General features: G+C 39.4%; 1 protein-coding gene across 1 annotated transcript; it reads left to right on the top strand.

The window, feature by feature from the left end:
* Positions 1-23052: 23052 nt before the first annotated feature.
* Positions 23053-59210, top strand: LOC100031249 (nuclear transport factor 2-like). Its single transcript, XM_056824949.1, has 4 exons — positions 23053-23161; positions 23642-24020; positions 53482-53632; positions 57714-59210. The coding sequence occupies exon 4, from the start codon at positions 57740-57742 to the stop codon at positions 58106-58108; it is 369 nt and encodes a 122-aa protein (XP_056680927.1). The 5' UTR covers positions 23053-23161; positions 23642-24020; positions 53482-53632; positions 57714-57739; the 3' UTR covers positions 58109-59210.
* The last annotated feature ends 12879 nt before the right edge of the window (positions 59211-72089 follow it).

The raw sequence follows: 72089 nt of genomic DNA, 5'->3' as shown, positions 1-72089 counted from the left end.
ACGTTCTCCACGTGCTGACATCCGTAAAGGCAGACGTGCGTGAAGCATCACCCTGCGGGGAAATATCCCGCCCAGGAACATCGTAGTGCTTCCTATGCGACTCTAAAAGTCTTGCCTCCCTGGGTGGCCTTGCTTTATCTCTGCATCCCTCTACTTAAGTTCCTCAATGATAAACCCCAGCCCACCAACAGGATAGAGAAGCATTGGACCAGTAGTAATGGGTAGGGCCAGACTGATGATGGGGTCTAACTTGCAAGGATAATCTGTCCAATGACAACAAAAAACCTAAAAAGGACAGAATTGCAGAGGAGCAGCAACCATGACATCACCAGTGGTGGAGTAAGTAGCATGAGTGGGAGGAAATTGCTAAGAGATTAAAGAAGTAAAATCTAAAGAATTTGGCAACTGTTTAATATGAAGAGGTAATGTGGGTTGGCAGTGGGAAACGGTGCCTTAAAATATCAGAAAGGCTTGAAATCCTTTTTTCCTTAATGGTGCTTTTAGATCTTATGCTTTTTCCTAGTTAGCAGGTATTGGAATATAGACTCAAATCCTGTGTTTTCCTTGTGCCCTTCCAGTTGCCAAGCCTGAAGGGAGGGGGAAGCGCCCTAAAGGTTATGGCATTATTCCCTTTGATAAGAGTTTGCAAGGCTGAGAAAGGCCACCAAAGCCCACAAAACAACCTTGAAAGCCTGACAAACAGGGCTTGAGGGGGACCATCACCCAGGCACGCTGAGGATCTTTATACCCCTTCTCTGCCCACACCCTGGAACACTCTGAGGGAGGATGGAGCATTCCTAAGATGGCAAAACCCCAGACCCATAATCAAACATCTAGAAACCTGAAATCCCTGCTGTGGTTTTTACATCGCCATGACTACACTGCAACATACTTGAATAAATATTTTCATGCCTGAAGATGAAGGGATCTGAGCCGCAATTTTTGGGTGAGAACCAGCATTCCCTCTCCCAGGGCAAAACTCACTCTCTCACAACAGTGGAGGAGGGTAGAATGTGATGAAGAGGGAAAGAGACAACATTCCTCTTAAAGAGGAATTACCCTTAACCTAATAATAATTAGAAGTGGTTGGCTAGGTTGGTGTTTCAACTGAACAAATGAAGCTCTTGTAGTCCAACTAGCAGTTAACAAAAGGAAGTTTACTTAGCCACATAGCAGGGAAGGAGATTCAGAGTCAGATTCATTAAATACTTATATAGCTCTAGGGGTACATCTCCAACCACCATTCACACTGCTGTACCAAGTCCCCAGAGGACCGGTGGAATACTGCTCTATCGCATTCTAGGGCTGGGGTAAGTTCCTACTACTGTTATTCATAGGATCTTATAACTTCCTGACTAACAATCAGCCAGATTTAATTAGCAATGGTATTTATTAATGTATTATAGTAAAAACTATATTTACAAAAACATCCCCCCACCCCATCCCAAAGTCTGGGACACGTTTTCCCATAAAACACAGGGTTACTAGGGAGAGTGAGCACAAATAAAAAGTACAACAGCTATGTTCCACAAAAAGAAAAAGCATGTGCAAAGGAATAATTCACAACTCCTCTTTACTGGAAGTCATTTTCTCTCCTTCATTAAGTCCTGAAGGAGTCCCTTAATAGGTATAGTCCTCTGTTGGACTCCAAGCCTCTGTAGCCACCTCTTTTTGCCATAAGTAGCCATACTTCTTGAAACTTCCTTTCCTTAGGCAAATTTGTGCCCACCTGACTATGTAGGTGCTTCTAGTCCAGGTTCCTCTCCTCACCTTGGGGATCCCCTCAGGGGTTCAGCTCAAACTTGAATCATCTGCATTGGATATTTTGATTTTTTTTAATTAATAGAATTTCTTTCCAGGTATCTCAGCTCCTCCTTCCTTTCCCCACACATCTGGGGAGAAGACATCATCAGGCAAACAGATGTGTGTATATAGATTATGTTTATTTATTGTGTTTCCACTTCTCAGTTCATTCTCTGGAGGTGAACATTCACAAGTTATTCTTCAAATATTAAATCTGTAGCTGTATATAATGTTCTCTTGGTTCTGCTCATTCTACTCTTCATTATCTCATGTGAATTGGATATTTTCTACCACTGGAGAGATTCACTGTTTGAGCTCATTGAATTGGCAACTATTTTAGATGAGTTGTGATTTGGGTATTTGTCCTTGAGTTGCCCACAGGACATCCTGGAGGAATCACCTAAGAGACAATTGGTAATTCGGGAATAGAATTTAGAAAGCGATTAGGCCTTCATATATTGACCTCTTATCTCTGGCACCTTCTACAGTGATCGGCACTGAAAATGTATGTTGAATAGAATTTATTTTGGTGGAAAAAGTATTTCCCAAGAAATCCTACTAATAATAATCAGTTTCATCAGTTTTTGTTCAAATTCAATAGCAAGGTAAGTAACAAGGAAGAATGTGGCCATATGCTCTCCATCAAAGCCCCATACTAGTTAGAGAAGAAACACTATGCCCTAGGTAAGTGGTCGTATTCTGCTGTGTCCTAGTTAGAATACCTTTTTACTACCAAGGTTGCTCCTAGGTTTCTTGTACGCTGAGCTGCTATATTGCTTCTCTGCTGAACTGCTGGCAGCATCTGCTGCTCATAGGCTCTGCTTCCTCCCTAAAGGAATACTTATAGCTCTTTTGGGAGACCCTTCCAATGCCTTCATCTAGTTTAACTATTGTGTGAATTAGGTCCACAGTTGTTATTGTTTATCCTTTGTTTTCAAAATCTGTTAGAAAGACAAAAGTCAGAATGATTGGTGATGGCCTAAGATGCAGTAGAAGATATTGGTGTCTTGGGACAACCTGGGAGGGTGGCCCAGGGATAAGTTCACTGGTACCAACCTTTTAATTGAACTGATAGATATAAATGCCAAGATAGTACATAGAACATAGTATCTGGAACTGTTCACATTGCTGAGAACAGGAATGATAAATTTGCACTTAATCTTTTGCTGCATTTCCATTCTTATTCTGTTTCTCTAAAGAAAGATATAAGCTTTTCCCACTCCTTGTTTCTTTTTTAAAAACAATGATTTATTGTTAACAAGCATTTGTTATCATTCTCTACCACTGAACCCTCATAAAAATTAAATGAAAATGAAAACCTCCTTCAAAAATATACATAGTCCAGCAAAATGAAATCCAGTGTTGGCCATTACCAAACATACATTACTCACTTTACATTTTAAATTACTTATCTCTTGCAAGAGAGTGTCTTGGTATTTCATCCCCAGTCCTTTGGACTCATGATTTATGATTGTATTAATCAGAGATCCAAAGTATTTCAAAGTTGTTTTTATCTATAATGTCACTGTTTAAATTATTCTCCTGGTTTTGCTCATTTTGCTCTATATCAATTCACAGAGATCTTCCCACATTCCTTTGAAACGGTCTAATTCATAATTTCTTATGACACAATAATATTCCATCCCATTCATTTATCATAGTTTAATAAACCGTTCCACAATATTTTGTAGCTTTGGGCTACTATAAAAAGAATTGCTGTAAATGTTTTTGTATGTATGGATTCTTTCCCTCTTTCTTTTATCTCTCTGAGTTATAAACCCAGCAGTGGTATTCCTGAATCAAAGAGTATAGACAGTTTAGTGATTTTTGAAATATAATTCCAAAGTATTCTCCAGAAAGATTAGAGCCATACCCAGCTCCATTAAAAGTACAACAATATATGTTTTCTTGCAGACCCTCCAAAATTTGTCATTTTTCTCTTTTGTTATCATTGCCAATCTGATGAGTATTCAGGTATGTAAGGGTTAATTACTCAAGGCAGAATGACTTTTACGGTAGAATTTAATTTTGGTGACCACATTTCTCATAAATGTAGTCCAACCTTTAATTTTTAACCCTTACATTCTGGAAACCACAAAGGGACTTAGTTTTAAGTTGATTATGTGTAAAATGATCCCTTGGGGAGACTGGTCTCCCAAATGATCAAGGGGGAGAATGTGTAATTAGAAATCTTGAGCCCTTGAACTACATTACGCAGAACCCCACTCTCCTCCTGTTGTTACATGCTGACATAGGCAGGATATAAATTCTCCCCTCTTCCACCTTTCTTCCTCTTTCTTTCCTGTTGTGGCTTTGGTGAAGCAGCCCAGGTAGATTAGCTTGGGCACATGGTTTTATTTTATTAGATAATTACCTGTTTATTCCTTTACTTCTAATGATTATTAATAAATCTTATAAAACATAATATTTGAAGTTATTGTGTATTAATTTTAATTTTACATCTGGAGCTGCAGTAGTCACAAAATTTGCCACTGTGTGATCAGCTTCACTGCTCTCAAATATAAGTGCTCAAGGTGAAGAACTTTTAGGCCTAAAACATGCCTATAAAATTGCCAGAGGCAAAAGGGCAACAATTTATACAAATTCCAGGTACACATTTGGAATTTGTCGTGCAGTGGGTATGGTATAGCTTCAGAGAGGATTTTTAACCTCAGTTGGAAAAATCTATAGCTAATGCAAAAATTATTAATGAAGTTCTTTCCAGCCATCTGGTCAGCTACCCAAACTCCTAACTGTAATTCATTGTTCTGCCCATATAAGTGGGCAGGAACTAACCCTGTATCTAGAAATGACCTGTGTGAATTTTAAAATTACTCCACCCTACTCAGACAGTACTTTAGGGGAAGACAAAGTTCTAAACTCCTAATTGAACAATGAAGGTACTTAATTCATACCTTATAGTGAAGCTAGAACTTTAAGCTAAGTCTATTTTTAGATCTAATACAAAAAGGTATTAGGTAACTATGTAAAAATAGACTCAAATACAGGACTACAATCCCCACGAGCCTTTGCTCCACTTCCCCAGAATGCCTTGTAATCTCACCTGGGCCGAGATCGAGAAGGTATTTAAGCTGATTCAAAGGCTTTTGAGGCCTCTCTCACTCTCTTGGACTTCTGTTTGAGGCAGGCGTGGCTTTTTTTTCATAATGTAGGTGAGGTTGTGTCTAGGCTTCTCTATGGCCTGGACACGTGTCTCTTATCCTGTATTTTCTTTAATCCTTCATCTTCAATAAACCTCTAAAAAATATAATACTCCTTGCAGAGAGAAACTAATTTCTACCTGCCCCAGTCTCCCCATATATACTTAAATTTTAATCTTTACAACTATAAAGGTTAAATTAATCACAAAAAGGTCAAGTAACTCACAAAAGGTGAATTTAACAAAGAAGTGTGAAGTAGCTCAAAAGATATAATTTAACCAGAGAAGGTGAGAACTAAAGAGTGGGCAGTCCTGGAGAAAAGCGTCTGCTTTTCACAGACATGAAAATTTAGGGGAAGTGACACAAGATAAAATGATCTTTAAAAGGAGGTCTAGAAAAGGCAGTTCAGGCAGTTCAGAGGAGGAACTGAGCCTGGAGGATCTCCCTCAGACAACTTCCTTGAGGAGGTGTCGTGGTGAGTGATAAGACTGACTCCCTTTCCCTTGGGCTCAGGGAGGCCACTTTGGCCAAGGCCTTTAACTACTGTCTGGTTCAACCTGAGCCAGAGCAATTTAAATTAACTCTTTCCTCTCTCTTCTCCTTAATTCCTTCTCTCTATATTAATTAAAATCACCAGCTGACTTGGGTATTTTATTATTTGGGATTTTCTCTGGTGACCAATTAATTTAGATTTTCAAGTCACAATTCTCAAATTATCCTAACACCTGGCAGATACTTCTGCAAAGCTAGGGACCATAGAAGGGTTTGAATTAATTTTAACTTTGACAACAAATAATGGGTCAGATTTATCACTTTCCTATAATGAAAAGGAAGTGGAGAAATAGAAGCAAAAATTTAAGGTTAAACAGATAAATGGAGTAGGGGTGTCATCTGAAGGAAAATTTCCCTGCTCCCTAGAAGTGTTTATCATCAAATTTGCCAATCTATGCATAAAAACAGTCACTTTGGCACCCAGAGCATTGTAGACTCTGTTAAAGAGTATGGATAGCCCATGGGTATAACTACCATAGCCTCTAAAGTGTATAGCCTGTCCCACCTGCCAACAATATAACCAACATGCTTTTTGTGACAAAGCATTTGGTGGGCACCCCTTAGCTTATACACCTTTTGTAACCTGCAAATAGATTTCATCACTATGCCTAAGGTTGGGCATTATAAATTTTGTCTAGTAATAGTGGATCAATTGACCAGGTGGCCAGAAGCATTTCCTACGGCCCAAGTCATAGAGGCTTTTGTTGCCAAAGTACTCTTAAAAGAGTTTATTCCTCCCTTTGGCCAGACTACACATATTGAATCAGACAGAGGAAGCCATTTTACCCATTCAGTTTTATCTCAAGTTCATTCCTGTTTGGGGATAACTCCCAAAGTCCATGTACCATATCATCCCCAGAGTTCAGGACAAGTTGAAAGAATGAACAGAGAGCTCAAAGCTATGATTGGCAAACTATGCACTGAAATACATCTAAAAGGGTCTAAAGTGCTCCCTCTAGCTTTATTTTATCTCTGAAGCAGGCCTAGAGGAGATCTAAACATCTCACCATTTGAGATGCTTTTTGGACATCCTCTAATACAAGCTAAACCTTTTTCTCCTGCATATACATCATTATTAGGGGGAGATATTTCTATTGCTACATGTATACATGAATTGCAGCACAAATCACGTGAACTCCACGAATTTGGAGCTGCAGGACAAGAGTTGGAAATTCTAATAAGGGGACAGATTGAATCATGGAATTTTGAATCGGCTCTTCTGCTAAGGTCATCTGTACAATTTTCCATGTGTTCCAAATTGCTTGGGATAATTTTTGTCCCTTTTCCTGACTTTGTTTCATATTCTGACCTACTTGATCCCATTCTTGCGAAGTAAGGACTCCATGTGGGGGAAAGTCATGATAACATTTTTAACACAGTCTTAGGTAACACCTCAACCTTAGCCTCTGATATCTTAATTACTTGCTTTAGTATTAGAGACTTTAACAATCTAATGTAACAGGTATGAGAAGACAGTTTTTGACCCATAAACCAAACTGGAATGGTGACTTACCTCACTGGCCACCATGCAGGTTCATTATTTCATCTCCAACCTTGATCCATGCAGTCCTTTCAGGTGCTTGAAAACCACAGGGGCGCCAATATGTAGGTGTCCACCAGCTACAAATTAATATATTCATGGGTGAAAACTGAGAAGGGAAGCTGGAGACTGAGGAAAAATGGATGGAGGGAATTTAGAGAGAGACTTTAAAGGAAGAAAGACTCAGAGACAAAGAGTTAGCTACATCATTCACAGTTGCTCATCATATAGTATTGCTGTTACTGTGTACAATTTTCTCCTGGTTTGAAATCTGAACTTTGCATTAGTTCATATAATTTTTTATATTTTGGATATTATTATAAATAGTATAAATATAAATAAAATATTATATATTTTATATATTGGAAAAGCCTTTTCAGGCTTTTCCAAAAGCATTCTGCTTGTCCTTTCTTACAGCACAATAGTATTTTATCAAAATCATATATCACAACCTGTTTAGCTATTCCCCAATTGATGAGCATCCCCACAATTTCCAATTCTTTGCCACTACAAAAAAAACTATTATCCATAATTTTGTGCATATAGGTCTTTCCCCTTTTTCTTTAATTTCTCTTGGATACAGTCATCATAGGATTTTGGAGCTAGAAGGGAATTTAGAGATTATCTGCTCCAATCTCTTCATTTTATTTTATTATTAAAACCCTTACCTTCTGTTTTAATACCAATTCTAAAACAGAAGAGTGTCAATGGATAGGCAGTTAGGGTTAAGTGACTTGTCCAGGATCACACAGCTAGAAAGTATCTAAGGCCATGCCTAGTACTCTACCCACTGTGCTGCCTAGCTGCCTGCAGTCCCTCCATTTTACAGAAAAGAAAACTGAGGTCCAAAGAGTTTTCCCTCAAAACTTGCTCCTCCTCCTAACTTACCTGTTTCCATTGTTCTAATTACCTTAGTTAGGAACTTTAGAGTCATCTTTGACTATTGTTTCCTCTTGTCTCCACATCGAGCCAGTTGCCAACTCCTGTCAATCTTAAACCTGCATTATCTCTAGCATGTCTCTTTTTCCCCCCTTTTTTCCCTTTCCCACTGCTATCAAACTAATTTAAGTCTTCATTACCTCTTATCTAGTCTCTTTGAATAACATCTTAACTTCTTCTTGCCTCAAACTTTTCCTTCTGCAATCCCTTGCTACTAGAAAAATCTTAAATCATAAATCCATTAATATTATTCATACTGGAAAACTCTGTGACTACATTTTCTACAATAAAGTTCAAACTTCTTATCCTGGAATTTAAGGCTTCATATCATCTGGCTCCAACCAACCTATCTTTTGGGCTTCATTTCACACAGCTTCTGTAAATTAGAATTTACACCAGAGGCATCTGATTGTATAGTAGATTTAGAAGACCTGAGTTGGAATTGGATCTCAGATACTAACTAGCTGAGTGTCCTTGGGCAAGTCATCTAACCTCTGTTTGCTTCTGTTTCCTCAACTATAAAACAGGGATGATACCAGCATCTACCTCCCAGGGTTGTTGAGAGGAACAAGCGAGATAATATTTATAAAAACACATAGCACCGTGCCTGGCCAATAATAGGAGTTCATGACTCTCATCAGATTAGATGTGTAGTTGTTCTCTAATGCATTATTCCCACATTTCTATTTGTTTAAATCTTCTAGAAAGTCATTTTTTATTTCCCAACTAAAACCATACCTTCCTTTATATTTTTTCATGTCATTGTCAAATCACTATGCATTTATTGCATTTGAATTTGTATTAAAAATAAGAGTTATTCCTGTAAATGTCTTATTTCTCATCCCATCCTTGCTCCAAAAAGATGTGCTACTCTACAATTGGAACTCTACAATTCTATTACTATTGGACCAGATAAGGATTGCTATGGAAATAGAAATTCTGTTATCCCAGAAAGAACTGTAGTTTCATCACAAGAAAAATTTTTCGGAAAGTCAGGACCCTTTAAGCCATTCAGTATTGGAACTCTGCTCCAGAGGACTTCTAGTAAAGCCTCGGCTTCAGTTGAAGAAGCAAAAAAAGAGCTCCTACGCTTTGTATTCCCTGTGATAAAAAGGATGGACTTCAGAAATGGTGAGGAAATAAGGGAACTGTTAGAATTAGGCTACCCTTTGACAGGAGAGAGAGAATATCTAACCCAGAAATTAGGGAACAACTTGATGGCCTCTCTGGGCATCTTATACAGAAGGCATTTTGTTCTAACTTCTGAAGTAGCATCAGAAATTATTCGAAGAATAACAGGAATTGATTTTCTCAATTATGAAAAGCTGGGCTGAGGATTTTTTGTAACAAATTATAGCTTTCCATGGGAAAGGGGAGGAATTACCTAAAGTTCTTTAAATTATAGGACCTCTATATTTCACTGAGTCCATCAGGCCTGTCTTTAGGAAATAACAGTTTTGTGGGATGGAATCTAGGACCCAAGGAAAATTACACTCTCCACTTCCTTTGTTTACTGCTCCTTCCCTAAGATTTTGCCTCAGGTGATATTGGTCAAGGGTAACCTCTTAAAGGGGAAAAGATAAAATTCAGGTTGCGCAGGCCAACCTCATCTACTTTTCTTGGAGTGGGGCAGATTAAAAGTTTCATTGCATCTATTTATAGTATGCAAGAATCAGTTTTTTTTTTCTTAAACACTTTCCAGAAAGGGCTCCTCATTTCCTTTTAAGTATCTTCTGTAAAAATAGACTCGAATTCAGGACTCCAATCCCCAGCATCCTTTGCTCCACTTCCCCAGAGTGCTTTGTAATCACACTGAATTCTCACCTGGGCGAAAACACAAATGATTATTTAAAGGAGTTCTCCGCCTACTGAGGGGGCTTTTGGACTTCGTTTTGGAGCAGATGTGGCTCTTTTCATAATGTAGGTGAGGTTGTGTCTAGGCCTCTCTGTGGCCTAGACATGTGCTTTCTTATCCTGTATTTTCTTTAATCCTTAATCTTTAATAAATCTCATAAAAATATAATATTCCTTGCAGAGAGAAACTAATTTCTACCTGCCTCAGTTTCCTAAATTTTTAACTGTTACACTTCTCACCTATCCTGTCTCAACTCAGGTCATTGTAGCACCAGGCATGGCAAAATTCAGGTCCTTGTCATCCGTTTCACTGAACTTTAGGGATAATTTTAGTGTATTCAAACTCTTCAGCTTTCTTTCTTCTCAATTTCTAGTCTCTAGGCCTAACCCCATCCATTTGCCAAGGTTTTCTTTAAAACAAGACAGGTTCTACACAATGAGCTGGAAACAAGACATGAAATTCAGGACAGTGCCTCTAAAGGCATGAGGACCAGGTGAAAAAGAAATGGTCCCTCCAGAAGGAGATATGTATATGGAGAAGGACCCAGGGGGATTGGTGGTGAACAAATCCACCAGGGACCTTCCCAGGGCCAGTGAAGCAAAAAACCCCTTGAGACTATATTGAAAAACACAAGAGTCAAGTTTATTTTGCAAATTAAGGTTAGGGAACTGATAGTCAAGAACAAAATGTCCCTGATTCTACAGATCTCTATCTGCAACCAACTTCTATGTCTCTCTCAAGAGAGAGCCCTTCTGGTCTTCCAAAAACTCCCTACCAGCTCCCTGTTCCTGTCTAAACCCCAAGCCATCTGATTAACTACCTAGACTAACTATCCGATTATTAATCAGTTAACCCTTAAATTGTTTCCAAAAGGCTAGACTCACAGGTGGGCAGAGTCCTTTCCCAAGCCTGGGGTTGGGTTCTAAGGTAAAAAAACCCTAAAGTCCCAGACGTTAAAATCTTTGGATTACCCCAGCCAAACTGACACAGCACTGCAGAGAAAACCCAGATCACCTCCTAGCTATCTTCCAAGGCACAAGAAGCTCCAAGTTTCTCCACAAACTGGTCAGGTCACAATGGCTGATGGAGCGGCTGTTCTCCCTTCCAGCTCAGGGACAGGAAAACCTAACCTGAAGTGTCAGTTTCCTCCCAAATCTCTCCTCTGCAAGGCCTCATTCTAGAATCTTCTCCCCGTTCATGGCTAAATTTTCTTCTCTTCTTTTTAGAGACAATTTTGCATTTTTCCTTATCCCTTATCTCTCGATTCCTACACAGGAACTTTTTAATTTGAAAATTTTTATTCAATTAATTGATTTCGAATATTATTACATGATTACATGCTTCATGTTCTTTCCTTTCCCCTCCTTCCCCCCTCCCATAGCAGACATGCACTTCCACTGGGTTTTACATGTGTCACTGATCAAGACCTATTTCCATTTTATTAATATCTGCACTAAAGTGATCGTTTAGAGTCTACTTCCCCCATCACATCACATCCCCACCTCCCATCGACCCATACCTACACGAGAATTTTATTTAATCCATGAATATAAAACTCATGCATACCCATGTGCATACATATAGTTTTATATATATCATATAGGTAAAAATACACATATCTACATATAGTTATCTAGTTGTTATATACACATACAAGGGCTATGTGTAGACAGACTTATTTATACATATTTCAATACTTGGATTTTTATGTGATTGAAGATATATTCTCATATACAAGTATTTCAAAATTTAACTTGTATAAGTAGAAGGAAGGGGGACAATTCAATTCAACAACCATTATTAAGCACCTACTATGTGCTATGCACTAGGAGTACAAAGACAAAAATAAATTAATCCTTGCCTCCCATGGAACTTAATACAAATGTAAAAGATGAGTAATTTGGGGACTGGGGAGAGAGAGGAACAGAGACAACTAACAACTAGGGGCAGATAAAGAAAGGTCTCATAGTTCTAGAACTGAAAGGGACCTCAGAGGCCACCTAATCTAATCTCCTAATCTTAATACGTAAGGAAACTGAGTCATAGAGATTGTGTGATTTGCTCAAGATCACACAGGTACTAAATATCAGAGATACAATTTGAACTCCAGCTCTGGTGGCAGTTAGGCTGAGCCTTGAAGGGAGCTCTAAGTTTCAGCAGGTGGAAGTGAGAAAAAAGACTATTCTAGCTGTAGGGAGAGATAGGTTGAACAAAGACAGAGAAGGGGTGGAATGCCATTGATAAGAAACAGCAAGCAGACCAGTTTTTCTGAAATGTAGAACTTGTAAAAGCAAATAATGTCAAATCATTGAGCAGAAAAGCAGAGTGGAAAGATGTCAAGATCTAGGATTAAAAGCATGGGTGTTCAGCTATGCTTCCTGTGTGACTTTGGGCCAGTGACTAAACCTCTCTGAACTTTTCTCCTCTGTAAAATGGATTTGATCATCTCTAAATTCGAATGGTTTGGAAGCAGAGGGGTTTGGATTTTCTCTTAACAGAGACAACAGAAAGTCTAAATAGAGGAGTAACTGTTTAACCTATGTTTAAGAATATGCGTTTGGCGATAGGGAAGACTTAGGAGGCTACTTTTATAGTTCAGGTGATGGGTAATGAGGGCCTCCACACTAGGGTGGGGGCCATGTCAATGGAGAGAAGGGCATAGATATGTTGTGGAAGGAGAATCAACAAAACTTAGCAACTAATTGGATGTGTGGCCAGAGAGAGAGTTAAGAATTGACAGAATGACACCAAGTTTGTGGATCTCGGTGACGGGACAGATGGTGGTGCCCTATACACATGCAGGTGTAATGGAGGTTTGTGGGGGGTAAAAGAAACAGGGTCTAGGAGAGTCAGCTGGTGTTTAAGGTTGGCTCAGAGACAGGAGGGGTTTGAAGAATTTCCCCCTTCAGCCTTCCCTCCTCAGGTACGGCTGCTCTGACAGACTGGCTCTTGTCCCCCTCCGCTACTAGTCTAAAATGTTTCTGCTCGGGAAGATGTCCCTTCCCCTTTAATCTGTGCCACTCACACTTGATTCAAATTTGGGAAAGGTTAACCACTTTAATGTAAATTGATTCAAGTAGGGTAATACAAAGGAATGGCTGGCAGGGAAAAGAATGGGAAAGGAAAATGGGGAAAGAGGGGTCCCTTTCTCTAACTACCCCCTTTCCTCCCCAAACTCCTGAGGCTCCTGAGAGATAGTCATGTTGACTGGCCCTGGGCTTGGCCCCCTGGCCACAGTTCAGATCCAGGGCAACAGGAGCTGTGAGGTAAAGTTTTGACAAAGACTCAAAATGTCATCTTCAAATGTTCCTTTAGTTTGGGAATGGGGGGGGGGGGGGGGGAGATGTCCAGTCACCAGGAGAGGAAAGAGACAGCTATCTCAGGAGAAAGGCTTGGCCAGCCCTCTCCTCCTAGGCTTCTCAAGGTTGAGAGAGCTATCGCCCTGAAATGCCAGCCAGACTCTTCTGCCTCCTCAACATTCCAGACCTCCTGGGACCCCTCCCTCGTCTCCACAAACTCTTCAGCCTGGCACTTTTTCTTATATGTTAACCCTCTGTCCCACAGGGAAGTCAGAAGGACCGATGGGTTTTGGAGAAAAGATACATTCTAGGAAGCACTGTTTGGTGACAGAGGAAAGAGCATTGGTTCTGGGGCTAAAATACCTCGGTTCAGAAAACTGCTCCCTGAATGACCTTGAACAAATCATATAACCTCCCTGGGCTCTAATTGACTCATCTACAAAGTGAAAGGCTTAGGGGGCATCTGGGTAGGTCAGTGGATTGAGAGTTATATATATATATATATATATATATAGAGAGAGAGAGAGAGAGAGAGAGAGAGAGAGAGAGAGAGAGAGAGAGAGAGAGAGAGAGAGAGAGAGAGAGACTATATATATACACTTGAGAAGAGAGGTCCTAGGTTCAAATCTGGATTCAGATATTTAGTTGTGTGACCCTGGGCAAGTCACTTACCCCCATTGTATAGCCTTTACCACTCTTTTGCCTTGGAATCAATACACAATATTGATTCAAAGATGGAAGGTAAGGGTATTAAGAATAAAAAAAGAAAGAGGTTGTCAATGTGGAATCTAGAAGCCCCCAAACAGGAAGCCTAGTAAGAGTCAATGACCCCCAGTTTAGTTAGTTTAAAGGTGAAAACTTCAAGTTTGACCTTGTCACATGAGAGTTTCTCTCTAAGAAAGCCCAACTTCTGGACTCTCAGACTAACAATAGACTTTAAAGTTTAAGTAGAGATGGCTAATCCCATTAGGTGTTAAGTATCTCTTTTTGTCCCAATAGGTTTCTCCCCTTAGGCCAAAGATCTTTACCGAGATTGCCTACATCCTTGGCTGGGCTTTTCCCCTTTTGTGTCCATTGTAAAACATCAGCCTCGCATGTTATTCCTGTCTGGGACTCCTCATTTTCCTTTGTTACCATTGTAAAGCCAATCAACTATCCCTCTGTCCTCAGTCCCTATGTTCCCCCAGAAAGGTATTTAAGCTCCCCACTTTAATGGCTTTTGGAGTTTTTCATCCCACTGGTGAGACTCCCAGGAGTCCATGACCAGAACAAGCTCAGAGTCAAGGGGGACTCTGTGAGGGTTTGAGACCCAGAATTCCTTGAAGGCAGGAACTGTTTAATTTTGTCTTTGTATTCTCTGCATCTAGCTATGGGTACAGGTATATAGTAGATGCTTTAATAAATGCTTATCAGTTGATTTCAATAAAAAGAACATGATTTTTTTAGTCATTAGGCCACCCAGGCAAGTTTTGTGCTTTTAAAATATTTTCTCTGCTTAGAAAATTAGTTTCAAATATCTGAATTTACTTGGAAGCTAACTTCGAATAAGTATTTTGCTAAATCGGGGAAGAGCTGTAGATCTGAAAAGCAATCAAAGTGCCAACTAATATTTTTTGATTCAGAATAGCAATGCTTGAGTGTCTTATGTATAGCATAACAGTGAACATTCATTTATCCAGTGATGTTCCTCTCGTTTTGTTTGGCCCTCCCCAATCCAGCTTTGCAGAATGGTAGGATTTAGGCTGGGGAGATGACAGGAAGTGAGATGGGAGAAAGCTACTGGTGAGAGGCATCCTGGGAAAGGCTGTAGGAGAGCTGGGCTATGATGGTAGCATCAGACTTCTTTCATACTACACAGGGCAGCGTGCGCCTCAGATTAGCTTCCCCTAGTCCAGTCCAGCCCTACCTTGCTCTCCCCTTCAACCACGTCTGCGGTGACTTCACCACATGGTCTTTATAGCTCTCCTATGAGGTAGCATGTCAGGATATCTATCCCCCTCCTCCCATTAATTTTTGTGTTACTTCTCTTCCCTGGAATGATCTTACAAAGTTGCTTTAAGGATTTTTTTGTGCTTCTTAATCTGGACACTTTTTGTAAAACTTGTGCCTGCAATCAAAAGGCTATTTCTGGTTCTGGGTATCAGAATGGTGGAGAGAAATGATCTATTTAGCCCAGAGGAGAGAAGATTTAAGCAGAAGCTTATTATCTTCAAGTATTTGGAAGATTATCATATGCAAGAAAGATTAGATTTGCTCTGCTTAGTTTTATAGAGCAAAACTAGTAGCAAAGGGGAAGATAGATTTCTCCTTAATACAAGGGAAAACGTTTTCACAATTATATTTGTTTGAATGTGGAACGGGCCATTGTAACTATAGAATCCAGGCAGATGGGGGATGTTATAAATGGCGCTCGGACTTGGGAAGAGATTCTAGTAGATGACCTCGGAAGTCCCTTTCAATTCCAAATTGGTTTCTAGAAACCTTTGATACATAAAGCAAGTGGTCATTTATAGAATATACAATACCTAATTTTTCTTTCCTTAGAATGCACAGCTGAGTGGGATTCACTCAGGTTCTCTAGAAGAAACTTGTTTCTGGATCACAGTGAAATGTGTTTTAAAGGAATTCTCACCCCACATAAAAATAGCTGATATGCCCTTACAGTCTCCTCTGTCCAGGTTCCAAAGTACTGTCATTTCTCAAGGATACAGGAGACAACAGATATGAAGAAAGGAGAATAAAGTTGTAAAGGGTTCACAAGTCTGCTTTTTCTATCTTACTTTAATCTTTACCAATATATTGTAATGTCATAGTTATTGTATTACCTTCGGAGTTGAGGCTTGAGGTGGGAGAGAGCTAAAGTTCCTCTTTTGGTGACTTTTTCTCACTTTTAAGGTGTATAAAGCCATTTAGTCTAAAGCTTTCACAATACTACTTCTAGAAGTTTTAGTTCTACTCATTCTCTAACATTCAAAGTGTCACATGGGTTGGGGACAATAGGGTTGGTGGGTGGTTAGTCTTCTTCCTTTTACTTTTCTCCCAAGCTGTTGATGCTAAGGTGGGACTAGAAACAACCCAGTAACTCATGGGACTACAACACAATAAATGAATTTTCTGATGTAGACGGAGCTACTTCTGGCCAAACTTATCTTTCTGTAACCTTAGAGGAATCCAACTTCCTAATGAAAAACTTTTATCCTCCCATCTAAGAAGATTAGAACTATCAGACTATATCAGGCATGTCGTTTATCCAGCTCAGGCATTATATAGAAAAATGGTCAGACATTAACTTCATATATTAGAAATGTAACCATATTGGTTTCCCTAATAGCTTATTCTGAATCTGGCTTCCATGAATCTAAGCCTTTTTTGTGGCTTGTATTGCTTTGGGAAGTACATTGCTGTGACTTGTAAAAGTTAAATTTAGTGTCTACTGATAAAAAATATTATATTTTATGAGGTTTATTAAGATTATTAGAAATCAAGGAAATAAGAAAATCAAATTAAAAAAAGCATGTGCCTAGGGCACATTAGCCCATTCATAGCCACTTACTACATCTTGCATGCCAGGTAGAGACACAAGTGCTTAGAAGTGGAAGAAGAGAGCAAAGTAGGCGGTACAGCCAGTTTAAATACAAATTGTGATCTCACCCAGGTGGGAATCTCAGGTCAGATTATAGGGAATTCTGGGAAGTACCAAGGACTTCTGGGGATTGAAGTCTGGGGTTCAAATCTCCATTTTTACAGACTGTAAAATGAGGCTAATTTCACAGAAAAAAATCATTCCGCTGGTTTTAGCTACACCTTGTACTTTTTAAAGTTTAAATGTTACAAATTTTTAAAGTTTAAATGTTACAAATTTAACAGGTTATTCCTCCCAGGAAACATTTGCATTTTCATGAGAAAGATAATAATGAAAACTTCAAGGATTAGAAAGTGTCATGTATGTTTGAGGAAAAGAAAAGAAATTTTGACCTCTCATCATACCAGGATGAATCAGTAACAAAAGAACAATGTTTGTTTTTTAAACCTTTACCTTAAGTCTTAGAATTAATACTCTATATAGCTTCTAGGGTAGAATAGTAATGGCTAAGCAATGGGGATTAAGTGACTTGCCCAGGGTCACACAGCTAGGAAGTGTCTGAGGCCAAATTTGAACCTAGGATCGCCCATCTTTGAACAATGCTCTTCTTTTTTTTTTTTTTAAAACCCTTACCTTCCTTCTTGGAGTCAATACTATGTATTGGCTCCAAGGCAGAAGAGTGGTAAGGGCTAGGCAATGGGGGTCAAGTGACTTGCCCAGGGTCACACAGCTGGGAAGTGGCTGAGGCCAGATTTGAACCTAGGACCTCCCGTCTCTAGGCCTGGCTCTCAATCCACTGAGCTACCCAGCTGCCCCCTCTTCTTTTTTTTTTTATAGTTTTATTTTAATTAATTAATTTTTCTTTTTTTGGTCAATTTCAAACATTATTCCTTGGTTACAAAAATCATATTCTATTCCTCCCTCTCCTTCCCCTGCCCTTCCCATAGCCAACACGCAATTCCACTGGGTATTACATGTGTCCTTGATCAGAACCTATTTCCATGTTGATATTTGCACTAGGATGTTCCTTTAGAGTCTACATCCCCAATCATTTCCCCTCCACCCATGTGATCAAGCAGTTGTTTTCCTTCTGTGTTTCTGCTCCCACAGTTCTTCCTCTGAATGTGGATAGTGTTCTTTCTCATAAGTCCCTCCAAGTTGTTCATGATCACTGCATTGCCACTAATGGAGACGTCCATTACGTTCAATTGTATCACAGTGTATCGGTTTCTGTGTATACACCTTGTACTTTTAAATTTTGTTATGAATATGCTTTGGGGAAGAGGGAGAGGGAGAGAAGGAAAGTACCGAGTGTGGAGAACTCATTAAAAGGCAAAGGGGGACAGGCCTTACAAAAGGATATTCGAGGTTTCAAAGAAATCAGGAGTGGTTGGATGTTCCAAACCTGGCTCAGTGGCCTTGAGAAGTTTCCAGGACAAATCAGCATGGTTTAATAGAAGTTTTGGAAGAAGAAAGAAATAGGGCCAAAAAGGCCTATTTTTATGTCTACTCATATCAATTTACTGCTCAAAAGCCTCTAGGACCTTCCTATTTCCTAGTGAAAAAAATCCAAACCCATTAGACTAATGCTCCCAACTCACTTCTGCCCTTTAACTCACCCTTAACTACTTCCCACAAGCAACCTATCGTAATTTAATTTCATCCTCTCCTTCCAAATATTTATTAGGGGGGCAGAGGACAAAGTGCTGGGCCTAGAGTCAGGAAGACCTCAGTTCAAATCTAGCCTCAGATATTCCCTAGCCAGGTGACCCTGAGCAAGTCACTTGTGTGCCTCAATTTCTTCAACTATCAAATGGGGATTATAATAGCACTGACCTCACAGTGTTGTGGGAAAAAAACACTAAAGTCTGTAGGAGGGTCTTTCCCCACAAGTGGGAGACTCCAACTGTTCGATCCAGAAGAAAGAATTTTATTTGAAGAAGTGGTTTTTGGTGGCACAATAGCCTAAAAGTTGGTAGAATAGTCTGGGGGGGAGGAGAGGGGCTAATCAGGTAGCCTTAGGGCTGATGGATAAGCTCAGGGCCTCGTAAAGTAGCCTCTCTAGAGCTGATGGAATGGTAATGCTCCAGCTTCCCTGTTCTGTGGATCAGGGTTGGGGGCTAGTCATAGATCATTGCAGAGAAATCTTCACCTGTCCTGGAAATCCTGGAAAATAGGCATGGCCAAATTCAGGTGGAAATGACACGTATATCATAGGGAATAAGGAACATATGCAGGTTTAGGGGATCCTTCTGGAATACCAGAATCCCCACAGTGTACAGGTCCCTTGTTCCCCCATTGTCCACATTGTATAGAAAGGAAACTGACACAGAGGAACCATTTTGGAATGTTGGAAGGAGGGACAAGAGAGGCAGTTGGAGGAGCAAAGGGGTTTGTGGGAGATAGAACTTTGGAGGTGGTCCTTTGCCCTGTGGACTCGAGAGAGACGGAAGTGAAGGACCTGAGCTCGGGATCCCAAAACTGTGGTTCCAGAATCTTGCCTCAATTTCCCCTGGCCCTGGAAGACAGAAAGGTCCCTGACAACGCTGAACAAAGGAGCAAAGAGAACAACTGCTGCTGAGGGTGCTCTGCCCCTAAATCTCACAAAGGACATCCCAAAGTCCTGTCCTGACCCGTTGCCTTCCTAAGAAGGACGCTAGTGACCTGTTTAGAGTAAACTAGTAGAGAGGTTAGAGAGAAAGGAGGAAAGAAACGCTGAAGCCTGAGCCATTTGGCTTGGCTGAAGAAAGAAGGGACAATCTGCTTGAATCGTCCCTTGGGGTTTCCTGATCCCTCTGACCTAACCCTCTCCCTTGTATCCTGAACAAATAAGCCACCCCTTTCCTGAGGATCTAAGTTGTCATCGAAGTTAAGAAAGTTAAAGGAGAGGAAGAGGGAATTGGGGTAGGCTGTCTATTGAGCTTTGGCACCAGCAAAGTCCAGAGGAAAGGAAAAGCCATTCAGCCTGCCTGACAGAACTGTGTGTTCAGAGGAGGCTTCTAGGGTCCCAGGTACCAACCAAGTCCTGGAGGGAAGTCTACACCATAAACCCATAGAAGCCTTCTTCCTGGGCCATGGCCCCTGTCCAGGGAGAGGGAGAGCTATACAGACTTTCTCCCAGCTTCAGTCATCTCTCACCCCCTCTTCACCAACTCGCCTAGCCCTTCACCTACTGCATCCTCTGCTATAATCCTAACAATTGTCCACATTTGTCAGTATGCGAGAGTTCTCAGTGCCCATCTGGAATGAATATGGAGGGTGGGGATAAAGTACATTGGAGGACCACTACAGGTCATGGATTCTCTCTTACAATTCTGAACTGTTCACCAAATCTTTAAGCAGGAGAGGGATAGTGTTCTATATTTACACCTCCGCACAGAGTGGGTACTCTGACAACCACATCCCTGGGAGAAAAGACCACACCAGATGCTTTGTCCCAGACAGAAAGGAATCTGGGAGTCTTTACATCTTCGGGGGTCGTTGGGCACGGGAAACCTAGGGAGACTAATCCCAAGCAAGTTTGGAAAACAGAGGGTGTTGGGGCTCCCACTAGCGATCAGCTGTAACAAATTAAAGGCAGAGCTCAAGCTCAGAACTGGGCTTCTCAAAGGGCAGTGGGAACCTGGGGCATCCACATTTCCCATAGACATGAGAGAAGGGACTTTGACACAATTGGGGAAACTACCAGGACAAATGGGTGCTTAACATCTGATCAGGTCAGTTAGCCCCACCTAACTGGGACCACCAAGTACTCCAAGTTGTTAGTCTGAAACGCGTGAGTCTGGTCAAACTTGGGGGTCTTCAGATCTCAAGTTGCTACAAACTTGGGGTTTCTGGATTCCAAGTTGGCAGAACTAAAGTAAATATAAAATGATGTGAATGATTCATAAAACAGATTAGGCACAAAGCGGGGATGCCCAGGACAGACTGGGTAACTAACTGACCAATCGACAATTCATGCTTGGCTAATGATGAAACTTCAGGTTTGGCAGCTGATGTTTAACTCATGCTACCTGGAGAGAAATACAAGATTTCAGAGTGTGACTGGGGGGTCTCAATTCCTCAACACCTCACTGACCACCCACTGTCAGGCCCCATCTACAGGGTTGTTGTAAGGATCAAATAAGCAAGTGAAGTAACATTTGTAAAAGCACTTAGCACAGTACTTGGCACATAATGCTGCATAAAGGGGGAATTTAAATACCCTTCAACTGGGAGGAGGGCTTTAATTAAATTGTTTTGCAAAACAGCCAGACTGGGAGTTACTGATTTCTGGTTAGAATGACCAAGTAGGTCAAGGTAATGCTATCTGATTACTGCGTTAACCTGTGTGGAAGTTGGGGGAGTCTCAGTGGAGTAATGAATGCATAAATAAAGAAAATTGTCTGTTTATATATTTTGCCCTTTATCATTTGGGGGATGATTCTTATTCTTATAAATATGACAACATTCTCTGTATATTTTAGATGTGACCTCTATCCAAGAGGCTGTCTTTAAGAATCCTTGCCCTCCCCCAATTTTCTGTTTTCCTTCTAATCTTGGCAACATTTTATTTTTACAAAAAATTTTCAATTTAATGTACTCAAAATGATCAATTTTACATCTCACAATGACTCATAAATTCCTCTCCTGTCCATAAATTTGATATGTTCCTTCTTCTAATTTATTTATATCTGCTTTTATGTCTAGATCATGTGTCCATTTTGCTTTTATCTTAGTGAATAGTATAAAATATTGATCTATATCTAGTTTCTGCCAAACTACTTTCCAGTTATCCCAACAATTTTTTACCAAATAGTGATTTCTAATCCTAAAAACTTGAATCTGTTTTTGTCAAATACAAGGTTACTATATTGTTTGTTGTATGCCTGACCTGTTTCACAGATCTGTCTTTCTATTTCTTAGCCAGTACCAGAGAGTTGGATAATTACTGATTTATAACACAATTTAAAATTTGGTACTGCTAGACCTCCTTCCTTTAAAATTTTCCATCAATTTTTTTGATATTCTTGTTCTATTAATTAATAACTGTAAGTGGATTCTGGGAATTTACAGTTCCAAGAAACCCACCCTGCTGTATTTAAAATTTTGTGTTGGATAAATGGTTTCATTTTCAAACCACAGAAATGTTGATAATGTGCTTTCAAATGAAAAAAAAAATGGGGAAAAACTATGACATATACGAATGATTCACATTATAAATCATCATATAGCCAAGTAAAAACCTCAGTTTCTGATTATACTATTTATTTTGTTTTATGATCCTTACATATAACAAATACAAATATTTCAATATCCAAAAGATAAAAAAAGAGGATTGCATGTGAACTTCTGAAAACTGAACAAGGAAGCAACAGGATCCCTATCTTTAGCCTCTGCTAAACTTTTTCTTCTTTGATGTTCTTTTCTTTTTTTTTATCTGTCACCAACTACTGATCTGCCCACAACAGCTATATAATCAAGCAACGGAAACCAACACATCACCTGAATTTAAAAATATTCTGTACCTTTAGTCCATCACTTTTCTCCCAAGAGTTAGGATTCATGCTTCATCACCAGCCTTCCAAAGTCATTATCTGGTCACTGAGTTTATTGGATCTTGATGGCTTTCCGCACTGTCTTTCCTTTACATTATTATTGGGGTCATCCCGTACTTGTTCTGTTAGTTCTACCCATTTCTCTTTGCCATCATCAGTTCATACCTCCAAGGTTGCATTTATTTAGTTATCACCTAAATGTGTATAGTTGTACCAAGGGTATCTCAGTTGAGACATTTTAATATTTTTCCAAGTTATAAAAGGAAAGTGAATGATGAAATAAACCCATTTAGGGAAGCCAACACAAAAATACAACCAGTCTCTTGAAATTTCATCTTATAATAACCCTGCTATTTGTGTCCTGCCCCCTTATTCCCAAGCCATTGGGAACATTGAGGTGGGGATTAATGTCCAACTGGATGAGTAGTCTAGTCTATCTGTAACCCTACGGTAGTTGTCACACATTTAAGTTGTAAGGAGGAAGGAAGGGAATAGTCTAAAAAATGGGGGCACTATCTTCAACCTGCGCTAATGTTTACTGGGGTCTAGTGGGGCGCACATGAGGCTGGGACCATAGCAAGCCCAATAGGGCAAATTCCTTCTCCTCTCCGCTCTGGGACTTCTTTACTACTGCGCCTAGTCCTAGTGTGTGGGGGTGGGTCTTGATTTTGAATTTAGTCGATTGGCACCAGGTGATTAAAGATGCTGTTTTGTCTCGAGCTGCCATTGGCTCTTGCAGGGTCAGGCGGAGTTTTTGCACGCCATGTTGGGAATTCTGAACCTATAAAAAGGTCAGCTTCCCGCAGTCTTGATCCAGGTGGTTGCCTCCTTCCCCAGGCTTGTTTGTCTGAAAGGAAACAAAGTGCTGCAGACTAGGGTGTCCGAGGCGTCGGTGAGTGCCTGAGGATTCCTAATTCAGCCTCTTTTTGTCTTTAAATTTGGTGTTCTTGGTTCTTGAGAAACACTGAAACCAGTCATTTTAAATAAACAAGCCCCTCCCTTTCCCGACTCCCGTTATCTCTAAAAGCTAGTCCTTTACTGTTACATTTTCCCTTCATTCTTCCCTGAGGTGCTTTTCTTCGGTGCCTGAGGTTTGCCGGCTCACTACTGTGTGTTTTGGGGTTTGGTTTTTGCAAACTGTCCGGTGCCTGAATCGCGTGTACCAGTGTCTTGGCTTTAGTGGGTTGGCATCTTTGGAATCCCTGCTCACGTTTCTACGCTAGGCTTGGATCGCACTTATTGGTCTCTCCCGCCCCTCCCCCCAAGTCCGACATCTCCCACTCTTTCGTAGCTTCCTCCTCCTCTTGCCTTCATCCCAGTCTTTCCTGCCGCAGTGTTAGACAGTCATCACATCTACGGTTTCCTGTTCCAGCCCCCCCATCCGCTGCCAATAACAGCGTTTCCCGTGGGTGATGGAGACTACAACCCCCAAGGTGCAGAAAACTGGCGGCCAGGCCTGCGACCCCTCTCTGCCCAACCGGGGCTCCCGACCTCTTGCGGGAGAAGGAGGAGTGGCGAGAGCTCTACGCCCGTTCGGTGGCTTATATAAACAAAGTACGGAGCCTAGAGAGCGAGAATAGCCTGCTGCAGCTGCAGGTGACTGAGCGCTGGGTCGCGAGAACTTGCCGGGTTCAAGGCGCTGTAGGAGACCAAGCTCGCGGATACCTACCGGGCAACAGTGCCAGCAAGACGGCCCAGCTGCAGAAAGAAGTGGGCGCGTTAAGGACAGAACACAATCAGCTGCAGCTTAAGTGAGTGTTTTGTCTGCACGCTATGGAGCTGGGTTCGGGGGCCTGACGAGAAACATGGATCTGGGGAGTTCAATCCTTTTCTGCCTTTGGGGATCCGAAGCGACTCGATGTTGTCATGACACAATCCGGGGATGGAAAGGAGGAGGGGAAAAGGCAACCCATATGCCCCCTTTCTTCTTTCGGTATTCCCTCGTTTGGGTGGGAGGCTCTTCTTGACAGCCGCTATCGAGGAGACAGAAGAAAAGGTCTCTAACTGCAAAGCGGTGAACCACCCGTTTTGGGGTGTAAAAGCAAGGAATCTGTATTCTCGCCTGTTCACTCGCTTTGGGGTTAAAGGGGCGAGAGCCTAGTAGGAAGGGGACCCTCGTGAAAGGGGAGCCTGGCCCCAGGGAATGTTGGGGTGCCAGGGAAACGATTCTCTTGAAGGCTTGGAGGGGAAGAGGGAGTACAATGTGGCCGCTGCAGCCTTGAGCGTTTTACTACATCGGGATTCAGGCTTTGCAGGTGTGGGAAGAAACTAAGACTTGGGGACGTCTCATTTACTCGACCTTATGCCGAAGATGGTACCTATTATAGGGCGTCTCTAATATCTGGGTTCAGTCTCCTCTATGTGCGACAGAGTCCGTAGGGTGGATACCCTGATTGCTAGTGAGTGCTGTGGTTTTGCTAGCACCACAGGAACAATGATAATTCTCGTGTTTAAATTCTGCGAAGCTGGTAGCAGCATTGGCTGGGGTGAGATGTAGATGGAGGGGAGAAAAGGATGGGTTCAAGAAACTAGCACCCTACACCCCAATGGCAGAGGGTGGGACTTTGGTGGCTTCTGGTGTGTTTCCTTTGCTTTTCCAGGGTGGGGGAATGGTAAGAAGGTTTCCCTCCCCCCACTTCTTTTGGAGTTAATAAAAGGGGCCTTTTGTAGATTTCAGCGCAGCCTTAGTATTTCGTGCCCATAAATGAGTATGTGTCACTGCTACATATGTGTCTTTTCATGTCAGCATCTTTGCTTTCTGGGACTTGTCAATACACTACCATGAGCATGCCCCTTCATTGTTGGTAGAGTGTGTAAAGTACTTGATTTTTCCACCCCAAATATTGATTTCACTTGTTTTCAAATATCTCATTTGCTTCTTTATAACCCTGGGAGGTAGCTGCTATTGTTATCCTCATTTTACAGCTGAGGAAACTGAGGCAAACCAGTTAAGTCTCTTAGGGTGTCATAGCTAGGAAGAGTCTAAGACTGGATTTGAATCCTTTTCTTCTTGACTTCTGGCCTAATTCTCTATCCACTGACCTATAGCTGCAGGATAAATATGAGTACAGGGTGGCCATTTGCTTATTTGTTGAAAGCACCTGGCCTTGGCCTTTCAAAGGATCAAGCCAGGGAGAGATAGGTGATTGAAATTCTTATTGTTATCAATTAAGATTGCTCTAAGCTCTGCCAACTTCAGTGATTCCTCTCTTCCTCTTGCTGCTTCATGGAAGAAATGGAGAGAGTTCTATCATTTTCTAGTCGACTCAGTAGCTCAGTGATTCAGTCACTGTGATATTTCTTGGGCCCTCTATATGTGATTGGGGCACTGGACTGAACTAAGTGCAAGAAGTGATGGACTGAAAATAGGCAAAAGCTACCCTTTCATCTTTTGATCCCCTAGTTTACTAAAAATAGAGCAGCACTGTTTTTATTGAATAGCCTTTTCTCTTTTAAAAAAAATAAATTTTTTCTCAATTACATGAAAAAAACTTTTTTGACCTTTTTTAAAGTTTGAGCCAAATTCTCACCCACTGTTCTTCCCTTCTACTTCCCTGAGATGAAAAGCAACACACGTAAGATATCTTTCCATATTGGACTTTTAGTGAAAGAACTCAAACACAGGAAAAGTGAAGAACTAAAGTGAAATATAGTATCTCATCTGCATTCATACTCCATTAGTTCTTTAAAGGTTGATGGTAATTTTTATCATGAGTCCTTGAGGATTTTCTTGGATCACTATTGCTAGAAACAGCTAAGTCATTCATAAATATTCATCATGTAATAAAACTGCTGTTAGTGTGCCCAATGTTTTGGTTCTGTTTGCTTCTCTTTGCATCAGTTCATGTAGGTCTTTACAGGCTTTTCTTAAATCTTCATCATTTTTGATAGCACAGTAGTATTTATTCCATTACAATCATATACTAAAACTTGTCCCAGCAATTCTCCAGTTGGACATTCCCTCAGTTTCCAATTCTTTGCTACAACAAAAAGTTGCTATATTTTTATATAAACTAGTACTTTCTCCTTCTTTTTTTTAATCTTTGGGATATAATCCTAATAATGGTTATTGGACCAAAGGGTATGCATAATTTAAAGTCCTTTGGGCATAATTCCAAACCACTCCAGAATTAGACTTTTCTTTTTAAAGCAAAATTTAACTATCATCTCAATAAATGTTTGAGCACCAACTCAATATAAAATGTTGTAGTAGGCCAGATTTGATTAAAAAATTTGGGGCCCTGATAAAAATGTAATCAGGTGGTATAGTTAAGTGCTAGACTTTGAACACTTGAGTTTGAAATCTCTCATATGTATAGGCCTGAGCACGTCACTTAGCTATTCAGACTCAATTTATTCATTTCTAAAATGGAAAGCACAGGTAATGTGAGGATCAAATGTGGCCATATTTTGAAAGCTCTTTGTAAACCTCATAGTACTAGCCTGTTTCCAGTTAAAATATTTACAAGATGAAGTTTGATGGCTTTTCTTTTCTTTCTTTCTTTCTTTTTTTTTTGAAGAACAATTAGAGACTGGGCTTGGAAGGTACAAGGAAAGAAAGAAAAGTTTAAAAACAAGCTAGTGCCCTTTTAGTTGCCTTTTTTTTTAAACCCCCACCTTTTGTCTTGGAATCAATACTGTGTATTGGCTCCAAGGCAGAAATGGTAAGGGTTAGGCAATGGGGGTCAAGTGACTTGCCCAGGGTCACACAGCTGGGAAGTGTCTGAGGTTGAGCCTGGCTCTCAATCCACTGGGCTAGCCCCCAGTTGTCTTTTTTTAAAAAGAAGTTAATTTAAATATTTGTATCTCCTGTTTTGTAATCAAACAAGTACAATGAAATCTGAAGGTCTTTGTATTAGCTAGTTGTGAGATGATAAAGATGTGGTTCGTTTTTGAACCGATAAGAGAACAGTCATAAAGGTTAGTGATTACTGATTTTTCTTTCGGTCACCTTTTTTGGGGGAGAAAATATTGAGGTCCAGGATTTTTTTTTAACATTCTTCCTCTAATCTATGGACTTGGAGTCAGGAAAACTTGGGTTTGATTTCTGCCTCAGACATTTACTAGATATGGAAGTCTGGACAAGTCATTTAACTATTCTTGACCTCAGTTTCTTCATCTATACAAAAGGGAGTTGGATGTTAAGACCTCAGAGGCCTCATCAGCTTGAAATCTATGACATGATTCCTTTCTATTATTCTATGTATTGGTCCTTCAAAATCCTCACAATTGGATTGCCATCAGCCCTTGTCTCCATGTATGTTTATACTCTGACTTTAGTGTCATTTCTGTCTTTTTTAAGGGTTCAAATGTGGTGATTATCATGGGCAGAGAAAATTTAAAGAAAATTCCCCCCCCAATATTTACCATTTCTAGATTTGTTTTTTAAATAGTTCTCCTAACATTTTCTTCCTTGAATGCACCGGAAGTGATATTTGTTGATTACTTTAAAAACAATAGATTCCCTAGACTGATTCCCTAGAGAAGAGAGGGACTTGCTGACCGACCACCACAGAACTATAAGGACCCTATTCTAGAGTATGGGGAAGATATAAGAAGGGACACAGTGATACAGTTGGGGCTTTTGGGCTCCTGTCCCTGGGAGAAGTTGGGAGTGGTAACTTCCTGTGGCTTGTTTCTATCTGAGCCAAGTGGGAGTCTGCCACCTTTTCCCTGTGGAGCCAGAGCTACCTGTCCTGCCCTCCAGGCATCCTATTGTGGAGATCCTACCAAACCCATCTCCGAATCTTATCATATAAGTGTGATTCTGGGTCCTGATCTTATGGCCTGACTGTTGTGAAGAGAAAGGGAAAGGCCTGAGGCCAGCGTGGGCTCAGGCGGAAGAGGCTTGAACTCACCCAGAGTTCCAAACGTTATTTGGGAGGTCAGGTAGTTATTTACAGACAGAGTGTAGTAAATAGGCAGCCAGAATCCAAGAAGGTGGCCTTTCGCAAGGCCCTTCGCAATGGTGGGAGGAGTATCCGGAATTCATAGGATGGGGATTCCTTCTCGTCCTCCATCGAATACTAATAAACCCTATCTTTGATGCTTTTAAACCTGGAAGGGCCTGTAAGCATCAGACCTTGATATACCAAGTCTACAAATTTAACATCGATTTACTCACTTATTTCATAGCCAGGATTTAAGTCCTACTTACTCCTGACATACTCACCATGTAGTCTAACCTCATAGTGTTCTAGACATTTAAGAGTGATCGTACTGTAAGAGAGGAGCTGGACTTCATCTGCCAGCAGAACAGAGAGAAGCAGATCTGGCAAGCTGGAGAATCCTGCAGGAAGGAGAGAGAATCTGGGGGAAAGGCAAGGAAGGGAACTGAACTAGACAGTTGGAAAGATTCTTCTCCTCTGAGAAGCTCCCAGCGCTTATCTCCTCCTGTGAAAGCTTGCCCCTATACCCCAAGAAGACAAACGAGTGAATAGGTCTGGAAGCTGTTCACTAGAAGAGAGATTTCCTCCAGAAACTGGACTGGTTACAATGGCCAAACCAGTTGGAGAGCCAGAGCTTCTTCTAACTGACCCCAAGGGGGGTCAGACCAACAGAACCTGATCTGCCAGACTTTGGGGAGAAGGGGTTCAGTTATTCTAGGGACTCCCTGCTCCCTCTTCCCTAAACTCATCTGCCCCATCCCTTACTTTGTTCTCTTAGACTGAAACAGTTTAATACGAACGAGTGACGGATTCCATTACATCTAGAGAGAGACTTGAAGTTGGGGGGAGAGGGAAGCTAACTATCAAACTTGTTTAGCCAAGGTCTCTGAGGGAACCGAAGTTACACTCCCTCTCTCCCTCTCTCCCTCTCTCCCTCTCTCCCTCTCTCCCTCTCTCCCTCTCTCCCTCTCTCCCTCTCTCCCTCTCTCCCTCTCTCCCTCTCTCCCTCTCTCCCTCTCTCCCTCTCTCCCTCTCTCCCTCTCTCCCTCTCTCCCTCTCTCCCTCTTCTCCCTCTCTCTCTCCCTCTCCTTGACTCAACTCCATCTTTGCCTCACTCTGGTCCTGACCCAGCAGGGAGGGAAGATTCTCTCCCTGCCCTCATATTGAAGTTATATTACAATATGTTATAGAGCTGGTATGACCAGTAGACTTCTCTCAATGTTATGTTACTCATACCATAATCACAGGCACCCATTCTTACTAAATTTAACAATAGTTCTAATATTGTATGGCTTATCTTCATTTCCTTCAGAGGAACAAATCTGACCTCAGACATTTAAGTCAAGTCACTTAACCCCCTCACCACTCTTCTGCTTTACAGCCAATGCTCAGTATTGATTCTAAGGTGGAAGGTAAGAGTTTATTACAAAAATAAATAAATTAAAAAAAAAAACAAATTACACAGCAGAAAAGGAAGTTCTGAAGGAAATTAAGGGCAGAGTTCTGGAATTCTGAGGAGTGCAGCTGCTATCGAGGAGACAGTTAAGCCTTATTTTCCCCTCTGGGTGGACCTGAGGAGAATTAGCTTTTCCCTGTGGATTTGACTGCTTATTCATCACATTTTACTGCTGCTTAGATTTATCCTGTACCTGTTGGCCTTGTGACACCTATTGAGTTCCTGTACTGAGACAACTAACAGCTGATCATGAGACCATCATTGGGCCCTGTCAGACTTGCACACAGACCTTTTATTTAGATTCCGAAGGAGGGGTGGTGGTGGTTAGTATTAGTTAAGTATAGTATCTTTGGGGTTATATAGATAGTATAAGAATAGAGAAAGGAACCACTCAGAAGCAATCTCTCTGTGGAGAGATCTGTAGATCTGGGGAGGTATAGATACTTATTAATAGTGTAAGAAATATCCAAATCCCTTCCAACTTATCCTTATATTAAATACCTGTAATTTATAACCTAAGGGTCTGTGTGTGTCTGTGTGTGTGTGTGTGTGTGTGTGTGTGTGTGTGTGTGTGTCTCTCTCTCACTCATCTCAGGGTCTGGCTGTGCCTGCTCTGGGCTTTGAATAGCCTTCCCAAACCAGTTTACTGGCCTAAATTACCATCCCTTGAAACCCAACAGTTACAACAGTTATATCATAGTTCAATAATAGTTTACCATGTTCATATGCCATATTTATTCAGTAGTTACCTTCTTTGTTCATAACTTTTTTCAACAACAAAAAATACTGCTATAAATATTTTTCTGCATATGGTTCTAGTCTTCTTTGATGTATATACTTATTAAAGGTATTGGTGGGTCAAAGAGTATATTAATAACCTTTCTAAATATAATTAAAATAGTTGACTTTAATCTGTTAAATTGATGTCAATACAAAAAAATTGACTCATGTCAATGCAGTTGTATGTGACCATGTTAAACAGATGTGCTACGTTACCCTCAATTTTTAGATTCCAGTTTTGCTATTAAGTTGAAAATACATCTATCCTGAGTACAAAACTAAAACTCCTGTGTTCCATGTTAAGGTCTTTTAATGAACTTTTTTCAAGAATGATCAGGCCAAAGCAGAGGATAATCCTAGATAGGAAGATGTAATATTACAATTCACTTGGAGTTTCTGTAGAGGATTTAAACTATCATGTCACTTCTTCCCCTTCTTTCAAACCCTTCCCGATATCTTTCCTTGACATACTATATCAAGATTCTTAAAGACAGTAACCAGAAGAGATGAAAGGTAAGCTTGTAATACCTTGTAGTTCTATAGAATTTTGTAAAAGCATGCCAGAGAATTTTATACCATGCCATGTTCAAGTACTCGAGGCAAACAGAAAAATGCACTTTTCTTCAGCATTCTATTTTCTTATCCCTTTCAAATAACTGATATGCTCTTGGCTATTTGCACAGATATTTTCCATACATTATCTTATTTGAACCTCAAAGAAACTACTTCTGTAGGTATTATATGTATTTTCCACATTTTACCAATGAGAAAACTAAGCCCAAATTTCTTAGTGGTCACATGGTTAGTGTCAGAAGCAAGATTCAGGTCTTCCGACTCAAAGCCCAACATTCTGTCACATGTTCTATGTAAATAAATTGATGTTCTTTTAGCTTTAAAGTCTAGGCAGTGTAAAAATACATGTCAAGGGCTATTTTTTTCCTCCACTGACATATATAGTTGGTGCTGAGAGAAAGGAATGAAAGATAAAGAAAAATGCAAGGAGGTGTAGGGTGAAAATATAGGATCTTGGCTGGAGTGCAAGGGAAAGAATCTTCTTGGCTCTCTCGGAATTCTGAGAGGGACTTATGGAAAGGACCTGCCAGCTCTGGGGAGAAGTTTGGGAGCAGTGAGAGAGTTCACACCTTCTAGACTTTGGTCTCCACAGATCCTGCTTGTGATTTCCCTGTGTAATCCTACGTTTGGTTCCTGTTTGTTCCGGTTCACCAGCCATTTCCTGATCTGATTGAATCCTATCTGTGATACTTATAAGAGAGAAACCCAGCCTGACTGACCTGAACTGTTACTCAACCTCCACAGACCTCACCTGCATCCTTGGGAATCAGACCATTTTGGTCACCAACCCTGATCCAGCCCAGTGTGATCTGATACCTTTAAGAAAGACTGTTTTGGAGAGGCTAAAGACTAGGGAAGCTAGGATAGGGAGTTTGGGGAAAATTAGAACAGTCAGGAAGGTTTGGGGATAGCTTGGAAGAAAAAGAAGCAAGACTTGTGAAAGTCTCTTAGAGGTGGGTTAAGCATATTATTTATATTATATATATATTATATATTTATTAGCTTAGGGATCTCCTTTGCCCTCCGTCCTCACCCAGACCTTGTTTACTTCATTAAACTTATTTTCAACATTTATACATCAGTCAGATTGCATTTTTGAGGACTCCAGGCCTGAGAGTAGCCATCTTGGCTTCAGAGCCTGAGAGAACCAGAGACAATAGACTTTTGATTTTACCAACCTTTTGAGTGACATAACCTGCTTATTTCGGTTGGAGTCAGTCTAGGTTCAAGTCTGGTCAAGCTGAGCAGATTTAAAAAGGAGAAAGGCCATTTTTCATCAGTTGAAATTTGGGGCCTGGTCAGACCTGCCAAGTAGGAGTGGCCATCTTGAAATTTTTTTTCTCAATTCTGACTTGCTGAAATCTACCTAACAACTGGGCTGACCAATCAGAATAAAAACTTTTTTTCATTGTAAATTATTTACTTAGTCAATTTTGAACATTATTCCTTGGTTACAAGAATCATATTCTTTCCCTCCCTTCCCTCCCCCCAACCTTCCCTAAAAACACCATTTCTGAGTGGGGAAAAAATTTAAAGAATCAGTTTTAAAGAACATTTTTTACTGTCTGAAGGCTTGAAAACATCTACAGTTCAGAAGATAGTGGTGATGATGAGGGTATTGGCATGTATTTACCAATGTTTCATAATGTTATAATCTAATATTTATAGATATCCCTGACATGCTGAACTTCATAATGAATATTTATGGCAGTATAAAATGATTAAAAATGGAGATGCTGGTGTTAATCTACACAGTAACTAAGATCTATACTACTAGCAAATTGGTGTTTGGCAAAATACTAGGAAAAAGGGCTGTGGGAAAGAATGACAACAAGTTAAGAGTACTGGTACTGACGAAGGAAGTAATGGAGCAAATGCAACCAAAAAATAGACTTACTGGGGAAACTGACGCAGTAAAGAATAAGAAGACAGAACAACAAGATAAGGATACCCAATCAAAACAAAATGGAAACAAGGGTATTAAAGAGTCAAACACTGCTGCAGCTTCCTTGCTCCCATTGCATGACTTGATTTACCTTCAGCCAGAAGCAGGAATCATTCACATAACTCATAAGCCTTTTAATGCTGCAGACTTAGACCACCTGTGCAAATGCACTCCAAAGTATTATGATGAACCAATGTGATGTGTGAAGGAGTTTAAGAGAGCTATAAGGCTTTGAAGACACTGAACTATTGCTTTCTCAACTTTATATGAAAAGGGAGAAAGCAGTTTATTCAAGAAACCATAAATAATCCTAACTTAACATCATGGCCTACTCAGGGAATGGAGCATTTAGAATTTAGCAATAGAATAGTTCAATATTGAGAACTTGAGTTTTTAGGCCAGGCCAGGCAATCAATCCTTGAGGCAATGATAATCTATGCTAAAAGACCAGATACCTGGGGAAAATTTGAAAACTTGAAACAGGAGCCAGGGGAAAATCCTTCTACATTCCTGGATAGGGTGACAGAAAGAGCCGAACATTTTTTTAGGGTTTGTGGAATTAACAGAGGGAAATTTAGAACACATAAGGAGACAGTTTATAAAGGGGAGCTGCCTACTGGTCAGGAATTATTTCAAGCTGCAGTGTCCTAGCTGGGAATCAATGGGACTAGAGGATTTTGGGAAGACTGCAGTTTGTTTTTGGAGGGGGAGAAAAGGAAAGGAGATCTGATGAGAAGGATGAGTTGGTACAGGAATTAAGGAATCAGTTAAAAGAAGCAAACAGGAAATTAAAAGAGAAAGAAGTAGAGGAATATGGCAACACTAAAAACCTATAGGCCTAGGCAAGACTATGTTCCAAGACAACAAAGAAACAGTTAATTGAGATGTTTCCTGTGCCACAGATCGGGACATTTTTTGAGAGACTGTAGATTTAGATCACAGCTAAATAGTCACAGCAGCAATAATTCTAACTCTAATACCAGAAATGTGGGTTGGAGGCAGAGTAGGCCAACCCATCAAAATAATAAGCAAAGTAACAGGCAGGACCATGGGCAGTGTTGTTTCCCTATTTGCAGCAATTCAATGACTCAAGCTCCTGACCTGGGGACGATGTAAGAGTACATAAAAATAGCTGCTCATCCTAAATACTCTACTGTAGCTGCAGAAGAGTTAAAATCTGCCTCAGGCAGAGTAGGGGAACATTACGTGGTTTAGCTTACCAACAGGGAGCCTCTGGTCTGAGGTTTTTAATTAAGAGGAAGGCAGACTGTAAGTGACATGACCTGGAGATGGCTGGGAAGTATAGATGTAATTACAGTAAATCCTCAGCATTCACAGGTTTAACTTTCCTGACTTTAAGCATTTGGGTGATTTTATTAGTAAATTCATTTTCATTTTTGCAACAGTACACATTTGCAGCTATGTGCAGTAGAAGAAAAAAAGACAGTGCAGACAAGTTTGTGGAATGGCTAGTATGCTGTTGTCAAGAGCTCCCCATGCATTTGTTGCTTATTTTCATGGTTTGCCTTAAAAACTCAAGTTTTGTGTTGCACTTATGCTCCCAAAGCTTAGTAAAAGTCAGTGATACAGCTTAGTGAGAAAATAAAGGTGTTAGATAACCTTCCTGCTGCAATGCCTACAGCAGTTGTTGGCTGGGAGACCCTTAAGGATCTCAATTGGAATATGAAGCAGATGTCACTGATGGATTATTTCAAGTTGCTGCATCCTAGCAACCTCTCCCTGGTTGTCAGAGAGTGGGTGGTCAAGGTAGAGGTTTGCAGAAGTATATTATACAATATGATACCTTCACACCACCATCTGATACAGGTTAAAAAAGTTTTCATTCTAATAATTTTATTTGCTGTACCATATTTATGGTGTTAGCAAATAGCTTGGTGTTAAGTAGATAGAATGCCAGAATATCAGACTTCTTTTCTTGAATTTAAATCTGGCTTCAGATACTTATGAGCCTTGTAACCTTGGACAAGCCACTTAACCCTGTTTGCCTCAGTTTCCTCATCTGTAAAATGGACTGGAGAAGGAAAGGGCAAACAACTCTGGTATCTGCCAAGAAAGCCCCAAATGGGGTTACGAAGAATTGTGTTGGGAGCCATCAAACCCCCACTGGCTTACCAAGTCACGGTTTGGGAAATGGGAGCGGTAAGGCAGCCCCCAGAAAATGAGGTCTCCACAGATTGCCTTGTGACTTCTCTCTTTAACTTCCCTCACTAATGGATGATTATTGTTCTCTCTCCGATACAAAAGAAATGATATAAGAGCAAAGATTTATAGAATAGACATATCCCACCTTAATCCCCCCATTATTACCCTAAAAGATTACATTCACAGAATTAAAACCAAAATTTCATTACCCATTACCCCCCTCCTTTCCCTCTCTACAGAGTTACATTTACTCCCATTACAAGCCAGGCAAGCCAAGAACATCAATAACCTTCAAGACACACTCCACTGCAGACAGAAACCAGGCAACATTGCCAGTTGATTCAAAGTAAAACATGAAAAATCGAACTTGTAAATTGAGGAAAACCCCAAATCTGGTCAAATTATCTTCTTACCACATACCTAGCTATGAAATATTTTGTTACCTATCTCCTAAGTAATTGTGATTGATTGTGAAAGCTGACCAAAAGTAATGATTCTCCTTAAGTCAAGAGGGATTAACCTCCAAATTACCCTATCTATGTCATTTATCTCCATCTCTGTTGTAGCAACAATGTTTCATTGACTATCTCCTTAGGCTTTACATCTGTTAAGTTCTATGGAAACATGTATGTAGAAAACTGTACCCATGTAATCAAGCAGTTTTTTCTTCTGTATTTCTACTCCTACAGTGTTTCCTCTGAATGTGGACAGTGTTCTTTCTCATAGATTCCTCTGGGTTGTTTGGGATCATTGCATTGCCACTAATGGAGAAGTCCATGACATTCGATTGTACCACAGTGCCTCAGTCTCTGTGTACAACGTTCTCCTGGTTCTGCTCCTTTCACTCTGCATCACATCCTGGAGGTCATTCTAGTTCACATGAAATTCTGGATTTGAGGAATTTAAAGATGAGAATTTGATCACTTTTTCTTTAAATTTCTTAATTTGGCAGCAAATGCCTCTTCGGAGGAGATATGTATTGGGAAGGAAAAGAAAACCTAGGCACAGGAAGTATATGTCTAAAGAGACTTTTTGCAGTCATCTCCAAATATTTGACCAGATTGAGCAATGATGATGGACCTAATATAGGTTATTTGGAAGATCCAAAGATAACATCCTGTCTTTTTACTTTTTTTTAAAAATATATTTTATTTGGTCATTTCCAAGCATTATTCGTTAAAGACATAGATCATTTTCTTTTCCTCCCCCCCACCCCCCATAGCCGACGCGTAAGTCCACTGGGCATTAGATGTTTTCTTGATTTGAACCCATTGCTTTGTTGATAGTATTTGCATTAGAGTGTTCATTTAGAGTCTATCCTCTGTCATGTCCCCTCAACCTCTGTATTCAGGCAGTTGCTTTTTCTCGGTGTTTCCACTCCCATAGTTTATCCTTTGCTTATGAATGGTGTTTTTTTCTCCTGGATCCCTGCAAGTTGTTCAGGGACATTACACTGCCACTAATGGAGAAGTCCATTACGTTCGATTATACCACAGTGTATTAGTCTCTGTATACAATGTTCTCCTGGTTCTGCTCCTCTCGCTCTGCATCACTTCCTGGAGGTTGTTCCAGTCTCCATGGAACTTCTCCACTTTATTATTCCTTTTAGCACAATAGTATTCCATCACCAACATATACCACAGTTTGTTCAGCCATTCCCCAATTGAAGGGCATCCCCTCGTTTTCCAGTTTTGGGCCACCACAAAGAGCGCAGCTATGAATATTTTTGTACAAGTCTTTGTGTCCATTATCTCTTTGGGGTACAGACCCAGCAGTGCTATGGCTGGGTCAAAGGGTAGATATTCTTTTGTCGCCCTTTGGGCATAGTTCCAAATTGCCCTCCAGAATCCAACCCTTTAATTTTTAACCCTTACAAGTGAAAATGTTTCTGACATCATTAATATAAACTTCTATAGAAATGTCAGCAAGATGAGTTAAAAATCAACACTTCTAGTGAATTATTGGCCTATTAAAAAATCCCATCTAACCCACACATCTTAATGTGTATCTTTTACCTATTATTTGTCAGGTCAACCAGAAAGCTGTTTTCATGTGTTAATAGTCACTTGGGTGACTGTTTCTTATGATCTAAATTATTCCAGTTGCTTGCCATGGGACTGACACTTTTCCTACCTTTCCAATCTTAAATTCTACTCTCCATATTCTCTGTAATTCAGATATACTAGCCTATGCTTAATGTCTTTGCATTTGGTGTGTTCCCCATACCTGGAGTGCCTCTTCAATTACCTACCATGTAATATCATTGGTTTCCTTTGACTTAAGTGCCATCTCCTTTCCGAGCCTTTCCTTTTCCTCACAACTACCAGTGCCATTCCCTCTTAAGGTTATTTTCTTTTAATTCTGTATTTTATATATTCTCATTTCCATATGTTATCTCTATTACACTGCATTTTCTTTTTCTTTCATTCTTCATTGTTGAACACAGTGCCCTTTCATTTATTAAGAACTTAATAAGCGCTGATTAGTCCATATTTTCAATTCTGTTAATATTTTCATTGCAATTTCATGTGTTTCATCTGGATCAAGTCATTACTTATTTGTCTCCTTATTTGTTGGGTTGATTTCAGATTTTTTTAGCTACTAAAGAACTTATAATTTTGTATACTATTTAACTTGGCAACTTGGTTGTTAAAGGAATAACTATAAGTTATTCTGGATAGTGTGATCATTTTTATTGTAAATTTGTTGTAATCATGATCACAGATTATCTTTCCTATTAAAATTCTGCGGTTATGTAAGTCTTATAGGTAGAATTGATAGTTATATATATTAATGAATTTTAGTATAATATTTATTCTGGAAGAATTTACTTCTTGCTTTTGGGCTTCATTCCTAAGCAGCTTTGGCTCTCAATAGGTCAGCGATTTCCTAAATTCCACGAACTCTGTGATTAGACCAGGAGGACTTGGTGGAAAAATCATTTTTCTGATACATTCTGGCTACCTCTGAATTCTCTAAGCCCATGTTGGCGAACCTATGGCATACATGACGAAGGGGACTGCTAACCTCCCCCTCTCCATGTGTGCCTGAGAATATTTCTCACATGTGGTGGGAGGGTGCAGTTTAGGCACTTGGTCTCAAAAAGGCTTGCCATCACTGCTTTATGTAGTTCCCTAAGTATTGCAAAGGAGGGTGTTCATCTGCCTAGGTAGAAAGAATTTCCTCACTGGGAATAATGAAATCCCAGATCTGGATGCAGTGTATATAAAACTTATTGTAACTGTATTTGATATAGGCAAATGAATACTTAATAATGAAAAACTTTAATGTTAATGGATTTCTGCATACAAAATAATGAATCTATTTAATTTTTATATTTTTCATACTTAACATAGTATTTCCAACAAAGCCCTACCTGTCCATGTCTCCTTCTGAAATGTACCTTCAATAGATGTACAAAAAGCTTTGGAAAAAGTACAACACTGTTTTATGCTAAAACCCTACAAAAGTATAGGTATAGAAGGATCTTAAAAAAAATTTTTTTTAATTTATAATATTTTTCCATGGTTACATGATTCATGATTCCCCCCTATTTTCTCTCCTCTCCCAAAGCTGACAAACAGTTCCACTGGGTTATACATGTATCATTGTTCAAAACCTATATCCATGTTATTCATATTTGCAATAGTGTGATCTTTTAACATCAAAACCCTAGTCATATCCCTATCAAACTATATGATCAATCATATGTTTTTCTGTTGTGTTTCTACTCCCACAGTTCTTTCTCTGGATGTGGATACATTCTTTCTCATAAGTCCTTTATAATTGACCTGGGTCATTGCATTGCTGCTAGTAGTCAGTTACATTTGATTGTGCCACAATGTATCAGTCCCTGTATACAATGTTCTCCTGGTTCTGTTCCTTTTGCTCTGCATCAATTCCTGGAAGTCTTTCCAGTTCACATGGAATTCCCCTAGTTCATTATTCCTTTCAGCACAATAGCATTCCATCACCATCAGATACCACACTTTATTCACCAATTCCTCAGCCAATGGACACCTCTTCATTTTTTTTTTGTAATCAAAATTATTTATTTTACATTTTGTAAATTTTTCTTCTTTTTGGGGGGGGAAATTTTCTTTAATTAGTTAATTTAGAATATTTTCCCATGGTTACAAGATTTGTTTTTTCTCTCCCATCCTCCCAACCCCCTCCCATAGCTGACATGCAATTCCACTGATACCCCCTCATTTTCTTTTTTTTTTTTGCCACTACAAACAAAGCATGGTTATAAATATTTTTATACAAATCTTTTCCCTTGTTATCTCTTTAGGGTACAAACCCAAGAGTGGTAGGGCTGGGTCAAAGGCTAGGCATTCTTTTAAAGCCCTTTGCACATAATTCCAAATTGCCCTCTAGAATGGTTGGACCAATTTACAATTCCACTACTAGCAGTGTATTAGTGTCCCAATTTTGCCACATCCCCTCCAGCATTTATCATCGTGCTGCCATATTGGCCAGGTATAACGTGGTACCTCAGAATTGTTTTAATTTGCATTTCTCTAATCATGTGCTTATTGATAGTGAAAAGTACCTATTTATGTCCCTTGACCATTTGTCAATTGAGGAATGTCTTTATAAAATTCCAATTTCTAAAGGAAGCCTTTCTCTATCTCCTTTATCTTAGTACCTTCCTTCTATTGTCTATTTATAATTCTGCATATAGTTTGTACACAATTGTTTTATATTCTCTCTGCCATTAACTTATATAGCTTTTTGGGAACTGGGATTGTTTTTTGTCTTTCTTTGTATCTCTAGAGCTTAGCACAATTCCTAGGACATAGTAGGAGCTTAATTAATGTTAATGACTATTGTACATGAAATTTAAAATTCCATATCAAATTTCTTTTATTATATGATCCTTTCTGTTTAGGAACTAATCACGAACCTTTCACCTATCCATATAGCTGAGAGGTGTCCTCTAATTTGTTATGATATAACCTGCATCCAGATCATGTAATGATTTCTAGCTTACCTTGGTATTATGGTATTAGGTGCTCTTCTGCATTATAAATTTACATATAGTTCTTTTTTCTGAAATATATATATATATATGTATATATATATATATATATATACCTATACATTTATAACTATCCTTCCCACTGATTCCACTGAACCAATAGCAAAAACAAAACCAGAAATAACTTCATTATAAATATCCATAGTCTAGTCAAAACAAATTGCCACATTGACCATCACTTTTCTGGAGTTATGTTTAATTTTCAGTCTTATGGGCTCATGTTGTATCATTGCATTGATCAAACCCCTACATAGAGTCTTTCAAACCTATTTTTACCAATAATGTTGGTGGCAAATTCATAAATTATATTCTTAGTTTTATACTCCTTTCTCTGTATGAATTCATGGAATTTTTCCCTAGGTTCCAGTAGCCTGAGCAAAACTGAAATATAATTGGGGGGGAAAATATATAGGGGGAGAGGAGGTTGTGGGTATGAGACTGCCCTGTTCTCCAATGTGAAGATGAGATTGACTCTCCCCTTGCCTTCATGTTTCCCAGAAATGTAGGGAATAAATTTATGGTTGGACTTAATATCTGATTTTTAAAAAATTAATATATCTCAAGTCAAAATGACTTTTTAGCTGCTTTATTTACAAAAGAGGGAAAGAGAGAAAATAGAGAAATGTAAAAGAGGGTAGAGAAAATATCTAACTTAATACACTAAAGTATCTGTTCTGGTGCCTGGCTCCACTCTGGTAGGGAAACCCTACCAGAAACCCTAACTGGAGGGCCCAGTGGTGAATTAAGCAAGGGATTTACCCACGTGGCCTCCCCTGAGAGGGAGCCCTCTCTGGGTACTTATTTCTCCAGAAGCCAGGAAAGGAGGGTCAGCTTTTTTCACTCACCCAATCCATAATCCAAAGGGAGAAGATCTAAGAGCAGTGTTACCAGAAGCAGTCCAAGAGTCAGAATCCCAGTCCAAGCTGAAGTCCCAACCCAGAGTTCCTCCAAGGCAAAGTCCGAAGGAGAAAGTGTGTCTGGACAAGAATTTTAGGGCTTTTATAATCTTTTTTCAATGTCATTTCTTGTCCTTTCAATGTCACTTCTCATCCCTTCCTCCACTCTCCTAGGACCAATTGCAGTCTTTTAATTTGCTTAGCACTGCCCAGGGGGCAGTCAGTCACATCTGGAGGTGTAAACGACTTTAGTAAGTGGTTTGTGAACCTCCCCTACTTAATGTTAAGTAGGGGTATTTTCTCTTTTGTTGGATTGAATTTAAAAGTAGGCAAGGGGAGAGTCAATCCCATCTTCTCATTTCCCCCTGTGATCCTTTGGGAGACTAGTCTTCTCAATGGATCATTTAGCATAATCAGCTTATACCTCTAAAGATCTTCTAACCATAGGTGCATACAATATTGAACCTTCTAAGAAGAAACTGCAATAGCTAGAGATAAGACAGAAGTAGAAGAGAGAGCAAAATCAATGTTTAGTAGGCAAATTGACAAAAAATCAATTGGGGAGCAGTCCCCTCTGGCATGAGTTAACATTCAGAATAAATGTGTTCAACCCCTTTCAGTTCAATAAAGTTGCATTCCAAAGTTCATTCTGAATCTTCTGATGGCAGGGGATGTGAAGTGAGATAAACTAAATCATTGATCAGAAAACCTGTTCCTACCTGGGGAAAGTAGAAATCCGAAATGAACTTTCCTGTGAAGGTCAGTCAGCTCAGAACCAAAACAAGATACAGTCAGGATCCATGTGAAAGTAACTCCCTTACTAACCATTAGCCAGTCTAGGATGAGATACAATAGAATGTCCAATACCCCACATTAATGATGAATATGGCTTCTAGATGATAAGATTTGCTTGCCAAATCAAGGTTATGTTTCATTAATGAGCATTGTTTGCTTTGTATCTTGCACCCTATAAAAACTGCATTGTAATTTCTGTCTGGCACAACTTTCACTAGGAAGGTCTCCCTGACCAATAGGTATGTTTATTAGTCAATAGATTAATAAACAAATATTGGTTCCATTAATTTGAACTTTTTGGTGTCTGGACTCATTTTGTGAAGTGCACCACTTCATAATGGAGGCCCCAGTGAGAGCTCAAGGCCCAGGACCAGGAGGTAAGGACTTTAGAGAGGGCTGCTGTGAGAGAACACGTGCGCGTGCATGTGTGTGTGTGTGTGGGGGGGTCTTTGAGTTCACAGTATAGACTTAAACATCTGAGGATGCAACCGTGATCATACTAGGGCAGCTATTGCTAGGCTGGAGCCTGTGAAGGAGCCTTGAACCCCTATCCCTTTTGGGGGTATTTCTCAATGTGGTCTCAAAGAGTATGCATTTCCCATAGCCCATGAGGGACTGGGTCAGAAATCTGAGGAAGCAAATGGTGCCTTCTAAGCAACACTTTTACCACAAAGCGAGCTGCATTGATATTAGATGGGAAAACTTCAGGCCACTTTGTTAATCTATCAACAATTACAAGACAAAACTTATATCTTCCAGCTTTTGGCATACTTACATCATCAATTTACAAAGTCTCGAAGCGGTGATATGCCAAAAGTCTACCACCTAAACCTTTCTATCTGAATGCATCCTGATTGAATTTTTGGCAAACAGAACTACCACAGATCTTATTTGCAACAGTACTTATTCCTTGTGCTACCTATTATTTCTTAACATAATCCACAACAGCTTGAGTACCAAAATGACCTTTTGTGTGAATGGCTTGACACAAAAAGGTATAAAAATCTTTTGATAATAGCAGTTTTCCAATATCTACAACCCATATACCATGTTCTTTCCTTACTCCAAACTTCTCCTTCCATTTCTGAATCTCTGAGTCTACATAAACTTTTTGTAAATCATAAGACACTTTAGTGGACAGATTCATAACATACACTAGAGCATTCTGGGCTGCATACTTTGCAGTTACATTAGCTCTATGATTTCCTTTAGAAATTGAGTCTTTCTAGAGGAACTGATCTAAAGTGAATCATTGGTTTAAAAGGTTATAGCTAAAGAAGAAAGGTCAGAATTAGGGAAAGATATCAAAATGCCAGAGAATCCACAAGTGAAAATCATAACTTTGAATGTGAATGGGATGAACTCACCCATAAAACGTAGACAAATAGCAGATTGGATTAGAACCCAAAACCCTACCATATGTTGTCTTCAAAAAACACATATGAGGTGGATTGATACGCACAAGGTTAGAATTAAAGGATGGAGTAAGACCTTTTGGGACTCAACTGATAGAAGGCAGGAGTTGCAATCATGATATCTGACAAAGCCAAAGCAAAAATAGACCAGATCAAAAAGGATAGGGAAGGTAAATATATACTGTTAGAAGGGAGTGTAGACAATGAGGAATTATCACTAATCAACATGTATGCACCAAATGGTATAGCACCCAAATTTCCAATGCAGAAACTAGGAGAATTGAAGGAGGAAATAGACAGTAAAACCATATTAGTGGGAGATTTGAACCAACCACTATCAAATTTAGATAAATCAAACCAAAAAATAAATAAGAAAGAGGTAAAGGATGTGAATGCAATCTTAGAAAAATTAGAGTTAATAGACATATGGAGAAAAATAAATAGGGACAAAAAGGGACACAGCTTCTTCTCAGCACCACATGGCACATTCACAAATATTGACCATACACTAGGTCACAGAAAAATGACATACAAATGCAGAAAAGCAGAAATAATAAATGCAACCTTTTCAGATCATAAGGCAATAAAAATAATGATCAGTAAGGGTACATGGAGAGCCAAATCAAAAAATAATTGGAAATTAAATAATTTGATACTCCAGAATCAGTTAGTTAGAGAAGAAATCATAGAAACAATAATTTCATTGAGGAAAATGACAATGGTGAGACATCCTTTCAAACCTTATGGGATGTAGCCAAAGCAGTACTCAGAGGAAAATTCATATCCTTGAGTGCATATATTAACAAACTAGGGAGGGCAGAGATCAATGAATTAGAAATGCAAATCAAAAAACTTGAAAGTGAACAAATTAAAACCCCCCAGAAGAAAACCAAACTAGAGATCCTAAAAATTAAGGGAGAAATTAATAAAATCGAAAGTGATAGGACTATTAAACTAATAAACAAGACTAGAAGCTGGTACTTTGAAAAAACAGACAAAATAGACAAAGTACTGGTCAATCTAATTGAAAAAGGAAAGAAGAAAGGCAAATTAAGAGCATCAAAGATGAAAAGGGGGACCTCACCTCCAATGAAGAGGAAATTAAGGCAATCATTAAAAACTACTTTGCCCAACTATATGGCAATAAATATACCAACCTAGGTGATATGGATGAATATTTACAAAAATATAAATTGCCTAGAATAACAGAAGAAGAAATAGAATTCTTAAATAATCCCATATCAGAAAAAGAAATCCAACAGGCCATCAAAGAACACCCTAAGAAAAAATTCCCAGGGCCTGATGGATTCACAAGTGAATTCTATCAAACATTCAAAGAACAGCTAATCCCAATACTATACAAACTCTTTGACATAAGCAAAGAGGGAGTTCTACCAAATTCCTTTTCTGAGACAAACATGGTACTGATTCCAAAGCCAGGCAGGTCAAAAACAGAGAAAGAAAACTATAGACCAATCTCCCTAATGAATATAGATGCAAAAATCTTAAATAGAATACTAGCAAAAAGACTCCAGCAAGTGATTAGGAGGGTCATTCACTATGATCAAGTAGGATTTATACCAGGAATGCAGGGCTGGTTCAATATCAGGAAAACCATCCTCATAATTGACCATATCAACAAACAAACAGACAAAAATCACATGATTATCTCAATATATGCAGAAAAAGCCTTTGATAAAATACAACACCCATTCCTATTAAAAACTAGAAAGCATAGGAATAGAAGGGTCATTCCTAAAAATAATAAACAGTAAATATCTAAAACCATCAACTAATATCATCTGCAATGGGGATAAACTAGATGCATTCCCAATAAGATCAGGAGTGAAACAAGGATGCCCATTATCACTCTATTATTTAACATTGTACTAGAAACACTAGCAGTAGCAATTAGAGAAGAAAAAGAAATTGAAGGCATCAAAATAGGCAAGGAGGAGACCAAATTATCACTCTTTGTGGATGATATGATGGTCTACTTAAAGAATCCTAGAGAATCAACCAAAAAGCTAGCAGAAATAATCAACAACTTTAGCAAAGTTGCAGGTTACAAAATAAACCCCCATAAGTCATCAGCATTTCTAAATATTTACAACACAGCTCAGCGGCAAGAATTAGAGAAATTCCATTCAAAAATCACCTTAGACAAAATAAAATACTTAGGAATCTATCTGCTGAGACAAACACAGGAACTATATGAACACAACTACAAAACACTCTCCACACAACTAAAACTAGACTTGAGCAATTGGAAAAACATTAAGTGCTCATGAGTAGGTTGAGCCAATATAATAAAAATGACCATCCTACCCAAACTTATTTATCTATTTAGTGCTATACCAATTGAAGTTCCAAAAAAATTTTTTACTTACTTAGAAAAAACCATAACAAAGTTCATTTGAAAGAACAAAGGGTCAAGGATAGCCAGGAAAATAATGAAAATAAATATATAAAGGGCCTTGCAGTCCCAGATCTCAAACTCTATTATAAAGCAGTGGTCATCAAAACAATTTGGTACTGGCTAAGAGACAGAAAGGAGGATCAGTGGAATAGACTTGGGGTATATGACCCCAGTAAGACAGTATATGACAAACCCAAAGAGCCCAGCTTCTGGGACAAAAACCCACTATTTGACAAAAACTGATGGGAAAACTGGAAGATAGTGTGGGAGAGATTAGTTTTGGATCAACACCTCACACCCTACATAAAGATAAACTCAGAATGGGTGAATGACTTGAACATAAAGAAGGAAACTAAGTAAATTAGGTGAACACAGAATAGTATACATGTCAGAACTTTGGGAAGGGAAAGACTTTAAAACCAAGCAGGACATAGAAAGAGTCACAAAATGTAAAATAAACAATTTTGATTACATCAAATTAATAAGTTTTTGTACAAACAAAACCAATGTAACCAAATTGAGAAGGGAAGCAACAAATTGGGAAACAATTTTCATAACAAAAACCTCTGACAAAGGTCTAATTACTCAAATTTACAAAGAGCTAAATCAACTGTACAAAAAATCAAGCCATTCTCCAATTGATAAATGGGCAAGAGACATGAACAGGCAGTTTTCAGCCAAAGAAATCAAAACTATTAATAAGCACATGAAAAAGTGCTCTAAATCTCTGATAATAAGAGAGATGCAAATCAAAACACCTCTGAGGTATCACCTCACACCTAGCAGATTGGCCAACATGACAGCAAAGGAAAGTAATGAATGCTGGAGGGGATGTGGCAAAGCAGGGACACTAATTCATTGCTGGTGGAGTTGTGAACTGATCCAACCATTCTGGAGGGCAATTTGGAACTATGCCCAAAGGGCGATAAAAGACTGTCTGCCCTTTGATCCAGCCATAGCACTGCTGGGCTTGTACCCCAAAGAGATAATAAAGAAAAAGACATGTACAAGAATATTCATAACAGCGCTCTTTGTGGTGGCAAAAAAATTGGAAAATGAGGGGATGCCCTTCAATTGGAGAATGGCTGAACAAATTGTGGTATATGTTGGTGATGGAATACTATTGTGCTAAAAGGAATAATAAAGTGGAGGAATTTCATGGAGCCTGGAACAACCTCTAGGAAGTGATGCAGAATGAAAGGAGCAGAACCAGGAAAACATTGTACACAGAGACTGAAACACTGTGGTTCAATAGAACGTAATAGACTTCTCCATTAGTGTCAATACAATGTCCCTGAACATTCTGCAGGGATCTAGATGAAAAAAAACACTATCCACAAGCAAAGTACAAATTGTGGGAGTAAAAACACTGAAGAAAAGCAACTGTTTGACTACAGGGAATGAGGTGACATGAATGAGGAGAGACTCTAAATGAACACCCTAATACAAATACCAACAACACGGAAATGGGTTTGAATCAAGGACACATGTGATACCCAGTGGAATCGTGCATTGGCTAGGGGAGGGGTTGTGGGAGGGGGGGAGGAAAAGAAAAGGATCTTTGTTTCCAAGGAATATTGTTTGAAAATGACCAAATAATGTTTAAATTGAAAAAAAAAAGAAATCGAGTCTTTACCACATGTATGTGTTCTGCAATGAATTTTTGCTTGCTGTTTTGGTTTCTGGATAGCATCCAACAACTTGGTTATTTCTGCATGTGCAATTGGTTTTTTTGATGTATTAATAAAACCTTGCTGTTTCCAGATCTTTCATGTTGTATGACATCAGCATACCGAGAGTCTGTATAGACTTTTACCATCAGCTAGAAGACAGGCTTGCTTCAATGCTATTAACTCCGCACCTTTAGCACTAAGATTTCCAGGTAATGAGCCATAACACAGTGTCTCAAATTCTGTGACCGCTGCAGCACCAGTACCACGAATTCCATTACACAAATATGAAGAACCATCAGTGAATAATACCAAGTCTGGATTTTTAATAGGAGTATCTTTCAGATCCATCGTAGGCATATCCACTAAATCAATTACTTCCACACATTCATGTAATGATTCACCATTCTTTGGTAAATCAGGAAGACGTGTAGTTGGATTTAATACACTACACCTCTTTAACTGGATGTTTCATTACACAAATTTCATACTTAAATTCTTTGATCTGAATAAACTTGAGTATTAGTGCTTCTATTTGATGTGAACAGTATACAGTCAATGGACATCCCAAAACTAAATCTGCTGACTTCTGGACTAACACAGCAGCAGCAGCTACCCCCCTTAGACAGGGTACAGTACCTGAAGCTATTGGATCAAGCTGAAAAATATAATATCCATTAGAATGATGATTTTGTCCCAAAGTCTGTGTCAGTACTCCAGATGCAATTCCCTTGGTCTCATTTACAAATACATGGAATGATTTTGAATAGTCTGGGATACCCAAAGCAGGTACAGATAAAATACCTTCCTTAAGCTTAGCTAAGGCTAAAGTTTCAGAGGTTCTGATTCTGTGTTTCTGGTCAGATCTGTAAGACACTTTGTTATTTTGCTATAACCAGGTATCTACTGTCTGCAGAACCCAGTTGTTCCAAGAGCTGCTTTTTTGGTCTTTGGAACAGTCAGTTTTTGGATATTAGCTATTCTTTTTTGTGTAATACTTCTTGAACCCTCTGATAATGCAAAACCTAGATATTGCACTCTAGGCAAAACCCACTGTAATTTTGCTTTGGAGATCTTATGCCCACACTTATATGATTCTATTAAAATAATCTTGCTATCTCTAAGACTCACTTTTGCATTTGGGGAGGCAATGAGGATATTGTCGACAAAATGCACCAATTTGCTCTCTTTGAATTGTATACTTTCAAGATCTCTATTTAGAATCTGCAAAAATTGGCTGGATGAATCCATGAACCCTTGAGGTAAACGAGTGCAGGTATACTATATATTTTCAGACATAAAGGCAAAGATCTTTTGAGAATCCTCATGAATTGGAATTGAGAAAAAAGCTGAACATAAGTCAGCCACTGTGAAATATCTTGCCTGGCTTGGAATGGAAGAAATTATAGGAGCTGGACTTGGTACAACATGATGAGTTTTGATTACATAATCATTGACAGCTCTTAAATCGTAGATAAAATGATATACAGGTTTTCCATTCTTATCCAATTTTGGCTTTTTAATTAGAAGAATAGGCATATTAAATTCTGAGAAGCAAGGTATTATTACCCCTTGTTGGATTAAGGATTGTATGATTGGTCTTATGCCCTCAATTACTTCTTTAGTCAAGGGATATTGAGGTACACAATGAACTGGTCTTCCCTTAGTCCTCACCCTGACTGGATTATCTGATTTCAATAAACCTACATCTGTAGAAGCTTTTGACCAAAGATCCTTAGGGATATCCTCAAGAATTGGATAAACTGAATGTAAGTCACCCTCTGGGCTTACCGAATCTAAAAAAAGCAATGGAAAGGCTTTCAGAGCTCCTTCTATTAAATGTAATGAAATATCATCAGTTTCAGTACAGTGGATCGTCTCCCTCAGTTTACACAATAAATCTCTACCCAAGAGATTCATTGGGCATTCTGGCATACAAGGAAATGAATGTTCCACAAATAATCTAAAGTAATCATTTTTGGTTGTAATTTGGCTACTCTTTGAGGTTTTCCAGTAGCACCTATTACTTCCATTGTACCAACAGCTCTACAATTCTCAGGAAAATTTTGCAAAACTGATTTACTCGCTCCAGTGTCAACCAGAAGTTCATAAATCTGGTCTCCAATACATGTCTCCAACACAGATACATGTGGTTCCATGCTATTTGGTGGTTGGAATGTCTCTGACACCAGAGCTAACATAGTAACATCAGTACAAAGCTCAGTCATTTTCTGTCCATCCAAATGCATATCTGCTTGAATTGCATGATATTCCCAGGATTTTACATCTTTATCACCTTCGTCAGATTTAACATCACTCTCATTGGTCCTTTTAACCTCATACCTTAGTTTTATTTTTCTCATTTACAATCACATTTTCCTCATCCATTTCACATTCTTAATTATTTTCTATTATTGCATAATCACTAGAATTTTCAATTATTTTAAAATCAGTTTTCTTCTACACATTCATTAACAATACTTACATTTTCATTTATTTTAATTACATTGTTTACAGATTCATTAACTTTATTCTCATTACATTCAATATCATCAACCTTAAATCTACTTTCCATTGATTCACCCAACACCCAACTCCAGGTACACATTCATAATGAACATTCTCCTTTGTTCTGATCTCCCTTCTGACCAATAACTACTTGACTATATTTTGGTCTTGCTCCAGGTTTCACCCATTCCTGCGTTATATTAAGATCTGGTGCTTGAGCTCCTTGGCAGCATGCATTAGGACAACTGTTTCCATTACTCTGCCTTTGATAATTATTGCTATTATTGTTCCATCCATTATTATTCTGTCTCCACTCATTATAAGAATTATTATACCCATTACTCCTATTTAATTGTCTTGAGAATTGTCCCCTTTAATGACATTCTCTCACAAAGTGTCCCATTACAGAAATAACATCTGAGCTCCAGATCGCCTTTCCCCAGACACATACTGATTCCTAGGTTGCACTGATCTTAATGCTGCAACAGCTTTCACCTCCTTTTTTCCACTATCTTTTGCTCTTCCATTGGCCTCTTTTAATTGTCTCCTTAAATCTTCAATGATGGTATCCTTATCCTCATTACTTTTATCCTTATTTGCTATATAAAAATATGTAGCCTTTCTCTTAAGATGTTTTAGACTCATTAATTCCCAGTCTGGACAATTAGTTTTGAAAAATTTATTCACAACAGCACATGCATTAACAAATAACTGTTTGATGTGTGCAATAGTTTCCTCTGCAAGCACATCCAAACCCAGTTGTAATTCTGCTGCTTCTGTTAACTGATCTAAAAAAACTAACTGGAGACTCATCTATATTCTGCTTCACCTTTTCAAATCTAGACCATTCATCTGGCCTATGAGAATTCCTTTCCATGACCTCAGTGATTCCCTTGCCTGCTTTAAATTTCTGTAATTGGACACTGAGTTCAGATCTAACTCCTCATAGTCCTCTGGCCATGGTGTCAGTGGGGGATTGTTCCTTGTCTCTTCTATGAATTTCTGCCTTTCTCATTTTATTAGCAATTCCTCCATGAATAAAAAGAAATCTCCATAATCTGGATCATAGATTCTAATAGCTCTCTTAAATTCTTTCATCACTTTATTTGGCTGATCAAAAAATCTAGCTGTTCTACACTTGATTGCATCCAATTCTGCAGCAGAAAATTGCGAGATTTTAGATGTAAAACCCCATGAGGTGAAATAAATGGCATATCCCTTAATGGAAACAAGGTAGCAGGATTTTTATCTAATGTCTCTGTTTCCCTTTCCAGACGATTTGGAACTTTAGCTTTTATATCATTTCCCTCTCCATTTGCACCACCAAGCATATTCACATTCTTTAAATCAACATCATTATTAATACCATTCACAAGATTTTCATTAAAACACTTTTCCATGAGATCTATCTTTGCATCAACACCATTCTTTGCTTTAGCTCTGAGTCTCTATCTACTTAACACCTTTGATTTTATAAAGAGTTACAATAAGCAGCCATCTATATTTGTATATAATAGCAAAACCCATACACATAATCGGTAAATAAGAGCAAATTCTTTGTATAGTTAACTTCAGAAACGGTTTAAAAAGTCACAATAACCAAGCCTTTCATAACAGTACTCTGGAATTACAGTAAATATCAAATATGGCATGCACATTAACCCATTATAGAACATCTCCATTATTCCCTGTATGATATAGCCAACCATACAAGAATAATGAGGAAACACTATAGTATGTAAAATTGGTTGAATGAATAGCTGCCACTTTGAAAAACAAACTTCAAAGATTTTTCGCTCAGTTCAGCACTAGGTAATGAATAGCAGTCCTACCCTTTAACAGTCAGGTGTCAATCAGGCTCACTGGTGGTGTTTCAGCACTGGTCAGCTCCCTACTACTGCTGCAAGCTGGTTAGAACTCTGCTGCCTGCTTGTGAATGACAGACAGGTTCAGTAAATTCCAAGACTGTCAACTGTCAGGCAACTCACTGAAACCTAAAGATTCTTATTATAAATCCCTCTTAGCCTTGCCCAAACCAATTAAGGTTTGATCCAGCTAGCTCAGCCAACTGAAATAATTGTAGGGTTTTGGGGATGGGATTGGATGTTAATTTAGGCCTGTATCAAAAGAGTAACCTGATTTGGGAAGGCTATTCAAGCCTAGGGCAGGCAGAGCCAGACTCTGAGATAAGACACACACACAGTTATTATAAATAACAGGTGTTTAATATAGTAAGGATAGATTAGAAGGAATTTGGAAACACCTTACTCTAATGATAAATAGCTACACCTCCCCAGATCTACAAATCTCCACAGAGATTGCTTCTGAGTGATTTCCCTTCTCTATTCCTATACTATCTTTATAACCCCAAAATTACTATACTTAACTAAGCTAACACTAAATTCCCCTTTGATAATATAAGGGCGAAAGGGTCTGTGTGTGTCTGACAGGGCCCAACAATGGTCTCACAATCTGCTGTTAATTGTCACAAGATCAGTACAGGAACTCAACAGGTGTCAAAGGCCAACAGGTACAGGATAATACAAACAGCAGGTAGGATTTGAAGAACAAGCCCAAATGCCACAGGAAAAAAAACTAATTCTCCTCAGGTCCACCCAGAGGAAAAAGCCACAGCCTAGGCTTAACTGTTTCTCTCCAACAACAGCTGCTCTACGAAAAATTTCAGAACTCTGTCCTTTGCTGTAAGTCTGCAAACTCACACACATTTAACTTTATGCATAACAGTAGGAGGGGGAGTCGATTTAAAAGTTCCTTCCCACAGTCAAAAATACTCAGCAGTATACAAAAGCAAATACCTGTTCAATGATTTTTCTTCTTTCTTCCTTGGATGGGCCCCCAAGGGAGTGAAAAGGAGAAAAACTCAGTGCAAAAAAGGGGATATTTTACTCTACAGTTTGATGCATTTTTCACTTAAGATTTAAATTTAAGGGTTGATGTATGCAACTTTGGAGGATTGCTAATGATTTTGATACGGTATTTGATATTATTGTGGTAACTGTCAGTTAAATGTGAAATGTTAGTTAGATTTTGAGCACAAAAACTCGTGGTTAGAGGTTTGTTTTGTTAGACCTTGCAGTGCATAATAGTTTTAGTGAATTTGAGAATTGTGATTAATAGCCGGTCTGATAAAGAGAGGGAATGTTTCTTCTTAAGGACAGAAATTGTACTGGCTACTTTTTAGATGTAAAAGTCATTCAGAAAAAGTTGTAATGTTGTTGAGAAGAACTTATTCTAGAATTTAAACTTGGGATTTTCAAATAAAATGTTATTTTAATGTATGTATTGTCAGAACTAACAACAAGTGATCATATGACATGCAAGAAGTTTTAAAAGTGGTTAATCTGTGCATGGGATTTAATATAGGTACTAAAAAATTTTGGTATATTGCAAAAGAAGGAATTTTATTTGACTAAGAATATCTGAAATAATTCATGATCTAGAGATTGACATGTATTAAGACACAGTTTGCTAGAAAGTAATAAGTGAATACAAAACATATGGATTTGTACTATAAAGAAAATTAAGTTTTCCACCTGAATAGGTTAAGGATATATGATATGCAAACTATATGCCCTTAACAAGTAAAATTTGACTAGTCCCGAAATCAAGAAGTTTTGTTTTGTTTTGTTTTGTTTTAAGTATAGTACCTTTCCTCTACTTGCAATAACAGTAAAGAGGAGAAGCCAGAAGAAATAAAGAGTAATGGATGAAGAAATAATAGGTGTGAATTCTACTGCAAAACAGATACAACGAGTGGAAAACCCAAATAACATTGATGGAATTTAATCAGGTATGTAGGAATATTTTGAGGTAAAAGGAAATTAAACTGAAGATTTTATTCTGCTTTAAATGAGGAATTGAAAGGAGTGGGGGTAAATGCCTTGAATTTCAGTTTGTTTAAACACTGAAAGATTGCTAAAGAACTTTAAGCAAAGTTATTTGGAGGTTGTGGAATTCAAACTAATATCCATTGAGAATAATTTATTCTAAAGGCTTTGATACAGAAAAAATATTTTTTAATAATAGTGATCTCACTGGTTAAAGAGGGATAAGAAATGAGGTTGTTAAGTGATAAAAACCTAAATCAGGCCAGGCAGCCTTAGGATAAAATGCTTATAAGCTATTAACCCCTTCCTCACATACAGGAAGGAGAAAGAAGTGTTTATAATTGTTTCACTTTGATACTTAGGGACTAAAATAGCAAGAGTAAATGAGTATGACCTCAAAGAGTTGACATTCACTGTGAGACAGAACTTAAAGATGAGTATATGTTAATTATATACTTCAGAGGTTTTAAGGAAATGTTCAAGCAAGTAAAAGTTGCCAGATGTGTCTGACTTATTGGCTTGTTTGAAGCTATGGAATCTTAATGCACACATTCCAGGTCCAAAATGGTAACTGAGTTAAGTAATATGTAATTGATGAGTTACCTCATATGATCTTTGGGAATATAACTTGAGAGATTCCCATTAATGCTAAAAATATACTGTTTCAATGATATAATCCTTTGAATTGGTATTCTTTGGAGTTTTTGATTAGCACTTGCAGGGATACCAAATGAAATGTTTATTTTTATGATGTTAAAAGAAATTCAGAGAAGGTGAAGAGAGATGTTGTGTTTAAATATGGAACAAAAAGGGACTTTGCTCTGGAGTCCATAAAGCTTGAAATGCAGATTTGTAAAGAGAGAGGGAGAAGGAGAGGGGGGGGAGGTGAAAAAGGATAGATGTTCTGCTCTTATAATTGGATCCTTGACCTAGGGATAATTTCTAAAATTAATGTATGTGGTGTTGAAAAATCACAAATGATTCTGGAATTTCTCTGGAACAGGCCTGTTCTGGAACTCTCCTGAAGAGATTCCTGTTATGGCCCTATCTCAGTCCTTCAGATGGCCTAGTTCCAGGAGATGATCTAGCCCAGATCTATATCTACTGTGGCAGGACTCAATTCAGCACACTGCCAAAATATGTAAGAATAACTAAGTGATCAGCCTTTGTTTGAGGGTATGGAACTTTGTTTCCGGACTGCTGATAAGAATTTCTCTGAGCTGTAATGGGTAAGACCTGTCTTAAGGTTAAAGGAGGCTTCTGGGATCCAATGGTGACAAAGTACACAAAACACAGAGAACGTCATGGGATGGTTAGAGAGGCAATCCAGGGCTCAACTTGGACTGGACCTTTTCTGACCACCTAGGCTGCTAATCCTTGAGTGACACAATGATGGCATGAGCAAGTGACAGCTTTGGCCTGTACATGAAGCCCCTCACTATGTGTCCCTTGGGATGTGATGAAATGTTTTCCCTGTCTGCCTGCTCTTTTGTGACAAATTCCCATAAGCAGCACATGATGCAAATTGTAAAAATAAGTTTCCATTTCCCCAAACAACCTATTAGGTTAATAATTGAAAATTATCAAATTCTTAGGGCACATATTTTGAGAACTAGGTAGAGTTATTAATAAATGACTTGTATGTGCAGCCTTGATTTACCACGATTAAAGTTTGAGCTTGGAAAAATAGCTCAAAGCTTTCTAGATTTCCTTCAGGATCTAGGGTAAAGAAATTCATCTTTGAAATATTGTTACTCAGGTGGTTATAGCTAGGTGCTATGTAAATATGGGCTTTGCAAAAGAATATTCTTTAACAGAAACATCACATGTCAATTTTGCAAACAACTTAGGAGTCAACTTTCCTAAAGGGATCAATTCCTGTCAGAGGATGATTTCTGGAGATGAAATGTGTTGGCAAAGATACCCAAATATTAATGTTTAATATCAATTTCTATTGTACTAATTCTCTGTCTATATCCATTGCTCTAGTTTTTGCCCCAGTCCTGGTTTCTATACGTCTGCCTTAGGGACTGACTCTCCCTTTCATGAGCTTTCTGCCCATCAAGAGTACCAGTCACTGGACATGTCCTTCAGGTCTCCAAGCCTTCAGGACCTAAGCACTCTCTGTGGACATGCCCCTGGAGACCCTGTGCCCACAGTCCCTCCCTCATCCTCCCAGGAATCCCTTCACCCCCTTATCAGCTATGAAGAAGCTACAGAAGACTGGAACCATCGCCCCTGTTCCCTGAGATGTTTGGAGGAGGGGGATGGCCTGGGACATTGTACCCCCAGAGTGTAGAAGTTTTTCAGGCAAATTATAGGCAGGAACATTCCTTTGCTCCCACCATATACCCTTACCTGACACAGAGCCAAAGGTTTGACTCCATTACTAGTAGAGGGGAATTGAGATGGGACAATGAAGCCTCCTGGGAATGGGCTGGAGGATCCTGCAGGCTCTGATGGGGCTGGTTGGTGACCTACATGGGGAACTGAGGTTGGATAAAGATCACGTCTATGCCTGTCTATGGGCAGGACCCACTCCCTGCAACATGTCTGGTAACTTTCACTGTACAGCCTGGGGGTGGGAGACCCCAGCCCTGTGGAGCTAGACAACCCCCAGGTCACGCTGCAGAGAAGGGGGGGGGCGGGGGCTTCCCTCCTAGACCTCTCCCTGGCTCATGAGGTCCGGGAATGATAGACTGGAAACCAGGGCACCCTGATAAAGCTCGCTTTACAGGACAAACTGCTCGGCCTCAAAGAGGGCTGCATTGCCAGCGCAGCTCCTGCTCCACCTCCAAGCCTTTCCCCTTCTCCCTGTGCTCATGATCTCCCACTCACCCCCCCCCCCAGATCTGGCCCCCGCCCCTCCGCCCTCAGCAAAATTGCCATCCTCGCCTGATGGGCCGAACAGAGACTGCCGCTCCTCCCACAGCCCCGCTCCTGGGCACCTGAATGCCGTCCCAGGGAGATCTCCCCCAAGGACAGCGACCCCTTCTCAATATGCTCTCCACAGTCTTCAGCTTCTTTGCCTCACTGCTCTGGATGTTGAGGCCAAAACCCAACTCCAGTGGGGACAGGAGCCCCTCACCCCTGGTCATGGCAGACCTCAGCAGTTGGATTCTTACCCCGCCCTCACTGTTTCCGCTTTGTTGCAGCCCCTCACGCTGACCCCCAGAGGCCTGCCATTGGCCCCTGCTTCCTAAATTGCCTCCTGTCCTGGCTCCAGCCACTCTTCAGGCAGTCAGACTTCTGGCCTTGCAGTCTCACTCCCCTCCCGTGCCCACCGAAGGCGAGTCAAGGGTTTGACTCACACACGAGAAAGGGAGGGACTGAAGTGAGGTAAACTAAGTCACTGACCAGAAAGCCTGTTTTGCCTGGGAAAGTGGAACTCGGAAACCTGAGCCTTCCTGGGAAAGTCAGTCAGCCCAGAACCCAAACAACATTCAGTCAGGATCCATGAGAAAGCAACTAACAAGCAGCCAGTCTAGGAAGAGAGCTGCAATAGAAGAACGTGGCTTCTGGCCCCTCAGGCCTGCTTGCCAAATCAAGGTTAAGCCTCAGCATGGCCACTGCTTGCTTTGTGTCTGCACTGTAACCTCAGTCTGGCGGGCCACGCTCACTAGAAAGGTCGCCTTGAGCAGCAGGTGCATCGAGTCATCAAGGGATTAATAAATAAATAAATATTGGTTCCATTCATTTGACCTTCGGGGGGTGTGGGCGTGTTTTGTGCCGGGCACCACTTCCAGCCTCACTGAAGAACGGATTATTGCCACTAATTCTATATACTCCTTCTAGCCGGAAGCTTCCCTGAGAGCTGCAAAGAAGCAGTTAGCAGATGAAGCCTTATTGAAAGTGGATCTTGGGGGCTTGGGGCGGGAGAGGGGGGAGCAGGGGGACAGTCGGTCTAGGACTGCTCTAGGTTGCTGCGTGCCAGCCTGCCCAACTTTGGTCCCTAGTGGTAGCCCAGGAACCCAGTATTCATTCAGAGCTTAAGAGCTAGAAGGAACCTTAACCATCTTCTAATTCACTCCCCTCATTTTACAGTCTCTGCTGCTAGGTGAAGATCCAGCATGGGAGACGAGCCGTTTGGGGAGCGGACTGGATCCAGCTTTGTGCACCATCACGACCAGATATTTGATGATGACAGAACCCCATTAGGAGCACTACAAATTGATGCGTCTTGCCCTACATGGGAAGGGCAGCGATGCCAAGGCAAAGCAGCCATCGTGGAGAAGTTGTCTAGCCTTCCATTTCAGAAAAGACAACGTAGCATCACAGCCACTCCTGACGGCTGCATTCTTGGTATGATTGTGGGACAGCTAAAGGCTCGTGAAGACCCCATCATGGGATTCCACCAGATATTTCTATCAAAGAACATCACTGATGCTTGGGTCTGCACCAAGGCCATGTTAAGGCTGGCGTGCCACAACTTCAGCTGAACCCACGCTGTTTCCTTCTCTCTCTTCTTCCTGACAGTATTCACACTTCCTCTCCCCAGCATCCTCAGAACACTCCTGGGCCTCAGTGGGTGGATACCATCCCTTTGTGTTGTGCTAGACTAGCTGCCTCTAACAGAAGTTTGTGTTGTACCAGCGCATGCCTTAGAAAGACTAATGCAAAAGGCTGTCTTTTTTTTCCTTTAATGCACCCACAAGTTGCTCTAGTCACCCAAAGAAACAAAGGAGAAAGCAGCAGCTTCAGGTGCGGCCAGATACTGATGTCTTCAGATGTTCCAATGCCTCATGGAAGAAAACCATGAAAATTTTCTTTTAAAAAATAGTCTATCTTGAGAACTCTTGTCAGAGCCTCGCTGAACGAGTGGTTATTGCCACTAATTCTATATACTTTTTCTAGCTGGAAACTTGCCTGGTAGCTGCAAAGAAGCAATTGGCAGATGAAGCCTAATTTAAGGTGGATTTCGAGAACTCTTGTGAAAGGAGAGTTTTGGAAGGCAATAGGATTCCAAGCAGAGTGTCACAGAATGCTGCGAAGCAAGACTGACAGGGGTTAACCCTGGTTAGACGTTTGAGAGCGGGGGATTGCTGGGATACCAAGTCGGGGAGTTGTTCCTTGACTCTGGAGGGACAACCAGTTCCAAAAGTCCTGTTCCAACCCTTCAAAAGGGAAAATCGTTCCTGAAAGAGATTTTAACAAGAGCCTGAATACGGCTGAGACTTGTAACTCTCCTGCGACACTGAAGGGCAAGATCTGAGAGGAAGCTGATTGAACTGCTCAGTTAGCCTTTGGGGCTTATCCCCCAAGGTAGATAGCTCCGGAAGCCTGACGTCATACCTATTCAAACTACAACCTAGAGACTTGTTCCTGCGTGGGTTTAGCCTAGGTTTAGCTAAGAATAGAAGGGAAACGATCTGGCAGAGTATATTCAGAATAGCCTCGATTTTGATTGAGTACCGAAGAGACTTTACCTCAGTCAGCTGGCGTGCTACTAAGTTAGCTTTATTAGAGATAGGGAATTACCCACAACCCCCTTCCCTTATCCCGTACCCAGGCACCAACTTTATTAAACCTTATCTTAAAGAAGCAATCGATTTGGTTACTTATTGGCCTGAGGCAGAGTATAGCCATTTTTGCTCTCTAACCTTGAAGAGACTATCCTGTCAGACTGGGTTAAGCAAAATCCTGGTCACTCATCTATATCAGCTCTACAGGGGCTCTCTTCACCTTAAAAGTTTGGTGAGCAAAGGCCAGGGTCGAATCTACTCACATTTGAGCAGATTTGAAGTCAGGAAAACAGTTTTTGAGTCACGGGAAGATCAAGGCCTGTGAAGCCAGAGTAGCAGTAGAGGCAGCCATTGTGGTTTCCCAGAGTTCAACACTAAACTCCACCTAGCAACTGAGCCAGCCAATCAGAAGAGATCATTGCTTCTAGGGGGCAGGGATTTCTTAAAGGAACAGAGTTAAAAGATACATTTTCTTGCAGAGAGTTTTTTGGCACAACGACAGCACCCAAAGTTGTTCTCATCATGGGACTAGTGGCAATGTTTTGTCACCTCCTATGGATGTGTTACAAATTGATTTTCATTACTATTCCGGATTACATATACCTTTTACTAAATATTTATGATGGTTTTCAGTGGATGAAAGTGGAAATGGGTAGGGCTCTATCCTACATTCCCGTGGCTGCAGGTGTGGTTTTCTTGGCGCTACAACTTTATTATGCACTGAAAAGATGTGTTAAACTAATTATTGGGGAAAAGACTCGGGAAACAGATGCTGATTTAAAGCTAATGATTTTGATATTGAAAGAAGAGATAGCACAACTCAGAGTTAAGCTAACAGAAGTGACTGGAGAGTTAGAGAATTTAAAAAATGGCAAAGCTGAACAGCAGGAGACTCCTGCTGATAAAAATGAAATCAGAGAGGCTCAGGAAGACAGCAATGTGGCAATAACAGTGCTTCCATTAAGTGACATTACCAGTCTTGAGCCAGACCAGGGAATAATAGACATAAAAACGCAGGAAACATTTACAACCGGGAATCTAGAACACTTAAGGAAGAGAATTCCCAGATTTTTTGAGGAACCAATGAAGTGCATAAAAGAATTCCGCCGTGCAATCAAATTATTCGATCCCTCATTCGAAGACACCGAGCTTCTTCTTTCCGAACTTTTTTCCAAAGGAGAAAAAGAACAATTTATCGATGAGACTAGGAACAACCCAAATTTAATTTCATGGCCTGAGGATGGGCATAATTTAGAACTTTCTAGTGTCCAAAATTTAAGATTCCTAGATCAGGCCAGACAAAGTCTCATTGAAGCCATGAAAAATTTTGCTATGAGACCCGATACGTGGGGGAGATTTGAAAAGCTCAAGCAGGAAGCAGGGGAACATCCTTCCACATTTTTAGATCGTGTTGTGGAAATGGGGGAGAACCTTCTTGGATTTACAGATTTATCTGAGGCTAATTTACAGCACATAAGAAGACAGTTCGTTAAAGGCAGCTGTGTACCGGTCAAGACATATTTTAGGATGTATTGCCCAGGGTGGGAGACTCTAAGCCTTGAAGATTTGAGAACAACAGCTACCTGTGTATTTACTGGGGAGAAAGAACATAAACTTGAACAAAGGGATGAGCTCATACAGGAGTTAAGAACACAGCTCAAAGAAGCCAATAACAAGCTTAGGCAAAAAGAAATAGAAGAAGTAAAAAACTTAGCAACACTACAATTATACAGACCTAGAACAGAATTTGCACAAAGACCCAATCAATCCCGATGTTTCCTATGTGGCAAAATTGGGCACTTTGTCAGAAACTGCAGACTGAAAGCCCAAATTGACCAAGGGAACAACAGAAAGGGAAATTGGAAAAGTGATGCACATTTCAACAACACACAACAACATGGGCAGTGCTGTTCTCATGTATGCAGCAGTAACTCCAGAAGCCAAGCACCAGATCTAAATACAATGAAGAGGTTCATCCAAGAAGGCGCTAGGCCTAAGTACTCCTCTATCACTGTTGGGTCTGTAAAACAAAGTCAGTTATGAATCCATACCATAGGAGAGGCAGAAATAAAGAGTGTGAGCAGGAGGAGAGATGAAAATAGAGCTAAGGGCAAAGACAGAGATACAAAAACAGTGGAAAATGATATAAAAAAGGAAAATGAGGCAAAAGAGGAGAAAAAGTTAAAGATGGAGAAAAGTATTAGTGCAAAAACCTGTGAACTAAATGGAACAGTGATAGAAGGGGCTGAGGTCACCAGAGGGGCAATAGATGGAGATAAAATTACAACAAATACTGAACAGACGATGAGTTTAGTAGTGAGCAAGACCATTGAAAAGATATAAAATCAAGGGACATCAACCTAAAAGATCTTATCAATGAACCAGTGTAATAACACAACTGAAGAACACTGTGGGCTAGGAATTGGGTCTTGTGATAAAGGATGAAAAAGTTTAGTATAGTCCAGGATTCCAAGAGTTGGTGCAGATAAAATCACTTCCTTAAGCTTACTTAAGGCTTGCAGATGTTCAGGTTTGAGTTTCAGAGGTTCTGGTTCTATATTCCTGATTAGATCTGTTAAACATTTAGTAATTTCACTATATACAGATATCCATTGTCTACAAAAACCAGTTGTCCCAACAACAGCTCTGAGTTGCTTCTTGGTCTTAGGTGTACTCAGTTTCTGTATATCAGCTATTCTTTTCTTAGTAATACTTCTGGGACCCTCTGACAACACAAAACCAAAATATTCAACATGAGGCAAAACCCACTGAAGTTTTCCTTTAGAGATTTTATGTCCATGTTTATACAATTCAATCAAAAGAATCTTACTATCTCTTAAACACACATTAGCAGATGGAGATGCTAAGAGGATATCATCATCTACAAAATGTACTATTTTACTTTCCTGGAATGATATCATTTAAGGTCTCTGTTCAAAATTTGAGAGAATTGGCTCGGGCTATCACAGAATCCCTGTGGAAGATGAGTGAACATCTACTGGGCACTGTCCCACGTGAAAGCAAAGATCTTTTGATAATCTTTCTGAATTGGTATTGAGAAAAATGCTGAACATAAATCTACCACGATGAAGTATCTTGCTTGACTTGGAATGGATGATATTATAGCTGCTGGACTTGGTATTAAAGGATAAGTCTTAATTACATGATCATTTACAGCTCTCAAATCCAGTATGAATCTATAGACAACTTTGCCATATTGATCAAGCTTTTGTTTCTTTATTGGCAATATGGGAGTATTGTAATTTGAAAAACACAGTATTACAATCCCTTGTTGAAGTAGGGACTGAATAATTGGTCTTCTTCCATCTATAGTTTCTTTATTCAAAGGATATTGAGGAACACAAGGAACTGGTCCTTCCTTGGTTCTCACTATCACTGGATCAGCTGATTTCAATAAGCCTACATCTGTGGAAGACTTTGCCCATAAATCTTCTGGTATATCCTCAGGAATAGGATAGATAGAATTCAACTCGTTCTCTGCACTGACTGAATCTAAGAATAGCAATGGAAAAGCTTTCAGAGATTCTTCTGGGAGTTGTAATGATATATCCCCAGTGTCAGTACATTGAATCGTTGCTCATAATTTACAAAGCAAGTCCCTCCCAAGAAGGTTCATTGGACATCCTGGGATATATAGAAATACATGCTCCACAGATAATGGACCAAGGGCAATCATTTTAGGTTGTAATTTTGCTACTCTCTCTGGTTTTCTAGTAGCTCCAATCACTTCCATAGTACCAACAGCTCTACAGACTTTAGGAAGACTTTGCAAAACTGATTTCCTGGCTCCAGTATTCACCAAAAGATCCTATATCTGATCCCCCAATAGTTACCAAAACATAAGGTTCAGTGCTATTTTGGGGTTGGAAAGTTTCAAGAGTTGGTGCAAGCACAGTAACATCAGTACAAAGCTCAGTCATTTCCTGTCCATCCAAGACTACATCTGCATGAATTACATGACTTTCCCAGGATTTTGCATCATCAGCTTTTTTATATTACTCTCATTGGTCCTTAAATTCTCTAGCTTAGCATCATTGTTCCCATTTACAATTTCATTATTATTTAGGTTATATTCTTCATTAATTTCTCTTATTATACAATCATTAGTATTTTCTATTAAATTTATATTACAATATTCTTTCTCTGTACAATTATTTATATCAATTATATCCTCCTTTGACTCAATTAATTCATTTGTATCACCATGTATTTTATTTTCATTGCTCCCAATTTCATTTATCCTCAACTCATTTTCAATTATATCACACTCATTTCTTGATTCAGTCTCATGTGTTCCAAGAGGGAACCTTCATAAGGCACTTTTCTTACTCTGGTCACCCTTTACAACCTGGCTATATTAAGACCTTGCTCCAGCATTTACTCAAGACTGCATAGTATTTAAATCAGGTGCTTCTTGTCCCTGGCAACAGGCATTTTGACATTGATTGGTATACCTAATTTGATTATTGTTATTATTTGTATTCCATCTATTATTATTATAATTATTACTATTCCAGTTGTTGTTTCTATTATATCCATTATTGTAAACCTCAAAATTCCTTAGACTTATAAATGTTGGAAATTTCACCATTGGGATATTTCATACTTGGAAAATTTCTTACTGATAGTCTATTGGAATGGGAACCCCATTGGCATGGGAGGTTCCTTCTCTTCCCTTCTTCAGATTACTTTAGGACAGAAACCTTTTGCTGAACAATGGAAAGGACTTTGACCTATGCTTAAGCATAGAACAGGAATTTCTTTGAATCATGATTGATTTTAGAATTGATACAATGGAGATACTTGGAATAAATCTCCACCCTATTCAGTCCTAACAGGATTGAGTAAGGGCTGCAGCCTAGATCAAAGATTTAATCATTTGAAAATATGACCTTCAACAGACATGTGCAAAAGCCAGAGACCTCTGGGCGGTCCTGGGTTAAGCTAGAGCCTCCATTGGCACAGGGAAATTGATGAACAGTGATTGGTAGATGGGTGAACTGAGAGGAGGAACTTGGAGGGTTTCCTTAAAGATAGGAGGGTCTGGAGACTTGAGGGTGGTTGAGGAGTTTGGTCGGGGTGATTGCGGTAGACTAGGAGAAGCTTGCGCTGAAGGAAGCTGAAGGTGGGGGCCTCTGAGACTGTTTCTCCATTTTGGTCACGTGAGTGATAGGGACTGATCTCTTTTCTTTGCCCCAGCTATCTAAGGGCTTGGGCCTTTTGGCCCAGCCTAAACAGAAGGGGTATTTAAGCCCTATTCCCTTCTCTCCCTTTTTCTTTCTCTCTATCTCTAATTCCTTTCTTGCTCCTATTGTAATTAAACTCCAAAAAAGGCTGACGGCTGACTTGAGTTTTTCATTTAGGAATTACATAGCTGAATTCCTTGGCGACCTTAAATTAATATATATCAGTCTTTTAAAGTGATTCCCTTGTAACATTGTGGCTGACCACACGGGAGTCTAAAGAATCCTCTCAATAAACTTTTGAAATTCCTTGCTTTTTTACTATACCGTCTCACCACTTAGTCCCTCTTTTTTTTTAACAAAAAACTTGGCTTAAAGACACAGCTGCTAGAACACGTGAGTATAAAAAACTTTTTCTCTTTTCTCCTTAAGTTAAATTGGAATCAGCAGTTTTTTTTCTTTTTCTTCCCTTTAATCTTAAGGGACAGCTGGGTAGCTCAGCGGATTGAGAGCCAGCCCTAGAGGCAGAAGGTCCTGGGTTCAAATTGGACCTCAGATACTTCCCAGCTGTGTGACTCTGATAGACAGAAAACAGCTGTTTTAAATCTCAGCAACAGGACTCTAAACTCCTGGCTGGAAGAGCTGTTTCTAAATATCCTTTCCCTTAAGGAACAACTTCCTGGATTAAAAAAAAAAAAACCTGTGGAAAGTTTGTTGCTTTGCCCTGCTCCCCACGTGTTTTGTGAAATTACAAAATATACATATAAAAATGAGTACTACATTCTTTGACAATTATATGGCAGCTGAAGAAGTAGGGGCATTGAGGAATGAAGGATACCTCCAAATTTTTATATTAATAGGTACTCTCATTTTTGTAATCCTCAATACTATATTTAGAGATGATAAAATAGGAAAAATTGAGGATAAAATGCAAGCCCAATTAGAAGATCTAAAAAGTTTCTTACAGGATCAATTGGCAAACAACCACTCTACCAGAAACAGACCTGTTTCTGAACCTTTGAATGAGGAAATTTCCTTCCCTGAAATAGAGATGGAAAACACCTTCCCTATAGCCCAGTTAACAGACTGCTTCTCTCGTGTAGTACAAATCTTGTCTGAATTTAATCCCCAAAACCCTTCCCCTGCAATCCCAGTTTCTCATGTTCCCTCTCCTACAGAAAACCAAATTCCAATGCAAGGGAGATCTTGTCCTCCTAGAAAAACCTGTCCTTGTCAAACTGACCCACAGGTGCAAAATTCAACTAGAGGCCTGTTTCCTCTAAGAGAAGTACCTGAAATAGGACGGAATGGGGATGTGGTGACTTTAAGACATAGGATACTGTTTACTCCCCAAGAAATAAATGAATTTACACGAAATATCCCCACATATGAACAAGATCCTTTTCTAGTAACAAAAAAAAAAAACTTAATTGTCTTCTAACCTGATTCCTAAATCGACAGTCTCTGTACAGGTGACCAATGCGATCACACAGGAAACACCATCTAGGGCCTGATCTCCTCTCATTTGGTTTATAAGTATTATCAGTATACTTTGACTGTACAGATTTTAATGCAGCCACAGCTTTTATTTCTTTGATTTCACTTTCTCTGGCCTTTGATTCAGCTTCCTTCAATTTCTGTTTTAAGTCCTCAATAGCAGTATCCCTCTCATCATTCTTATCCTCCCAATCAGTAATCAAATATGTGGCCTTTCTCCATAGATCCTCGAGGTCTAATTATTCCCAGTTTGGGTAATTTATTTTTTAAAATTGCCTGATCTTTGGGACAGCATTTTTAACAAAGACCTTCTTAATATGCGAAATTGAGTTTTCTTCCAGTGGATCCATCCCAAAAAAAGTTTCAGCTGTCTTTCCAGGAAAACCGCAGGCTCTTCAGAGACCTTCTGTTTAATTGCCTCAAATTTTGACCATGAATTTGGCCTTTTGGTATACCTTCCCATTACCTCCAGAATTGCATCTCTTGCCTCTACTAATGTTTCATAGACCCCCTCATCAGATCTATTTAACTTCAAATCCTCTGGCCAAGACTGAAATAAAGGATCTGTTCTAGTCTTCTGTATAAATTTGGTTCTTTCTCTCTTTGTCAAGACCTCCTTCATCAGTAGGGCAAAATCATTAAAGTCAGGATTGTACAAATCACTTGCCTTACGCATCTCTTTAATTACCTTATTAGGTTCGTCATTAAAAATAAGTGTCTTCTTCTTGATGGTTTCAAGGTCTTCTAGGGAAAATCTCTTATGCACTTTTACTTTATGGACTTCTTCTTGTCTCACCACTGGTATATCTCTAAGTGGCCACAAAGAAATTATTCCTGCTTCTTCCTCTTTTTCTAGTCTAAGTTTTTCTGTTATCTTGTGCAAAGCCTTGAGTCATATTTAGGTTTATTAAGTGCTCAAGGGTACCTAGTTGAATTTTCATTTGCCATAACCATCATGTTCATGTCATCCCTTCTGAACCAGGTCACCAGATATTTTAGACGCTTAACACATAGGCACACAGAGGCACAAGACTTATAGACAACACAGGCACAGATTACAGCCAGGGGTACATACATCATAATGTCACATAGTTTAACATCCATTACTGGTTTCAGACAATCCATAGCAAACACATAATGACAGTAAGTAGGGAACATAACAAAAACAAAATATGGTATATACATTAAATAATTAAACAATACCAACATATTGCTAAACATGTCTACTGACATGCTAGCTTTCATTGTAAGATTATTGCTACAATGTAATTTGTACATATATCAAAAGCAACAAAATTAAATTTCAAACAATCAAAACAATTTTTTCCCTTAAGATAGCTGCCCCAAGATGGCTACTGGGGTCTGTGATGAAGTTTCAGCAACCCCTTCTGGAAGCCAACCCTCAGAATCCTATGGAACCCCCTAAACTCCTTAACTAGCTAAATACACAGAGAAATACACAATCATACAATGAATAAATACAATAAACAGATTCTTCAACCTAGCTGGCTCAGCCAAACTATTAGGGGAGGATTTTGGGTAAGGGAAACACAAGAGGAAAAAACATATATAAATCTGCTTTATCGTTTAGGAAGGGAAAGGAATAAGGGCTTAGGTATTTGCTTATGCTTATTCTTATTTAAAACTAACTAAACTATACTAACTAGATTACTAAACTAAAACTTAACCAAATACCCAAATATCACAACAGGAGTCCAAAAACAGAGCCAGGATTTGTTGTTAGATGTCCAAGTAAGACTGATGCTGCCAGCAGCCAAATACAGGAACTCCTTCCTCAGTTTGAACACAGGGAAATCCTCTTCATGCCTTCCTCTCAACTTCTTCAGGAGACCAGAAGAAAGGACAGTTGAGCCAAAATGGAATCTTCCCAGATCCTGAAGCTCAGGCTCCCATGTGACCCTTGGTCACATGCCGCTGTCAATCATACCTAGGTTTGCATTTTTCAGCTTTTGCACAGTTTTGCAAATTGCAAACCTTTTCGTCCTTTATCACAGTCTCTAGCAGAAAGTGGAGAAGCAAATGTGAATGATTCCAAGTCTTTGATGTCCTCTCTCTCCTCCAAAACTGAATCTCTACCTGATAAGAAGGAAAAATTTTTCCAACAATAGTAGGGGCTAAAAGACTAGAACAGTTCCAAACAACTCTAGAGAACTAAATCAGCAGATCTCCTGGGGACATAAACAAGGGGGATGACAAGGAAGAAAGACTTGTCACTGATCAAGTACAGAAATTTACATTGAACCCTAATGTCAAGGAGTTCATTCCTCCAAAGTCGCTGTCGTCAGTGAACAAGTCAACCAGCATCCTAAATTCCCCAGGTCCCCAATCTCATGCAATTCATTCAATTCCAATGCAAACAACATATGGGATGCAAACTAAATTTCAAGAGCAAAGTGCAATAGCCAATTTTAATACTCACATAGCAGAAGAATTGGATTTGGGCAATGGTAGAAGTCTTTGAACCAAATTCAAGTGAACCTCATGTGGCAATCAAAGTAGGCAATGAAATATACTCTGTACTAGTTGACACCAGAACTTCAAAATCAGTTTTAAAAACATCTGAGAATAGTAGGATCAGTGCAAGTGATGGGGGCTACTAGAAGGACTCAAAAGGGTTCCAAAATTACAATTCAAAATGTTTACCCTTGGTCCCCTAACTGTAGATCACATGTTCCTATTAATTCCTGAATGTCCTTCCAATCTCTTGGGATGAGATCTTCTTTGTAAATTTGGGGCCACAATTCACTGTAATCCATTGGGGAAGATAAAGCATGTAAGATAGGGAAAGGCTGAAGAGTAAATATCTACACAGATTCTGAATATGTTTTCTCAGTAATACATGTGACTAGATAGATATGGGAAAATCAGGGGTTCTTAACCAGTGCAGGCAAAGAAATAGCTCATGCCAAAATCATTACTGAACTTCTGATAGCAATACAATTGCCTAAGGAAGTGGCAGTGATCCACTGTTGAGCTCATAGCTTTGGGACAGACTCTGTGTCTAAGGGAAACTAACGGACTGACATTACCACAAAATTTGTAGCCAGGAAAGGTCCAATGCATGTTCTGAGCCTTTCAATCACTGACGAAACTAATCTTACTAATTCTTACAATGATTTGGTAGTCCAGACATGGATTAAGAACTTTGGAGCCAAGGAGATAGGAGGAATTTGGTTTGCAGATGCCGGAAAACCCATCTTACACAAAAAGTGTTTCTATCATGTATGCAATTCACTACATAACAAAGGACATTTTGGGACCCAGGCTATGATAGATACAGTCCGGAGATTTTGGTTGGCACCCAGAAGTAACATCAACTGCAATAAAAGTCTGCGGCAAATGCAACATTTGTATGAAATACAATCAAGGAGTATATAAAAAGAAAGGTCTTGGAGGTTGACCATTAGCTTTTACTCCATTTGAAAGGACACAAATCCATTTTATCACAATTCCTAGAGATAGTTAACAGGTTCACTAGATGGCCAGAAGTGTTTCCTGCTAAAAAGAACAATGCATGCTGGTGGAGTCGTGAATTGTTCCAACCATTCTGGAGGGCAATTTGGAACTATGCCCAAAGGGCGATAAAAGACTGTCTGCCCTTTGATCCAGCCATAGCACTGCTGGGTTTGTACCCCAAAGAGATAATAAGGAAAAAGACATGTACAAAAACATTCATAGCTGTGCTCTTTGTGGTGGCCAAAAATTGGAAAATGAAGGGATGCCCTTCAATTGGGGAATGGCTGAGTAAATTGTGGTATATATTAGTGATGGAATACTATTGTGCTCAAAGGAATAATAAAATGGAGGAATTCCATGGGGACTGGAATGACCTCCAGGAATTGATGCAGAGTGAAAGGAGCAGAACCAGGAAAACATTGTACACAGAGACTGATACACTGTGGTACAATCAAATATAATGGACTTCTCCATTAGTGGCAATGCAATGACCCTGAACAACTCGGAGGAACCTACGAGAAAAACCACTATCCACGTCCAGAGGAAACACGGTGGGAGTAAAAACACCAAAGAAAAACAACTGCTTGAATACATGGGTTGAAGGCATATTGTTGGGGATATAGACTCTAAATGAACCTCCTAGTGTAAACAACAACATGGAAATGGGTTCTAATCAAGGACGCATGTAATACCCAATGAAATTTCGTGTTGGCTATGGGAAGAGTGGGTGGAGGGGAAGGAGGGAAATAATGTGATTATTGTAACCAAGGAATAATGTTCTAAATTGACTAAATAAATTTATTCAAATGGGAAAAAAATAAAAAGAACAATGCATCATTCATAGTAAAAGTGCTATAAAAGAGATCATCCCTAGGTTTATATCATCTCTACAGGGGCTTTCTTCACCTTAACACTTGTAAGAGCCTCACAGAAGAATTGGTAATTACTACTAATTCTATATACTTTTCCTAGCTGGAAGCTTCTCTGGTAGCTGCAAAGAAGCAATTAACAGATGAAGTCTTATTTAAAGTGAATCTTGAACTATGCCCAAAGGGCTTTAGAAGACTGCCTGCCCTTTGATCTAGTCATACCACTGCTGGGTTTATACCCCCAAAGAGATAATAAGGAGAAAGTCCTTCATAGAATTCATAGTTGCAGTCAATTTATATGCTGGTTGGATATACAAACTAAATTTAGCATTAATATAGTGATTGAAGATCCCCCAGGTACCCAAAAAGTTGCTAACCAGCCAAGGTCAAAGCTCCTGTGTCTATCAGTAGAGAGATTGTGCCCATGAGAAGCCCTTGTAGTTTCAGCTTGAGTAAGATAGAACCAGACTTTCAAAATAAGAAAAGAAACATGCAAAGAAAAGAGGGAAAAGAAATATAGTCTTGGGCCTCTTTTTTTTTTTAATAATCATGGTCTTCAAGGAGTCTAGTGATCCTTAAGTTACCTTACCTTCATCTATTTTCCAAGTGAGTTGTTCTGATACCATATATCTTATTTTCAACTCTGTTAATCTTTTAATTTTGTTTTAATATTTCTTGCTATCTCATAGATCCATATTGATTTCTGTTTGGATTTTCAGACTCCTTGCTTATCTTATCTTAAGATTTTTCACTTTTTTCTTCTAAGCTACTTATTTTCCTAATTCTTTCCTTGAACTTTTTTAAAAACAAGACAAAACAACAACAACAACAAAAACACTTACTTTCTGTCTTAGTTCTAACATAGAAGAGCACCAAAGTCTAGGCCTAAGTGACTTGCCCAAAGTCACAATTAGCAAGTATCTGAGGCCAGATTTAAACCCAGGGTCCTCCCAACTCCAGGCCTGCCTCTCTATCCACTGTGCTGCCTATCTGCCCCCAGCTTTAGTTCTAAATTTTAATTTTGTGATAGGCCCTAGGTCTACACACTATTAGGCTCTTGGATGGACTGCTGGGTTCTTGTGTAGTCCCTCTAGTTCTGGGGGATTTTTTTAAATCTTGATTTCTCTTGGCTCTGTCTCATTTTCATGATAGAGTAAGTAAGCTTTGATTTGGGCTAGAACATTGCAGTGTTAGGGTGGTTGCTGACCCTGATCATCCTGAAGTTTTTTCAGCAGAGCAATCTGTTATTATTCCAAGGCAGGCTATCCCTGTTACTTGGTGCTTATACTTGCTTGACTGGCTAATCCCCTTTTCCTATTGCCCAGGGTTGACTCTGTGAAGACCCAGTATATGAGACCACCTTTTGTGGTTCTTTATGGATTTCAAGAGCCAAAGCCTGCCTTCTGTTCAGGAAGCCATGTTGGCCAGATTTCTCTCATACATTAGATATCTTGTAGGAATCATATACATAATGAAATAAAGTCCCCTCATAGCCAAAACTTCTGGGCTTTAGGAAATGTTTATGATTTTTTTTAATAACTGAGAATTTTTCAAACATTCCTCAGTAATGCCTGGCATCTTGTGGCTTTCAAATCTGGGATTTGAAATATTATTTAAGCACATTTCCTTTTTTCTTTTACATAACTTTTGGTAAGAGAAGCTACTCTATGGTAACAAATTAAGAAAAAAAATGTATAATTAAATTTCATATTTCATGAAAGAAAGTTACTTTGGTATCAATATGGTTATGTGAATCTCATTTTAATACTTTCTTTACTATTTTTATATCTTTATGGATGGTACTTTATTTTTAAGGGATTATAATTGCTTTTATTTGGTCAGTCTAGCATTCTTCTCATTTGTTTTCCTAAATTAATGGTATGTATACACGGGAATTGGAGAGTGGGCAAT

Source organism: Monodelphis domestica, chromosome 3 (assembly GCF_027887165.1).
Source record: "Monodelphis domestica isolate mMonDom1 chromosome 3, mMonDom1.pri, whole genome shotgun sequence".
Taxonomy (NCBI): domain Eukaryota; kingdom Metazoa; phylum Chordata; class Mammalia; order Didelphimorphia; family Didelphidae; genus Monodelphis; species Monodelphis domestica.
Note: the sequence above shows the minus strand (reverse complement) of the source record. Positions and strands in the feature narration are given on the sequence as shown.

What these genes read in the sequence shown, in the direction of transcription:
- LOC100031249 (XM_056824949.1), top strand. Translation starts at nt 57,740, where the DNA reads ATGGGAGACGAGCCGTTTGGGGAGCGGACTGGATCCAGCTTTGTGCAC.